This window comes from Polyodon spathula, chromosome 20 (genome assembly GCF_017654505.1).
Source record: "Polyodon spathula isolate WHYD16114869_AA chromosome 20, ASM1765450v1, whole genome shotgun sequence".
NCBI lineage: Eukaryota > Metazoa > Chordata > Actinopteri > Acipenseriformes > Polyodontidae > Polyodon > Polyodon spathula.
This window is the reverse complement of record NC_054553.1, coordinates 7,952,661-8,023,856: the sequence shown is the minus strand read 5'-3', so window position 1 is coordinate 8,023,856 and position 71,196 is coordinate 7,952,661. Positions and strand designations below refer to the sequence as shown.

Here is a 71,196-nt window from a genome sequence, read left to right as displayed (position 1 = left end):
TATAAATTGGGGAGAACAATGGGGGTCGAATACTAGGATCATTCAACATAAGCACCATGTAAGGGCAGAGCCATGCAGGTGTGATCCTGAATATAATATTTCAAGACACGTGTTCCAGTAATGCAAAAGATAGCTGCATTTCAGCAAAATATTTACATGCTAATTGACTTCTGTTTTACAGGTAGTGTGCAGTACACAAAACCACCTGCTGAAAGACTCTGCATTGCCTCTTTAGATCAGGACAACAAAAAAAGAAAGCTGCACCGGGAAACAGAATATAGAACACCTTTGGCATGTCCTCTGCCTTATGAATGAGTGAAATGAGATTGGTGATCTCAGCCTATCACAAAACCAGCAAGCAATCAGACACAATTGGCAGTCTGCATGAGAGAGACCCAGGACTGAGTGGTGAGTGGAGTTCAGGTTAGACTTGAGGTATGCTTGCAGATCTGTGATGGGAAGTTCTGCTGTTGCCTGATGGCTGTGCCTGACAATCACCAGTGCTATTGCCCCTCACCTTTCAGGACCACTAAATTGCCTGCATTTATTTTTCCTCAAATATGTTTAAACTGTTAGAAGTAGATGGAGACCCTAGAGCCTTTGGTTTGGGTCTGCAATTATGATTAGAGAAACCTGTTGCATTTGTGTGGTCAGCCCCTAAATGGAGGATTTACCAAGACTCTCCTATGCTAGCAGTATTTAAAACAATTGTGTCATTCATTTGCAAATACGTGGGGAACACTGGGAAAACGTTTTTTTTAAATAGAACACGTCACCAGAGAAAGTGTTTGTACTCGTGTTTATTGAAATAAGCAATTACTTATCACTGTTCGACACCTATTAAAAAGCCATTTTAACTTTTCAACCTTGTGCTGATGATAAAAATGGGTAAGAACGGGCGATGGTAATGTAAAATCCATAGCTATCGATGTACAACAGATGCTTTGAAAGGTCTCTAAATTGGAAATGAAATTGGTGGATCGATGTGAGGAATCTAAGTGCAATTCTGTTATTATTGAAAGTCTTTTTTTTTTTTAAACTTGTTGCTTAAAAACAACCCCTCAGTTTCAGTGCATAATGGGATTCATCATTGTCTTTACAACAGGGCAATCACAGTGGCAATTTTGAAGGTCGTTTAATATTGAACCTGTAAAATAATAATAACAAAATATTAGTGTGCTCTACTTTTATCCCATTTCAATGTTTTTCAAAAATGAAAATGGAAAATGCATTACTGGTCCTTCAGGCATTTCATTCCAAATTAAATTGTGAGCCATTTTTTTCATTTGAAAGATCTTCACACATGCTGTTCAAGTTCAAGGATTGATTAAATTTAAAACCACCTATCAGAAGGTGAGAAATGATTTCGCAGCTCACTGCTATTCTATTACCAATGACTACAGTAAAAATGCATATTTATTAATAACCAAAGTACAGTTTTAAAAAAAAAAAGCAAAATACATATTAAAATGATTTTAGCCTCGTAAACCTTTGCACAAGAGTGACTGAGGAAAACAGATCTGACATGGATATCCAAAGGCATGCTAGCCAAGGCTTTAAAATCCATTTCCTTGTCAAGCCTAGCAGATAATTCAAAGAAAACATTATATATTTCATGGCTGTTGCAGTCCCTGGTACCTAGGTCCTAATTGCATTTTCACATCAGTGTCTATCAGGAGCCAAACCAAGAGACCTACAGCAAGGGGAAGGAGATAACAGGAAGTATTTTTTTATCGCCAATCATTTGCCCTGCTTTTAATCTTGCCCCTCACTAATGTGGAAAAAAACAGAATACCCTGTAGATGTGAAGAAGGCTCATATATAACCTGGGCTTTCAAGGATAGATATTTGGGACAATTATCACCTCAGAGCTCAGGAATGAGAATCAGCAATCTGAAAAACACACATGGGCTCGAGTACTGTATGAAATACTGGAACAATCTGAAGAAATCTGGTCTTAACGACACCAAACCACCATTTAATTTTGTACAATTGTTTGTCTCTGCAGTGAATTATTTGTCACAAACCCATTGTGTGGGGTTGCTGGTAATGCCATGGTCTGCTCTTGAACTGGAGCTTTGATGGTTTCCCAGTGTTTTTTTTTTTGTTTTTTTTCAAATCTGATCACAATACAGTATAAGGAATGTGGAATAGCTGTGGCGACCCAAAAATTTGCCATAAAATGTTGTCCTGTATAAATAGAGTAAATCGGCAGGAGGCAGTATCGCAATTTAATGTATAATATACAGGTGTTGGACAGATTGAAACCCCCAGTAGCACAAACCTCTTTGCAAAACAGCTGCTCCTGTTGTCTGCTGCAGTCACAATGGATTAGACAACAGGTCTTGTATACTGCAGTAGAAAGATAACGATATCTCTCCCTCCAGAACGATTAAAATCAGTGTCGTCACTCTGTCTGTAGGTACCCCTGTTGACAGTTGTATGGCAGGTGGTCCTAGTGTATTGTCCAATGCCCTGTATATTTCTATAGTGCAATCTCAAGTCACAGCACAACATCTGAAGTGACAAGTTCTGAAATGAGACCTGAACTTGTTGGACCATGTCATGCGTATCCCTGGCAATCAGACTCCATCATCTAGGGGCATGGGAGCCAGACGCAATTGACCAAAAGCCAAAATTTGGTGAAAAAAAAAAAGTCCGGAACTCATTACATGGAGTGGCTGAGGGTGGAGACTCCCTGAGTGAGGTGCTGGAGGAGGTCAGTAAGATTTGGGTCTGAGATTTTTCTCTGCCTGAAGCAATTGAATCTGGCTGTTTGTTTCCTTGAAACAGGCATAAGATTTCAGTTTATTGATTTAAACAAAGACAAAACCCTTTTCATTATCAAGGGTACCTTTGCAAGAAAGGCCATTGAAGTACCTCTTAATATCTTATTGCAGTATTAGCTATTTACACTGGAAAGATGGAAAGTAATGAATAATCGGATCACTGAAAATCTGCACCACTGTGTAATGGTGTGGTTTGGATGTATTTTTTTGCCATGTTTTGACTTTTCCTCATTAAATATTGATAATGTTAATAAAAATAAAGTGTAACTTGACTTAACAAGTAACCGAAAGGACTGAACTTTTCTGTCTGCTAAAAGCTAGTGGCTGCTTAGCATAATAATAATAAGAAGAAGAGAAGAAGAATAGAGGTGGAATCTGTACCTACTTTTACCAGTGACAGAGATACATAGCTATAAGTAATACTGTACATCTTTCACACTTCAGAGCTTACATATATCTAGAGATTTCTCTTATCCAGTTGTGAGAAGACTTTAGTACTTTAGCACAAGTTATTGAGAGTATCAGGATTTGTGTATATAGGGAGGAATGTGTCTTGTCCCGTCTGTCCCTTTGCCCATATGTGTACATACAATGGGTGTGGCTCAAGGTGATCTGCAAGCACTAACCTGCTTGTTATTGTGGTTGCATTATGGATTTTGACCACTGGAGGGCAGCATATGTTAACAGCACAAGTGGTGTGATTCCAATCGGTTTCGGGCTTAGACCCTCATGAATACCTTGGTTAAATCGAATCGCTCATTATGAATATTTTCATTGATCTGATTATATCTTAACTATTTAATATTTTAAGAAGGGAGGCAGTGCAGCTGTTGATTTTTTATTATGTGAGATACACACAAATTACATCAAGACCTTTGAAAAGTCCTAGGAATCGTATAATGAGGTCATTTCTATTGACCCCTGTTTATTAAAACAGTGGCACATCTACATACGGCAATTGATTTCAATGCTGTGTAAAACCACCAACACTGTACTGAGTGAGTCTCTGTGGTGTATTTTGCCTTTAAAAATGCCACCTTTAGTCCTAGTTTTTATATTTAAACGGTGGCGATTCATCACCATTTAGAACAATTGAATTGATCCCACGATAAACTGTGTGTTTTGAGCCCCTAAGGTTGTAAATTGAAAACGATTACTCTCTTAAACGTGGTTTTCTTAAAGCATTTCTGGACCTTTCTGCCAGATTAGGTGTTAAATAGATAATTTAATTTATTACGTTTCTTTTAGTATTTCTAAATGTAGCACTGTTGAGTATTGCATAGTTATGGACAATGTTGCAGTACTCATTTTTTACCACAGGGTGGTAGCATAGACGATATTTTAACTGAAATTCAACATCTTGTCTTCATTTAGGTGTGTTGAAGATTTGTTTGAGAACTAACTAGGGCAGAAGGGGAGAGGGTGGCATCTGGCATTTTTAGCCAAGACAGCGGGGTTAAGACTTCTGCTCTTTTGTGAAAGGTACCATAGAAAGGGCAGTCAGGGCTTGAGGGGACAAGCGTTGTACATTTATGATCCCTTGCTGGGTGGGAATGTACATAACGATGTGGATAGAGTGGATATTGAGAGAACAGCCTGTCCAATTAGGATGAAACTTGCGAAGAACGTTCTGTTGTTCTGCCTGTCCTAATCTGGGGGTGTATTGTCTGTCTATCTGTCAAACTTACATGTTATGCCATGCTTACATTTACCATGGATGCCAAGTTATTAAGGGGTAGGGGTAAGTTATTTCCAGGTAAAGCTAACTGCCTAAATGTATTTCGTACAAAAAAACAACGCACATTTGGCAAGTGTTGTTCAATAAAATACAATATTTAATTTACACAAAAGAAAAACTCAAACTTCTGACAGTTGAGACAAATAAACCAATGTAAACAGACACTGCACTAATTAAACTAATTAGTGTCATTCATAGGATGTTTGTCCTATTTATCAGTTGTTTATACAGTATAAATAACAAATGAGAAACATACCATATACTGTAAATTACCTGTAATATAAAGTTTAAAACTATGGCAATTAGTATTATAACTTTTAGAATGCACTAAAACTGCCTAAACCCTGCGCTTTGAAGTAACATTATTCTCAAGTGATGTCACTTGTCTATCTAATATTCAGTCTTTGTGTGAGACAATGTGCCTCTCCACAGATCTCAGTGTTCAGACAGAAAGCCTCCGTGCCTGTTTACAGGCACGTAGTGTAATGCTGTGCCTTCCTGTCTTCAGGGCTTAGCCTCATTAAAAAGGCAGCCTATTCTAACTAAGCCCCTCTGGTAATGGCATCAGAAAATATTAAGGGTCTCTCCTGAAAAGGCCAAGTCTATACAAATACACATTTGCACAAACGAGATTTCTTCTTGTAGACAATAGCGGGTTTAATTTCTGGTTTCCTGTCTCTAAGCAGTCAGGAGGGCCCTTTTTTCTCAGAAGTACATGATTCAGAAAACACGGAAAGGCAAAGAATGTGGAGAATGGCAGTTAAAAAGTTCTTATAAAAGGCTATTGGCTTAATTCCTAATAATGCACCCGAAGAGGGCTGCTGGCTGTGGAGGTGTGATAATGACTTAACAGTGTGCTTCTGGGGGTGTGATATAATAAATATAACATGCCAATACATTCATGATACAAATAATCATATTCACAGTAAATAGTTACACCTCGATAACATAAATTTTGCTGCCTTTTAGTATTCTCCTATACAGTGCCGATATATCGCAATTTGACTGTGTCTGATCAATAAAGAGAGTAAAGTCTCTGCTTGAGGTTTCCTGAGAGTAAAACTAGAAACCAGCAAAAACATGCAGATTATATTATTATAGCCAACAGGGGCAGATTAGTTAGATAGTTGGATAGTCCTCTTTTTCAATAATTATAGATAGAATGAGTCTTCATAGCAACAATTGCAGACCTGTATCCAAAGTAACAGCAAAATGAATTCAAAATTATTGGATGTGGTGGTTTTGACAAGCAAAGGCCAAAGCATTACATTTTGAAATGAGTTCTTAGATATGTTGAGACAGCATAGCCACTAAAAAGAGCTCCAAAGTACAACAGCCTGAATTTTAAAAAATTAATTCGTCAATAAACATTTTCATTTCTGTATTTGCCTGTCTTAGATTTGTCAGTCATTCAGTCTCATTGTCATAAAATATAGGGTGCTAGTGCATAGCTGAATAAAGCAGTAGCATGCATCGATCACATATGTTACAGTGGTTTCAGATAATCAATGAGATGTCCGAGAACAAAGGCAGGCACATGTTAATTCAGGCCACAAGGCAGAATAGAGCGTCCAGAGACGGGTGAAGGGTAAAACTACAGAGCACATTTATTTCAGTTGTCAAATGCTTCAGTCTATTCATAGCCTAGGTCCACAGTTTTATTCTATAACATACAAACGTCACTTAACTGTATAGTAACCAAGTTAAGTTAGAAATTGTTACACAAGCTAACAATAACATGTTTAGTGAAAAAGTCTAATCATAAGTACTGAATCCCATTAAGTGTCTCTTTATTAAGCATCCTCGTTAGCCTGTATGCATTTGGAAATCTGCTGTTGCTAATTCAGCTACATAACTACTACCTCATAAACCACTTGAGATGCTGGCTTCCTACTTTCAGTGTTACAGAATCTCCTCAGCAAAAAGCTCATGGTATAGCGAGCATTTTCAACTCAGAACTGTATACTGACTGGACCAGGGAATCAAAACCCCTGATGTTTCCATCTCACATTGCAGGCTACTCAGGTCAATCCTGTTAATAGAGAGTCAATACTGACGGTCACCACTTTATACTGTTGAGTAGATTGTTCAAGCTGTCAAACAGACATGATTCACTAGCATGATATGAAATAATATTATCAAAAACATTTCCCTCCAAAGAAATTTGGGTGAGTTGCACTTCCCCGTATTCTGTGCTGTTATTTTTAACACCATTTCTGTCACAAGTTTCACGATAGGAAGCCACATACTTCCTAGTGTACTTACCCTAATAGGGGCTTTTTTACTAGAATGGTTTCCTGGAATAAGCTGGACTTACAACTATCAAACTGCTGTATGGAAATATTTGTATGACAACAGTATAACCCTTCCCAAGATCTGGTAAATTTTTGGAGAATTTTATTTCTGCTGATAATGAGAATTAGCTCATGTGGATCTGACATCCAATACGACAGACAGCATCAGTGTTGGACCCTCACCAGTGCCCACCATTTACACCAATGAAAATGCTATGGTACGAGCCATTGGTAGAATGGTAACTTTTTCATATTTGACATACCAAATACACATTTAGTGATCAATCATTATTATTATTTGTTTATTGAGCAGATGCCTTTATCCAAGGTGACTTACAGAGACTAGGGTGTGTGAACTATGCATCAGCTGCAGAATCACTTACAACAACGTCTCACCCGAAAGACAGAACACAAGAAGGTTAAGCGATTTGCTCAGGGTCACACAGTAAGTCAGTGAGTGAGCCAGGATTTGAACCATGGACCACCTGGTTACAAGCCCCTTTCTTTAACTGCTGGATTACACAGCCTCATGGTACCAGTGCGTTACTATATTAGGAAGACCTGAGAGACATGTGTTTCAAATCCATTGTGTTACCATCCCTGGTAATGCTGTGGTATGCTAAACATTTTACTTGGGTTACCTCAGGATAGTACACAAACTATCCTGTAACAGAACACAAAATTCAATCTAATATTTAAAAGCTAGTCGACAGTCATTCAGATAAACTTCTATCAGCATTGTATCTCTTCATTATCTCTAACACACATGCTTTTACCTCACATTGTATTGTCATAGATATATAGGGACTCCTGATTTGATTAATGATGCTGAGGTGCTGTATGTTAATGAGTTGCCCACTACAGTATTCCTAGGTGTAAATTGATGGATCCTTACAATAGCTTCCAACAGTTTACTTCTCAAGTAATCTTCTGGTGTAAATAGTGTCAATAATACCTTGGAGCTTTTTTTTAACAAAGGTGTAATTCTCTAGTCTCGTACAAACGCTTAGTCATGCTAATAGGGGTAATTAGGGCTCTAGTATTCAAACTAAGTTTTTATTTGCTTGTTACTCTTTTTAAATGTGATACTGCAGGTATTGCTGTACTGTTCATTCTGTGCTTGGAGTCTTGCTGTAATATTAGGGGTCTGACATCTTGAAGGTGAGATCCTGCACCAGGCATTATTAAAACAGTCTGTTCATACTTAAAAACTTCGCCTCATGGTTTTTAGGTATTAAGTATATATTGCTTATGTAGTTCCATTATTACCTTGTAACCCACCACAGAAATGTCATTATATCTTAAACACCACCCTCCATCCCCATTCTATAAATATGATGACCTTAGAAACATCTTTATATAAATCAACATTAATATCGAAGACTGCTTACACCCACCAGCGCTTTTATGTAAATAAAAAAAAAAAAAGATAAACATTGACAAATGCTGTATCTACAATCTAAAGTGGGAGTTTCAATGCAGGAGTAGTGAGAATTATGAGATGTCTGAAGTTTGAAGAGACATGTATCGCTTTTGTAATCTACGCAGTACTGCCACTAAAAAGAAAAGATTTTCAGCAGCCAGTGCTGTTTTTTTTAAGTCCATCCAAACATTCTTTCTCCATCTCTATTTGTTTTGGTCTTGTTTATTACAAATCTTTTGCTTTGAATCCTGAAACATCCATTCATCACACAATCCATGACCTCATTTCCATTGCAAAAAATACTCCACTGTGGAGCTTTATAGTAGTTCTGGACTTTGCTTTTTCAAGGTTTCCCCCATGCTTTTCTTTTACTTAGCTATGCTTGGCCATTTAAAAAAATAAAAAATTAAAAAATTAAATTAAAAAAAAATTAAATTATATACCATTTAGTATGACCAATTATTTTGGAATGTCCAATAATTTCTTCTACTCACTGCAGCATTTCCCCTCATGTCTCAGGAGAACTGAAGGTTCAGTGGGTGCCCTCCGATCCCATGACTGAGCCAGCGTCCTCTTTTACACCCAGGAACTCGAGAGCGGATTTCAGCCCGCTGCTGGCCTCTGGAGGACAAAGGCCACAAAGGTCACTGTGGCACAATGAGGAGAACTAGTCCCAGACGGTCTTGCCTCCCTAATCGAAGGCAGTGCCAGAGCCAATGTGACGCCTTGGGAATTCCCAGGGAAGACCGATGACTCTGCACAGCCAGGACTCGCCCTGCACACCACACAGCTGTACTTTCACCAGGTGAACCACTGGCCATGTTCTAAATGCATCTTTTTACACTTTGCAAATATACCACAGGAAACTTTCATAAGGGTTTCGTCCCAAAATACTGCTTGTCAGTGGATGCACAGAACAGCATTTCAGCAGTGCCTCCATTACCCATGCTAATTGGGACCTGGGGGTGTTGTAAAATTGATTCATTCAGAAAATCAAGCTACTACTGTTATGTACCTTGGTTAATGTGACCTTCCCAGTCCAATAATTACAATCCAGCCCCTGTACTACTGCTCTGCTTAGCAGTTTTCATTGATAATCTGGATGAGCAGGTATTGAATAAACTTGGTTACCTCAAACAGAACAATAAAAGGTTTTATGTACTGCAAGCTTGGTTTAATTAACCAAAAATAGTCTTTCATAAAACACTCCTTAAAACCATTAAATCTCAAAATCCTAAATGATGAAAGATTGATTCAATAAATGATTTATGTGATAGAATTAAAAACGTTATAGTATTAGCTGACTGTGACTTTGAAGCAGTATTAGCAAGCCAGATGTTCACGCTCCACTACTAAAATAATTTATATATATATAAAGCCTTGCAACAAACGTTATCATCTTGTCACTTGTGTTTATAGCAGAGCATAGCTTTGGAATATTTTAGATGGTGGAAAATGTAAAAGTGCATGTTAATTTCCTTGTGTGTTGAAACCTCTTACATGTGGTTTAACTTACACAAGTACATGCTTTAACTTTGTCAGGATGTGAAAACCAACAGACGCAAGCATTGTAACAGTTGAAAGGCTAAAAGCACACGTATGCTATCTGACACTTTCTGGCTGACAGGAAAATCTGCATTTTCTAAATTAAACGGCCAGCTACCACAGTTGCATTGCTATCTGCTATTTAGAACTGTTAATAGAATCCAGTGCTTCAAAGGCATTATTCGCAGATAATTTACTAGCTTCACAATAACAGGCTCGCTAAACAGAATTACAAATGTGTGCAACAGGCTTGCAAACAAAACATTTCACTGATCTCTACAACTGGAACATGGCTCATGGCTTTCTTTGGAAGTTGTACCTAGTTTTTAAGTGTTTTTGAAATTGAAACAAACCTATAACAAAAGCACAGTTACAATAAAAATCCACAATAGTTTATTTTTGTAATATTCACAGTCAAATGTACAATGTTTATATACAAGTACAACACTTAACACATTTTTCCAGCAGACGCTACTACTCAGTCACTGAACTCTGGCCTTCCAGTAACCCAATACAAGTGAATATCTAAAGAACCTTGAATAAGCAGCCGCTTGTCTTAAGCTCCAAACACTGGCTGTTTGGCCCTACTGTTGAATGGTTAATTCAGCTTTCACTGTATTTTCAATTCAGGGACCATTTACAAAAAAAATGTGCTGAAGGGATTATCAGTATTCATAGTTAAAATTGTTGTTAGTCACACACATTAGGAGGAAGTTACAGCTATGGGAACTTTGAGAGTTCTTGGTCGCTTGAGCTACAGCCCTCTGATGTACATGTCATCAAAAACCTGAGATCAAATTACAGCCTTTAAAGCAAACTTTTTTCCCCCCTTCAATAGTGCAAATTGTCCAACTGACTTTATAAACAACTCAATCTGAAAAAGGATTTGGTAACTTTCAAACAGAAATCTAGTTCTCTATAATGCATATTACTTAGTCAGTTTCTAGGCTCTTGTGTGTAAAGGCGTGACTTTTTTTATCATTTCTGAATAAAGGCAGCGAGGGTCCTTCTTCTTCTATTTGTGTCTGTCTTGTCATTTCACATCTCTGGGGAAAGAAACAAAACACTGAGATTGGTGTTCAGCTCAGACAGCAATTTGGAGACAAATCAATCAGCTTCTAAGGAAACTGCATTTCGGTAAAATACGAATTACAATCTGCATAATAAATGCACTGTATATGGCTCAATATTGACAGTAAATTAAGGCATTGTAAATAAAAGTATTACTAAATATTGTGCATTTTCCTTTTTATTGAATGAATAACCTTAAAATATCCACCAACAGGATGTGTATATTAATATATGTAATGCATCCCTCTATTTATATATTTTATAATTTGTAAAGCTCCCTTTCTATTTAATATAAGGCCTGTATTTTTACTAAATACATATTTTTAATTGTAAGAAAACTTGTCTTTTCATAATATGTATATTTTTTTCAATATGTATACAGGTTTATGTTGTGAAGTTCTGCTACTCTGTGGTTGTGTGCATTCTGCAGAAAGCAGTGGTACAAGATGTTACAAAAAGCAGCTATAATTAGCCAATACAGTCATTTCTTTCATTATGATTTTTAAAATTGGTTGTTTATGATGTACATCTTTTAAAATAAATGGTAATACAAAGTACAAAATACATTATAGAGGGAAATATATGGAAGAGTGTTAGCATATTAATAAATCAAGTGAACTGCATGGCATTTTGCTGCAATGAATGTTAACACTTTAAAATAAACAGTGTTTGAGATTGCATACCAGCTAATACTCTGTCTAGGTTTTCAATGTAGCTCTCCAGGTCACTTGTGTCTCCAAGTTTTGCTAAAGAAGAAAAAAAGAGTAAGAGAAATGCAAAATGATTATCTTAAACAACATATAAATGACTAACGAGTTTGTTGGTCCTGTTGCTGTAACCGTACAGGGTACTGCACAAAACATAAACTACCCATGTAAAAATGTAAAACGAATAAAATGTGTAATGATTTTAAACAGGAACATGGAAGATGGAATAGCAGATTTAATCATCCAGCTAGACAAAGCTGATCTGGCACAGGTATCTTTACTACATGCACTCACACATTCAATTGTCATAATTTCTCTTCCTACCTTTTGAAGGTGTCATCATTTCGACTATAGTCAGATTTTCTTCACTGTTGTTTAGACTGCTATCAGGGGAGGAATTACCACCTGATAAAAAAAAAAAAGGCAACCCTGCATTTATCATTTTTATTTATTTTTCTGTACACCGCGAGGCGTTTAAGGTTTTTATATTTTGCTTTAGTGGCTCGGTGAAAATGTGCGACTCCAAGTTTAACCTTGACATACTGCATGAGGCCCTATCCAAAACGCTTTATTCTAGAAATAACTCTACATTCATGAACAAAGTTTTTATGAATAAACTGTTTGCTATTTATTAAACAGAAGTATAGTTTTAGAAGTACAGTTTTATTCATGGAAAAAAAAAAGCTCTATAGATGCAGTACTACTGCCCCTATGTCAGCGAAATAAATAGCTAGTCACACTTTGCAAGCTGATGAAACACACATAACAAGTACATAAAATAGGTTGTGAATAAAACTAATAAATAAATTAAAAAAAAAAAAAAAAAAACTTTACTGTTCATACTGATATTAATTATATTAACAACAAAAATTCCAAACATGTGCATGGGGAAAACCCCCAAACGCCAGTACGTTTTCAATACTGTGAGGCTTCTTCATAACAATACATACGCAAAAAAAAAAAAAAAAAAAAAAAAAAAAAACACCTGTTACTTTCCCAAAACTAGAACAACTGTTATATATTTAGAGTCATTTTATTATGTATAATGCGTTTGTTTTTCATTTTGTACATTTAACAAGACTTGTTCTCCTTTCAAAAAGCAGGAGTTATTAAAGATCGGAGAAAACGTTATGAAAACATGCCCCAATAACTCGATACAATTAAACATTACAGGCGTTTCCTAATATATTTACACAAAGTAATCGGGGCACATTTTATATGAAATGGACTCATGTCCACTTAACTTACTGTCGACTGACTCGAATGCGCTGTCGCCCATGCTGGTGGCACTGTATATTTTCGCTTGTTTCAAATGCTGATAGTAATTTCTCTTTGGAGTGTGCGTTTCGAAGTCCTCCAACACATCGTCGAATTCTTTCAGTAGGTCTTCAAATTCATTTTCTACCACTGAAAATAATAATAAACAGAACTGTTAGAGTCAGTTATGTGGCAGCTAATTGAACTAATTACATGTAAAAGTTAAACGTTAAATTAGTAGTATGGTTATATTTTAAAAGCTACAACTAATATATTGATTTATTTGAAACATACATTCAAAATGTGTCTTATGTGATCGAAATTTTCAATTTTTACTGCTTGTTGGTGAAAATGTGATTACAAACATATTTAAACATATAAGACCAACTGTTTTAAGACGAGTACAAAAAGTAGTTATACTTACTTGTATATTTTTCTGACGCCATCCTTAATATCAGCTCCAGAAACTATTTGCAACACAAAGCCGTTCAGCTATTCAATAGTTCTGTCCCATATAGGCATCTTGTCTTAAGTATGCAACTTAGACACTCTGTGCAGCCAATGATAGAAAAATAACACAAAGTGGGCGTTATCCGTGGGCGGGCTGGAACATTATGAATGAAATGGAATTCGGTGCGTGGAAACTGTATGCTTAAATGTCGAAGACTCCACCCCACCCCCGATTTAAAAATAAGTTAAGATTCCAAATGTAGCATGAGAAGTGATTTTGAACCCACAATAAAGTATATATGATATACACTACTGACCTATATAATAATACCACAGTAGCTGGCATAAATATATTGTACCGTATTCTATTAAGACCAAACATTTCAGATCTACGATTTGAGGCATGTTTGCTGACAGAGGGGAGAAAGTATTTAAGGAAACAATTAAGTGGTCCCTCCGAGCCATCGCAAATAATATTGGACAGTATATTTCAGTTTGATAAGATACTGAACTAGAATGAATAATTAACGTGTCAAAGCACAATGATTAAACCGAGGTACATCTTTCTTAGAATAAAACTAGAATTGATATATATTTCTTTAAATATTCGTGTTCCAGCGGGTGGTGTTCACTTAAACCTCACACGGAGCATACTGTACTTGTGTGGGTGATGATGGACCAATTAAAGTGTTACTTATTGAATAAGTGTGAATCTGGCACCGAGCCTAGGGGGCATTCCAAGTAAACGGGAAGCCCCAAATCAAGGCGGCACGTTTACGCTGTAGTGTTCTTTTGATAGCACTTAAAGTTAAATGGACACATTGAATTCATATGTAAAAAGCATCTAACATCTCTGTTAATACAAAACCAGTAAGAAACAATGCAGGGCCATACTAGTCATTAACACTTTGGTTTATTATTTTTTAGTGTGTTCATTAAAAATGGACAAGGGGTTCCCACGTGTCAGCCTGCATTAGTTCAGCCTTCTGGAGACTGCCGTGTAAAAGGATGTCGCACATACATTCACGGTACAGTAAGTCAGGAAGTTGTGTAACAAATGCCCATAAAAAGCGATATCAGTTAAGTAGTAACTGGTTCAAAGAGTGGAGTGTCCGACTTTGCCCATCCCTCTAACGGAGGTTATCTGACTCTAACTGACTGGCAATACAGCCAGAGGGTGCTTAGCTAAGACTGGATAGATGTGGCATTAAAACAACAAAATGGCACCCAGTTCCTTGTTGTAAACCTGCCAAAGGATATTGTGTGGCCTTTGAGTCTTGAACTTGACAGTTCTTATTTAAAGTGGTAAAAAACACCAACAAAAAAAAAACATATTAATGCAAGGTAAGACGGGTCCTTATTTAAAGACAGCTTTAACGTGCTCTTATATAGGAAGTTTACAAATTTATGTTAATAAACAGTAAAACATACATGGACTGAATCTGTTTTAAGGCAAGTTTTAGAGACAATTGTATTTCATGGTGTAAAATGAGCTAAGAAGCAGCTACTCAAAACAACTATAAATATGCACATTACTGGTATTACCCGTTTTATGCTGCACTCAAACTACAGTAGATCAGACTTCATCCAGTAAAATCAAGATGAAATAGGGGACAAAAAATGTAATATTTGGTGTATGGCGCTGAACACATTTTAAACAGATACAATTGTCTTTTTCTCATAGGGTAATTACCAAGTGTGGCCACAAGATGGCACTCTTATGCTGGACATTTCGAGCGATCCAGCAAATAACAAAAATTGTCAAGGATACCCCCAATTTTTTTTTTTTTTTTTTCTAAATTAAAAACAAAGCTTCGTAATGAATTTAGAAATAATGTCTGTTTATGTAAGATGAGTACCTGTTGTGAACAAGCAACATTTAATGTTTGTGTTCAGAAATCTGACAAATAGGAGATGGGGGATGCATTGTTTCATTATATTATATCAAGGTGAACACATGGCAAATAAATTTACCTACTAGGATTCTTGACTGTAGATGGGTGGTACTTTGAGTGCTCTGTAATACAGATTTGACTGCACAATTAATTTTCTATTTCTTTTGATAGTGGATTACAGTCCACCTACAGGTGTCACCTGGGTATGAAAAACAGTGTGGAGGGAAAAGTGAAAAGTCAAAGAATGTGATGTCAGGTATTGTATCTACAGGGAATTAATAGAAAAGGAAACAAACCATATGTTGAACGCTTCAAATGTGTAAACACACACATAGTTTGATCTTCTCTAAATAGTGTATCCAGAACTATGGGGATTGCTTGAGATGTTGTGATCTTTCATTGACAAACATCTGTGTACTACAGCCGTCAGGTCCTGCCAACATGCTTTGTAATTTATTATTTGTGATGTATAGTTGCTTCACAATGCAAGGACAACAGGTAGAGGTCAAGCAGGGCTCTTAAACCAGGTTTTATCAATAAACAAAAAGAGCACCAGGAACAAAGGTATCATTTTGGGCTTATCGTTCCACTGCTGCGTTTCTGCTTGGCATTATGTCACTAATTCTGTGTCAATGCAGCTATTGTATAAACTTATACAATGACTTGTCATGGCAAGGAACATAAAGCCCTTTACTTTTCTCTTAAGGTTTAACATCTCTGAAACATTTGTTATTGTTGTTGGTGGTTTTTCCTTTGTCCGAAACTAGGTACTGTATTAACATAAGGAAATGAAAATATCTGATGTCTGGGATATAGAGTGATCTGTCCTTCCATCCATCCATCTGCTTGTATGTCACTCGTACACATTTCATTGCTATTTCCAATTCTATACTACTCTGTATGTACTGCATGTATATGTAAATCACCTTGATTTTGAACATACAGCCCTGACAAGGGATGGATGTCACTGACCTATTTGCTGTTTCAGCTCCCATGGATGTTTGCTTTAATTGTCTCCGGTATATTTTTTCCTTTGGGAGTTTCTCTGTGAGCAGGTCTGAGAAGGGTGGGTTTTCTGTAATGGGGTCAAAATGATAAGATATGCAAAAGGAAATCTGACACGCACTTTATTAAACACGCTCATGTTAATGCATACTTGAGTGTGTGTGTGTGGTGGACTGGTTTTATGTTTACAGTATTCCTTTCAGAAAAGTAAATTTGAAAAAGCATTACTATATACAGTACATAAATATTCAGCATCAGATGTTTTCTTTCAATGAAGTGGCAAGGAGGCTCTCATAGACCACATTCAGAAACAGTGGTATGGAGTACATGTATCTATACTATACTATATGTATCTCCAGTCTTTACATGCCTTTGTAAGACTAACTTGGCTGGAGTCTCTTCCAATGTCTCTGCAGTGGGCTAGATGTCATAAACATTTAAACCAGTGCAACGTGAGATAAAGAAATAATGAAACAAATGAAGTAATTAGTAATAAGCTGTACAATAAAAAAATGGTTTGCATAAACCCTGGTTCTCAAATAACACTTAAGCAGTTAAGCAAAACAAAAGAAGAATCAGCATGAAAACCAGTTGAGTTATTTCTTTTCAGGGAGAGCCAGGGTGACACAACCATTATTTAAAATTAAACTAAACTAAACTTCTCTTTTACTAAAAATCACTCAAACAAAAATCTATATATTTTTTTGTAATTAATAATTATTCGCTGTCAGAATCAACAATAATTCGTCTTGGCTAACATCAGAGCATTCGTAAAATTTCACGTCTTCTGTGGTGGTGTCTCATTTACCATGGTCTTGCAGATTGGAGGAAGGCCCAGAATTTCAGAGTTCTGAAGTTCTGCCTTTCAGCCTCTGACAGAAGGGTAAATCAAGAGGACAGTTTTTAACAAACAAGCCTTCGCTGCTTGAAGCTGGCAGATATTTAAAAAAGATTTGGAAAATTCTCACTCCACTGACATCAGATCCACTGACATTGTACTGATGGCAGTAGTAGCCTATAATCAGAAAATTAAGCACATCATTTTATAGGGAAATATTGGTTACACTGGTATTATACTCTGATAAAAGAGTCATAAATGTACTGGAAGATGTCAAAGATTTTCCAGTAGATGGGTGGGGGGGGGTTGCATACTGTACTACATAATGAATGCTAAAAAAATGTTAAAACCGGTGAGATTTGATTCCTTTGTGTCAAGGAACAATTCAAATTATTTATATCCTGTTATGTACATAGGCCAGGGATCTTCCAATTAATTCCTGCAGAAGATTATTAAAGTGCCTGGTGAAAAAAGTCCTGCACCAGAATGGACTGAAAAATCAATTCCCTGATTTTGCATTTATTTCAGAACTGACCTCTTTCATTAGGCAGTTGAATTTGCTATTTTCTTCCGCTTTACCAGAGTTTTTGTTATGAGGTAGCAGCAGTCAATGCGATAAGAACAAATATTGTAAATGAAAAGATAACAGCATTGTATGAAGGGCACTGAAGCTAAAAAGGGGGTGAACATTGGCTTAAAACCTTTTTTAGTATGCCTTTAAGAAAGGCAATAAGGAAATACATTTGTCTTAGCTATCTGTCATAGAATCATAGGATCAACATTTATTTTATTTTTTTTATAATTGGATGGGGTTGGTTAGGTAGTTTCTACATTAAATAACACTGTCAGCTTGCTATTGATTGACTGATACCAAATAATTATGTAAACAAGGGAAACTGAGGGACCACATTGTTTTGTTTTGTATTCCATTTAATACCTAATAACGTAACATTTCGTAAAGATAATTACTCTGAAAATACAGGATTGTTTCCGAAAGACAGATTTTAGGACGTATTTCACTGTCTGGGGAGTGTTTCTTGCTCCGCACGCTACCTGCAGCCTCAAATAAACAGGAGCTCAATAGAAAACTACTAATTCCATCAGAGAAGTTTGGTTGAGAATATTTATTCTGGAGAATATTCTTTCACTGAGACAGTTTTTAATTAAATGTCAGTAATCTGTGCATCCTTGGATACCTGCCAACCAAGGAGAATAAGGGTGTCCTCTTTACAGTTAATTCTAACTTTTAAAAATTGTTTTGGGTTTGTCCTTTAAGTGCTGCACCATTCTGAGTTTTATGAAAGCCTATTGCCCTGAGGGGAGGGGGGTGGGGCTGGGAGTACTCAGGGGAGAAAGCCACACCTCTTCCAAGGAAAGCATTCCATTCAGTCAGGTTTTCCTCAAAAAAGTTCAGCACCAGGTGAATGAGTTAGATGGGAACACACATGATTCAGAAATGGATTATAGAAAACATTTTAAAATGGACTGGGCTAGAATACTTCAGGTCAGTAATCGCACTGATAGCTCAAATAACTTCATGATTAATGTATATTATGGTAATTGCATTTTTAAATGACACATTGATGACACGGTTTTGTCATTCCTGCAGTTAGAATGTCAATATAATATAATTTTGCATGCAATATTGAATATTAATTCAAACACGTGTTTGATTTTTGATGCAAGTAGATACTAAAATGTTACTTTTTATTAAAAATGTTTGTGTAAATTGGGGAGGGGGTATGTATCTGAGAGAGGAGATATTAGTTTTATATATAAAGTCCTTCTTTATTTTGCTATGACAAACACAAATTAGTACATAAAACTATTTATTGTCACCATGGCCTAACCATGAATTAATTATACAAGTGAATAATAACATTGAAGAATATAGGGGCAGCACTGGATTTTGAAAAATTTGTATTTTTTGTTGAAAAAGGTTTCCCCAAATTTTGTAAACCAAAACTTCTAGGAGTTAAGAGGGTTTTCTTTTTTCTACTTAGTACCTCTCAGAAGGGTTTTCATTATTACAACACATCTACTTAGAAGTCAAATGCTATTTTAAAGAGAAAAAGAATACATAATGGTAAAAGATCAGTACATCTAAAGCTTGCTTTTGACAACCAATCAATTCTCCTAAATAAGAAACAAGGGAATAATACAGATGATAAGGAAATGCCTTGCTTATTTAAATGAGTGTTATTGAGTCCTTCGTTTACAAGGGAAATAGGCTGTAACGTATAACATTTAGCTCTATTTGAATGTATACCATGCCATTTCATTTTTGTAATTGTAAAGATAAGCAGAGTGTTAATTGCATTCATTGCATGTCATTATACTATATATAATTATATAATTCTAATGAACAGTAGCTAACATGTTGCTCAACCATTGCATGGCTTTCCATTTTTTAGTAGTGCAAGCAGGAAAAGAAAAATACCTATGCAAATTGACCATACTGTACCCCAAACAGGTTTTCTGTTAATGTTCTCTCAGGTGTGATAAATATGTTGCATTTTTTTGACCTTCACAACGGGTAGAATGTTGAAGGGGGCAGGTAAATGGCTACACTCTTTTGTACCCTGTGTAGCTGAAGGTTAGAAATTATCCAGAGAGCTATATTGAGGTCACAGGGTCCCTTACTCAATGCAATAATCATGCCTCTGTTTATAGTGCAGTGTTTTGCATATCTGGCCATCAGTTTGTTGTTTTTTGATGATTTCTTTTCAAAGAAAAGTAACCTCACCAGAACTGCAGTTACTAGTTTTTAAATATATGACTCGTTATCACAGTATGTGAACAACCAAGTGTTTAGTAAGCAAAAGGCTATAGACTTTGAACTTGTTAGCTTGTCTCAAAATGGCAAAACAGTTCACGAGTGAGGAATGTTACCACAGTTCTTAAAAACTACAGTTTATAAAAACAACTGTGGCATGCTTTTTTGTAAACAGATCGTCTGCACATGGGCAATTCATTTGTTTGCCATTTTGTAAATGGATGCATGTATCTTTCATTTGGCGAGTGCTTCCATAATAAAAACAAATTCATTTTGGAGAACTTAAGACTTCATTGCTCATTTCCATTCCAATTTCCCTAGGGAACTGGCAACGGTAATCATGAGGAATGGGCAGGTATCCCTCTTGAACAATTTCAAGCCCATGCAGAATTATCATGTCAAGTGTTGTCAAGGCTGCCAGCATTGGTCCTATATCATACTGACAGTGTCATGGCAGGTGTGTTTGAGTGCATGTCTTTGATTCTGTTTTTTTTTTTAACAACCCTTTCAGTAAGTTCTTATTAACAATTTTAGAATAGCTGTTCAAACAAAGTCTCCAGTCACTGTAAGTACTTTGATTGTTTAGTTTTTTTGTCAGTTTTGTGTTAAGTATATGTAAAACTGCAAAGTGGTATGTAATTCTATATGTTAACGTAACATTATTCAGCAGAATGTGTTAATTCTATAGGTTGATGCAAAATTTTTGGCCATAGCTGTACATGTAGGTGTCTATTGATCTGTTTATGAACACATTAGATTTATTTCTTGATGTTTATTGCAGTGCCATTTATTTTAGGGGAAATCAACAGCAACAGCTTGTAAGCAATTCATAACATGAGTACAAAAAAAAGAAAACATCGAGGTTATGGTTTTTTTTATTGTGTGTTTAATGTTTGAATGAGCAAATGTTTTTGTCTTTGGGGAAAACAAAAAATTCCAGGCAATTAGTCTTTTGTGCAACAGTTAACTGAAGAAAATCTGAATAAATCCATTTAACATACATACAAAAAACACGCAACATTATTACTATTGTTCTATGTATTTACCCATTGCTAGGGTGAAGATGCCGTGCATATACTTACACATTTCATTATTATAATGGGCCAGAAGGTACACAGATTGTTATAGTGGTATATTGACATTGCTACAGGTATCAGCAGTAATACATTGTTTGGGTTCACAAAAGTAGTTTTGTGTTTTTTCCAGTTTTGTTTTTTACGGAACGCATGAAAAAAGTGATTTGCGGTTGAAAATCGATTTAGGTTAAAAATAAAAAAAATATCAGAAATGTAACCATTCTTCCCATTTGTTTTTCAGAACTGCATTGGCGTGCTCCTGCTGGCCCACTTGGTCTCCAGTGAGTCAGTTTCTGAAGTTACATTCAGTGTCAAGGAGGAAGAAGATGCCGGCGTTTCTATTGGGAACATTCAGCAGCATCTCTTCCCTCTGGCATTGGGTGGAGACGCATTAACTTATAAGCTCTTGGAGAACAATCTATATGTCACCCTGGATGAGATGACTGGGTTCCTGTACACAACCAAACACAAACTTGACAGAGAAATCCTGTGTCTGCCCGACCACTTGGGTGACTGTGTGCTGCAATTAAGTGCTATTGTTATGCCTGATAAATATTTTAAAATGATTAAAGTCAATATAGACATAGAAGACATTAATGACAATGCACCCTACTTTCTGGAGAACAATATTTCCCTGTCAATATCCGAGAACACCCCAGTGGGAACAGCAATTGGAATTGACCATTTGGCCCTTGATAAAGACACCGGGATTAACAGCATGCTCACTTACCAACTTGAAAACAGCGATGGGTTTTTCAGTATAGCACTAAAGGGGGAGTCACTTTCTGTCATCATTGAGAAGCTTTTGGACCGGGAATCTCTGGATGTTCACCAAATGAAACTCATAGCTACCGATGGAGGGCATCCATCTTTATCTGGAACTGCTGCTTTGAATGTCCAGGTAGAAGATGCCAATGATAACTGTCCAGTGTTCTCTTCATCAGAACCCATCACGGTCACTATTCCTGAAAATGCAGCCGCAGATAGCATAGTGGCACAGGTTCATGCAACTGATGCAGATCTCGGCTCTAACGCTGACATTATTTATTTCTACAGCCCTCGAGTTTCTGCTGCATCTAGGGTATTGTTCAGTTTGGACCCATCTTCTGGCATTATCACTTTCTCGGGGGTTGTAGAGAAGGAGACACCTCCTGAACACAAACTAAGTGTGTTCGCAAACAGTCCCCCCTGCCCTCCAGCACTAGCAGTTGTAACAGTTTATTTAAGTAAGGATACAAATCAACAACCAGCGACAGACATCAGCTACATCGCAAGTCTGGATAATGATGATGTTGTGTTAAAGGAGAATGTACCTGTGAACACGGCAATTGCCCTTTTGGATATAATTGACCCACATAATATTAAAGTCTCACTTAACATCGAAGGAGATGTCCCTTTCATTTTAAAACCACACCAAGGGAAGTATTTGCTGCTGACATCAAAGCCACTCGACTTTGAACTTGATAAACAATACAATGTTTTTGTTGTTGCACAAGAGGCCAACCAAAAGAGTGTTTTCCACAAACGGTTCATCCGAATCCGAGTAAATGATGTGAATGATAATGCTCCAAGGTTTTCCCAAAGATCCTTTGAAGCTTCCATTGAAGAGAACAATGGGCTAGATACTCCTTTGATCAGACTAACTGCAATAGATGCAGATAGTGACCAAAACGGACAGGTGGTATACAGCCTAGGCCCAGATGCACCACCCATGTTTGTGATTAACACATCAACAGGTGAGCTCACAGTGTCTTCAGTACTAGACCGGGAACAACAGGATCTTTACAATTTCACTGTGGTTGCTGCTGACCAGGGTACTCCATCTTTAGAAACCGTAACCACTGTCCTGATCAGAGTTCTGGACCAAAACGATAACAGACCACTGTTCATTACCAGCGAGTTTACCTTCTTCATTCCAGAGAACTTCCCCCGCCTCGGGGAGGTGGCCGTTATTAATGTGACTGATGCAGACATGGGGCCTAATGGTAAAGTGATGGTTTCCATCCTAAACAGCACTATACCATTTGTGATGGACAATGCTAGAGGGACACTGCGTTGCTCTTCTGATATAGACAGAGAGACAGCAGACATCCACGAAATTTGGATTGTGGCTGTAGACGGCGGGAATCCAGCCTTATCGACCACTGCCAAAGTGACCATCTTTGTTTTAGATATCAACGACAACCCTCCCAAGGTCCTCCTGCCCAAGAACAACTTCTCCTGCCTGCCAATTCCTGCAAGCACTGCTCCGGGGACAACTGTTGCTGAGATTTATGCTGTTGATATGGATGCTGGGATGAATTCAGTTATCAGCTACAAGATCATTGGAAAAGAAGCGCCTGGCCCCAGTCCCTTTAAGATTGATTTCTTGACCGGCAACATAACCCTTCAGGAAAAGCTTCTGACTAATCATTACGGCATGCACCACTTATTTATTCAAGTAAGCGATGGTGGATTACCCAAACCTCTACAATCGACCATTTGGATTAATCTTTTTGTGAATGAAACGTTAAGCCCTTGTGTTTTGAATACAGTCCCTGAAGTTTTTTTTCAAGAACAACCTCTAGAAATGCAAAACCTATGCGGAAGTGAGCTTTCTGAAATCCAGTGCTCACCATTAACGCTTTTTGTTGGTCTGGCAATGATGACAGCTTCCCTTATATTTTTCGCAGGAGGCATGTACATGTTTCGAAAAGCAACAAGCAGCTTGAGGAATGTGAACAGGCCTGCTCATGAGGATTCTGAAATCCCTTTAAAACTGAACCAAATCTATGGCACTAGAGACTGGGTTGATGTACAATAACAGAATACCTAAAATAGGCAATTTGAACTGGACAAACACTGTATGTTGAACATAAGATTTTTTTTATTCACAGTATTTATTCATATAGTTCAGTTTTATGTATGAATTAAATTGCATTTATGAATGAGTTTGCAACACCTAATATGGAATTAATTATCTCTTCAGGTCTGGAACAAAGTTTTTAAGAAGGAGATTTTTTTTTTTTTTTTTTTTTTAAATAGTGTGTTGCATTGATAATATCTTGGCAGGGGGTATTTTCAATATGATTTTTGTAAAAAAAAAATTAAAAAAATTGTAAATAATTATGTTGTCCAAATAAAAGCCTTTATACATGTATTAGTATTACTCAATTGAATCTGCTTTATATTTTGATTTAAAAAAATAAAGTGCCCTTTCAGATTCTGTCCGTAAACTTGGAAAAACACCTGCCACAACACTACCAATTTGGGATTTTGCATTTTGGGTATTATTTCATAGCTACTTCTAAGCAAAGTCTGCACAGTGTTTGAATTGTTCTGGAAAGATTTGTGACTATTCCTAATGATTACTGCCTCACTTTCCTCCAGGGCAGTAGAGGTGGAAATCTGTTGAAGTCATTATGATCATTATGATAGTTCCTTAATTTGTGCAGTGTTGAATAATGATACGACAGGGAATCTTCTGAAAGTGTAAAATTGTCTGTCTTTCCCACTTTCTTGTAACAGGGAAATGCAGCTTTTATATGTCACAGAGAACATATCAGGGATGTCACGTAAAATAAAACAAGCAAAAAAAAATCAGTTAATAATCATACGTGTGTGTGAAACATGTTTTGTACTGTATGTTAAAACACACAGAAAAAGCACAGTATTTTCAGTTGCCAGTTGGACTACTTTAATGAAATTCTAGTTCAGATTAGGAACAGTTAAACAGTTAGTTTGTACTTTGCCATTACAAAAGTGCAAAAAAAAAATAGAGAAACCAAGAAACTTAAACAAACCAATTTGTTAGTGCTTGTTTGTGTTCAATATAGAGGTAACAAATAATTCAATGATTAAACAGAAACCCCCAACAACCCTCGCATAATTGTGCTGTCATCACTTTGTCATCAGGAGTCTCTTATTTTAAAGACATTGAAGGATTTAGATAGTCTAGTGCCATTTACAGACAGGTTTTTAGTATGGGGTTGTGGAGTCCAAACACCACAAACCAAAAAAATCATGTTCAGTATTTCTAAAGCACGTGTGTGCTACAGTTCTTGCTCTAAAATGACTTCCTTATTTTCTTTTTAATCTATTGGGTATTATGAAGTGCTTTATTACCTCTCAACGTTACATTCTCAGAAATCCTCACTGTTTTCATTGTCCTTATACTATACAGTCTATCCGAAAAGTATAAATCCTATTCTCTGAAAGGATAAAAACACCTTGTAGTAATGTAACAAAATCAAATTAGAACGATACAACTAGAGAATGCTAAATGTGTTTATTTGGTTCTAGGTTTGTAAAATGTTCAGGAGTTTAAAAAGAATAAAACTAATACAGAGTAAAATTGAGAATAAGCTGTATAATACTCTATTTACACTACCTAATGCATGCACGCTCTGAAAACATGATTGAAGTGAATGGCAATCGCATGGTTTCAATGAGTGTGGATTGTGCATTATTTATTGTACTGAATAGTAGTGTGTTATACTAATATATCCCACTTGACCCAATGTTCCTATATGCATCATAGTAAACACAGCTGTAGTTTAAATTCTGCAAAATAAAGATGAAAAGTAATCAAGGTATGTGACATGTTGTATTGCACTGTACATTCCCAGCTACCTCTGCACTCACAATTAGAGCTATCAGTAGCACGAAGAAGATCAATATATCTTACACATGTACATGCCCCCCACTGATACCCCCAACAACTTAATGACATCACAATAGGATAAGCGGTTTTTTAGATATATACAAAATTGTAATGTATGGACTTATGGTCTTGTGAGAATGTTGTTAGTTATCTTTTTTATGTCATTGTTATATCCATAAATTATACCTGAGGACAGGTACAAAAATACAAACTATGTCATCACATGCATATACATTATTATTATTAATGTATAGGACTCTTTCACGACTGTATTTGTTTTGCTAGGAAATTGAAGACACATTTGTAATAGCTTCATCCACAACCTTTGGAAACTGTCCAGTCTAAAATAATCTTAGTCGTTTGAGTAAATTGTAAGCACAGCTGAAGGTCTTTTATAATTGCGTCTAGACTGAGTTCTCTGTTTAAACATGAAATGTCTTCATTAAGTAGCATTGTGAATTTCACTGCAGTTTTAAATCTGCTACTGAATAATGTATTGTGTGTTTAGATGGGTGATCCTGTGGGTGTTGCATATTGAATGGCACAAGTAATTGGTACCCCCAATGCATCCTTTTCCTATTTGAATCTACTTTGACAAACATTTTGCCTTTAGCCAGTCATGAGAGACTCTGTGAGCAAGTCATCAATCATGTGACTATGGAAAATGGGGACTTCTGCAGAAGATGACATTATCAAAATTATTTATAATCTGTGGAGCAGGCCCAGGAGGGGATATGAGAGAAAAAATAATGGCCATTTTATATATATATATCACAAGATATATAAGGCAGCAGATACTGCATTCTCCAAATGCTCTTTCCTCTAAGCTTAAAACTCTAGCAGCTATTTTTGTTGTTGTATTTCAGCTTTGAAACAGGAAAGATGTAAACATTCACTTTTTTTTTTACATACTGTAGAAGTCAAGGTTGCTTGCGGGCTTGGTTTGCCATGGCAAAATACTTTACATTTGTATTACTTTATTATAAATAAACACTAAACAAAATTTACGCTAGGAAAATACATGTTTGATCCAGCACAAAAGATAAAATCCTAAAATGTGAAGTTGTTATTTTTACAGTGGCATAGCAGGACTGGTGTTATGGCAATGAAAAGTATGTTAACACAGTCGTTACAAGCATCTGGAACACAATATTGTACACAAAAGAACTACGAAGCATCAGCCAAACATCCACTTACTGGCAAATGAAAGATTGAAAAGATCAAATGTCTGGGATTCATCACAGAAAGAGTTCTGAGGAAGAGAAACTAGATTGTTTTGGCTGTGTTTTATTGTGCAATCCGGGCTCTTAAAATCAAGAGGCATATTGTCCTTTTAGATGGCTTTCAAGTTCTTCTGTTGTTAACCATTGTGTTTTTTCCATGGGTAAAGTGTTTAGTGTTTTTTTTGTGACTAGTCTGAGTTGTCCCTTTCTATAGTTAAGTGGTTGGCTTGAAGTGCAGCTATAAAGCAGAACTCCAAAACAACAGAGTTCAGCTTTCATGTAAAGTGCAGCACTGACAATAGAGAGTAAACAGATTCTCTACCCCTGCTGTGTTACCATGCACAGAAGAATTTAAAGGACAATATGGCTGAGTCGCTTTTGTGCCGAGTCACGGCAACAGTGACAATTTTCGGTCTAGCATTCAAATTGTGTTGTTCTTTAATTATTTAAAACCCGATATTGAGCATATTGCTTTATAGATATACCATTCATACACAAAAATAAACAAATAAAGACAATTATTTGCATTAAATGAATTATGATAGTGGAGACAGACACTATTTGGGCTTGGTTAAAAAACATTAGAAGGCCAAAAATTCAGCCCAATCTTTACATCATTGTTATACTGTAATAACATGTTCAACTATCAATGTATAATGATGTAAAACATAACAAAGATCACAATTTCAAATATTAGAGAAAGGCAGACAATAACAGGGGGGTGTAATTTACATGTTTAAAAAGATAAGGTCATACTTGTTTTAGTTACTGTAGAATTATTTACCTTGTAATCCACAAATTGGCCTGCCAAGTTTACATGTATGCAAACCACCTACTGTCCACTACATTACAACATGTTCATGAACAAGAAAGACAATGCCATCTAACAATTATGAATGGACCACTAAACCATTTATAACTTAGAGTGCTTATAGACCAGTGAACTTGATATATCCTCATAGGTTGGATATTCTTTGTGATGATTGATATTCTGACTGAGAACCCTGTTGTATTCTACTCTATATTGTCAGTGTCTCTTACTGAATGGAAAATGTGAATGCTATTTTTTTTTTCGATGGTATTCAAGTAAAATTTCAAACGATATTACTTTGTTAGTGCTCTCAGCATAACTAATGCACTTTAGAGGGTCAATAATAAATTGGACATGTGCTGAGGTTTGAATTATTGCCATGTGCAACGTATCTATAGTAACTGGTTTCCTCAAGGAGAGGTGATTTGATTATCTCGTTGGCGTGAACTATCAAAAATGTATACAAAGGAAAAGAGGCAGTAGATTGAATAGATAGTACGTCTGTTGTGACAAAGGAAGTCTCCGAAACAGATTTTATTTGATAAGCAGACAAAAAAGAAGGCATTAGCTTGTTCCTGGAAGTTGGTAATGGAAACACAAAAGACACCTGGCTGTTTCAGGTTTCACATCCCCTGAAATGAGAGGCAACATGGAGTATTGCTAATGTGTCAATGCAAGTTATTATATCAGTGTATTCTTTGTGTAACTATAATAAAGGTATGCTTTTACGTTTTGTTTACTTAATTTTATCCTGTGGCTTATATCACCCCTGCTCTAAAGCAGACAGACCATGCAAGTGCTGATGTGTACAAACTATTTTGATATACATCAGGGACAGCTCTACAGGATCCAGAGACAGTGTCATTCCATAGATTATCATTTAGATTAAAAAACCAGTTAAACGTGCATGAAATAGTTTTAGACATAGCTTAGTAGTTAGAGGATGTTAAAACATACATGTAGCTACCTGCACTAGATCTCCCAACACAAACACTAAGGCTTTGTGTAAACATTGAGTTTTCCAAGGGTTACGTGTTTAATGTTTTGTTTTTTTGTTTTTTAAATGCTGTCGTTTTGACTAATCCGAGTTCCTTTTTGTTATTAAGTGGTTGAAGTGCAGCTATAAAGCAGAACTCAACTTTCAGTTCAGCTTTCATGTAAAATACAGCACTGAATTATAAATAGACGTCTTTACTTCCCTTTTGAACAAGATAATATACTGTATATACTGTGACAGGGTGCTCACCCCTTGTGCATATTCATAAATTATTGGTATTTTTCTTCCTATTGTTTGTTAGGATTTTTTATTTTTATTTGTTTATTTTCTACCATTTTAAAAAAAAAAAAATCTCTAAAATCAACATTGTTGCAGGGAATAATACTCATAAAACTTGGTTATAGGTCAAAGCAAGCCGCTGCATAAAAAAAAACATGTCCGCGACCCAATCAAATTTCAGTTATGGTCAAATTGCACATATTTCCACATATTACCTTGCTAAAGCTCAAATGCAAAACTTGTTTAGAACCCCTTTGAGAGTTTATACAGTGTCATAGTTACTAAACAATACACAAATGATCTCATATACGCTCTTTTCAAAAATTAACTTGACCATGACATTTGACCTGTCCTTAAGGTCAAATGCATAACTAGCTTATAACTCTTTATATATAGAGTGCAGATATGGTCATTGTTACTATGGAAGAGATATAGGAACCTATAACTACTCTATTCAAAAAATGCCTTGACCATGACCTTTGACTTCTCCTTAAGGTCAAATGAAAAACTAGCAAGTAAATCCTTAGAAATTGCAGATAGGGTCATGGTTATTATGAACCACATATAAGAACCCATATATGCTTTATCAAAACAAGTCTTTGACTGTGACCTTTGACCTCTCCTTAAGGTCAAATGCAAAAGTGGCTTATAACTGCTTAGAGCAGGGGTCTCCAACCCTGGTTCTGGAGAGCCCCTATCCAGCAGGTTTTATAGGTGTCTTTATATCATCAGTGGCTAAAGATCTGGAACATCTGTTAATCTTGACTAATTAAGCCAATAATTGGTTCAATTAAGTAACAGAGATTGGATTGAAACGAAAACCAACAGGTCCACTCTCCAGGACCAGGGTTGGAGATCCCTGGTTTAGAGAGTGCATGTAGGGTCATGGTTACTGTGGATACTCTCATTCTCGGAGTGCAGTATAGTTAGAAGAGTGCTGGAGAAGCTGAAAAAGTGTTTTGTAGAACGATTGCTATCTACTCTTTCTTTGTTTGTTTTACTTTAAGAAGAAAATACAAAACAAACAAAGCACTTTTCAAAATACAAAACAAAATGGCACAGGGGCCAAATAAAAGGGTTTCAAAACATAATACAGGAACAAATAAATCAAATGAAACGAGTACCTACTCGGGTTCTCAAGGGTAAATAGCAATCGTTTTACCCTCTTTCAGCTTCTCCAGCGGTCTCCTAACTAAGAGTGAGAGTAGCAAGTGGTCAGGAGCTGATGAGACGATTGATGACAATTTATCTCCTGACCAGCTGCATTCCATATGTGAAGGCAGGGAGAGGAAATTAACTCTCTCCCTGCTAAATCAACACAATAATACAATGCAATATAAACACATCAAATTAATAATAAGGACAGATGGCTTTGTACACCCACATACCAATGGAATAATAATAATAATAATAATACATAAATATGCACAAGCAGAGGGCCCACCCCTTTTAACTGCTTCCTTCTTTTCATTGACCAAACAGCTGTTGCTTCTAATGGCTGACATGCTTTCAGCCAATAAAATGCATCGACCCAGAACACACTGCTTCACTGCAATGTCCTAGGAATGCAAGTGTAACAGAGTGCAGTCAATCTGACTTAATGGGGTACCAGGTATTATGTTTTTAAAAGGAAAATACATGTTTGCTATAATAAGCACATTAGAGACCAATGTACTGAACAGAAGTACAAAACTGGCAAAAGATGTATAGAATTATTTTGCTAGTTAGAGTCACTTCCACGATTTAGATATAAAGAACTAAATAGGTTTTAAATGACATGCACTGCTGTGTACAGAAGCTGCATTTCATGGTTCAGGTTCTCTTACTCTAATATTGAGATCTGTAGTATGTTTCTCCATTGCTCTGTCTAAATGGATACCATCTAGCTTGCAGACTAGTATTATTTTATGCCTATTTGGCTCCTGGTTTTGAGAATACGCTGTGTGGTTCCACACAGCATATTATTATTAAAATGGCATTTCTAGCTTGTATGACTTCTCAACTTTGGTGGAAGTAGCTAAAACATATTCAGTGAACGTTTTTTCTGTACACAAACTCAGGTATCAATTAGCAGTAAAAAGTCTACAGTTTTAACCGGGAGCTTTTTGCGTGTGAAAGCTGCAAAACCGATGAAAGTTGAAATAAACTGGTATGGACTTGTTTTACATGCACTGACTTGTCTTTTTGCCAGCAAAAAAAAGCATGCAACTCCTAGATGTTGTATTTCAGGTTTGAGGCACTAACACAGGATGAATTTTTAAAAACACCAACATATATGTTTCAGTTTTCTAAGGTACTTTAGTTAAACAGTATCTACCTTAATACAGAAGCCCTAAATATCTGTAGGGTTGTCTCAGTAAAGTGCGAGTCAACCGAATCAGGCTAAGGGTTTTCAACAAAAGTCTGACATACTTGGTTAATCTACTGTTTATCTCTATGTTAATTCAAATGCAAGAATGCAAGCAGTTTATCGCATATGTTTGATTGAAGAGTGTTGGAGACTCATCCAAGACTCAGCCAAGCCTGATCCTTTTCTGTAACAAATTCTCTTGTCTTCTCTTACATTTGCCTTGTCTACATTTTAAAACAGGCTTAGAGGTAAAGATAAACATTCTTTATGAATATGTGACAAAAAACACCAATCCAAATATACACAGGCCTAAGAGATAAACATGCTTTATGAATACGTTTACAATAATCTTTAATACATTTTCAGGGTATACTCAACAGGAAACGTCTACATTTGATTTATATTCACCATTTTAGATGCTTGAACACAATCTTAAAAAAACAGCTTGCCACCGATTGTGATCCAAATATGTATGTCCCTGCTAGTACTTACAACAGCAAGTAAAGATGACTGACATCTTAAACTCAGGAAGAAAAGAAGATAGCTCTTTTTGTAAACCCTTGTGTTATATCCTTTAAATGGAGAGGAAATTATTATAGCGCTTCTATTCTTTAAATGCCTATGTTGGACCTTAAAAGTAAGGATGTGCTGAACTACCGATAATCTAGAGCGATTAGACAGCAGATAGTTGAGAGCATAAAAGTGTACTGTTGTATACCAAAAGTACAGTGAAAACACAATGAAGCTCAGGAGAGTATATGAAACCACATCAGCATTGCAGTTGGCTAGGCAACTTGACCTATCTGAATTCTAGTCTTGCATACCCTAAAGATGCATATTCAATTGTCTCTATCATTAAATATCTGGGAAAACATTTACTATTGTGGGGATAAAATACACAGTGAATGCATTTATTTCAAAGTATTCAAAGGCTACAAAAACCTAAATCCCTCATTTGAAAAAAAAACAACAGACTAAATGGATTCCTTCCAAGACAACCAGAAGAACCCAGTGGCAGGTGTAAATGAGTTAATTTGACAGCTAGGAATCTAGTAAAACACGCAACATAAGGAATTATTAAGACAAATTAAGACCTGCTTATCAGTATTTCTTTCACAAAGAAATAGGATACATTCACCACATCCAAACTGATAGACCTTAGCATAAACACGAAGTTCAGTACTATTACCTCTGTTGTCGGTTCCTGTAACTCCAGTGAGAGGCTGAGTTTGCTATAGTAAGATATTATTCTGCACTCTCGACCACGGTGGAGAGGGGGGTCTCTTTCAAGCAGAACATTTTATCATCTGAGACAGATACTAATACTAGGCATTAATTAGCCTACTGTGCCACTTAACCCCTGTCAAAGAAAACGTTTTAACACTAGGGAATGCATTTATGAAATCCACAACACAAAGGCAATGTGCCCCTAGCATTTAGAATATGTCAGCCATCCACACAGTTTCTAAGTGATTATACTGCCACCATGTGGCAAGAAATGGATCTCCTTTAAGATCCAAGAAAGTCCACATAGGCTTGGTTATCTTTTTAAAGGCTCCAGTAGTGATTGATACCGAAAAAAAAAAAAAAAGTTTTAACACATATGCGAACACAACATAACTTAAACAAGGGTTCCCAGACTTTCTTGACTTGTGACTCCCTGTGACATAAAGCACCCCACTGAGGACCCCCATTGAATGAATTCACCTTGCAATCAGCTGCTCTCATTGTATAATGGTGTAAGCATGGGCATTGGAAACTAAATAAAATGAGAGTTTCAATATCATGTTACAGTATTTGGAGAGTGCTCACCCCAGTGGACAGTTCTTGAACAGCATGCATAACAGGATGAGAAAAGGGAATTATAAACAGGGCTGGATGGTCTGACAATTTGGGGCACACCATTTCCCAACATCTCTGTGGAGCAACAGACCATGGGTGGAAACCTAAATATTTAATAAAAATGTCCACCCTTAAAAAATGTATGAGTCTGTAAATGTAACTGCTGGTAATGTTAATTATTTAGAGGGGTAATAATCCCATAAGTAATCCCTTGTCCATCCAGTGATATGTGCAGTTTTGAAAAAAATGAATGATGTTTTTTTTTTTTTTTTCAGTGACTGGTACCATTTAGGGTTAAACCCAGTAAAATAACATTTAACATAGGTTTAAAACACAATTACCCCTGGCAATGGTGTGAAAAAATATAGTTATAAGTCATGGTAGATATTTAAAAACCAAGGATACTTTAACATAGTGTTTCCTTTTTGATACCAAATTGTCCCCAACTTTAGTGAAAACAGTAACAATCATAATCAAAACTCAAAGTCTTGTAACTTAAGATAGACTTTCAGACAAAGAAAAGCTGATCGCAAGTGTTAAATCTGCAGCCCCACTCTTTCAAAGGCACTTACAATAACAAAAGCCATTGTCACACAATTGTTTTTAAATTGCTCTGCTGAAAGTACAGACACAAACACTGTCATCAGCTCACTGTTTCTATAAGATAAAAACAAAAATCGTGTGGTGCCATAGCAATTAGAGCATCGCCCTTTGGAGTGCTGCACCAGAGCCAGTGTCCCAGTTTCTGTTTATAACAGAGAATACAAGTGCTATTCCATTGCTTAACAATATATCCATTGTAGTAGGCACATCTTTAACAGTGGTCCTGTTTTTGCAAAGGCTAGCAGCGCAGCACCACCACAGTCTCAATGCTGCCATTGTGTCGTTAATATTGTACTTCATCAAACTCACCAGACTTGAAATTTGGTAGGTATTGCTTCAATAAAGCTGAGGTGACTTTTCATATGAAGGTGTGCTGATCAGATTTTGGAGATGGTTTCATCTTTGGCTTTTTCTTTGTTAGGTGGGTTCTCAATTTATAGTAATTGTATCATTACTGTATGTAATAAATCATGCAGTGTGTATTAAAAATGTGACACAGGTTTATACAATATTGCACAATGCCATGTGTATTCAAGAGGTCTTCAAAGAATGTTTTTGCTGTATTTTGGCTGCAGGCTGTGCGATTATATATTACAGAGTTTCAGAAAGCTGGGTAATTCTTTGCTAACGATAACACGACTGGTGCCGCACTGCACATCAAATAATGTCGGGGGGGGGGTTATTTGTTGACCATCGACTGCTGGAAATGCGGGTATTGTCTCTTTAAGAGGTTTGTCCATCAGTCAGAAGCATTGTTCATTGTTGTGAAAGAAACAGAAGCGAGTAAAGACATTTGTAAAGGACAGCTCGAGACAGATTGTGTACAGCACAGAAAGAGACAGCAAGTCATACAGAGGTCTAATTACCGAATAAAACCGTGTGAAACGTTTAACAACTTTACTGGCAATGGGTGAGTGCTCATTTAATAGTAAAATTGACTGATACTAGCTAGAGATAGTGGCTGTTCCAAACAGCAGTCAGGAAAAGTTTCGTTTCTGTTTTATTTGTAATCATTTGATATGCAGCAACGTGTTTTTAATTAAATTAAACGTGTCGCAAAGTGCTTATTTGCATTATTTAAAATAAAGATGTAATATCTTACATTTGTAAAGGGCATTGTTCGGCATGTTTTAGATATGTCATTTCTGTTGGTGTGAGATGGCAGTCGAAATGGGTTGATACTTTTTAGAAACGTTATTTAAAATATTTAATTGAAGTTAACCAATTTTGAAAATACTGCATATATTATGTGCTTTCTTCAATAAGGTTGCAGAATGAAAACATAACTGGATTTTTAAACTTTTAGTTAACGCAATTGTGAAATTAAACTGAAACTTTTCTTAAGTTTTCCAGCAATACGTGTGTATAATGCAATGTGGGCACTTATTAGCCACGTTTTAATGGCAAATAGAATCTTTTTTTTTTTTTTGTTTGTTTGTTTTTTTTTACTTGGAAATCTTTATTTAGTCTATACCTCAATTATTCGAAAGTCATAAGTACTTTGGTGAGTTTACAGATATTTTACATACACAAGCTAATTTTTTTGTTTGTTTGTTTAGAAATGTAAATAATTGTCTAGAATGAACAAATGACAGCTGCTGGTTAAGAGCAAAGTTACTGATGAAAAAGCAGGTCCTTGGTGATGATTGTACAGATGACAGACGAGATACTAGGAGCAGCATAAAGGAATATCCCCTAGAAAGTGTCCTGAGAGCATTAGATGATTCAAGGGCATTTGCTATTTACTCACACATTTCACTTTCAGAGCTCGGCAACTCTATGTAATCAACCCACCCTGTCCCTAACCCAACCCCTGCCATAAAACCTACCCTCAAACCCAGTACCAAACCCTAAATCTAACTATTTACCTAACCAAGAAGAGTAAAACAGTTTCAGTGTCTTACACAGAAAAAATTTAATTCTCTACTGTATGTGGTCTTAAAGGAGTTTACCTTAAAGTTGACCCAGCTAACCCCCCCCCCCCCCCCCCTCCCTCTCTCTCTCTCTCTCTCTCTCTCTCTCTCTCTCTCTCTCTCTCTCTCTCTCTCTCTCTCTCTCTCTCCTCTCTCTCTCGGGTCTAGTAAGAGCTCAATACTGGGAATTCATCACAGGGAAACCTGCTGACTGGCTCTGAGCTGAGACTTGCATGTTCTGTATTTACTATGACTACTGTTGAGTGTTGTACAGTAAACTGTCGGGTGTACCAGTCCCAGGCAGCCAGTGCAATGTGTAGTACAGGCACAGTCGTTTCCAGCCCCAGTGACAGGGCCAGAGCAAGCTTCTCTTCCTCGCTAGCCTGCCCACTCAGAGGCTTGTTTGTTTGCCTCTTGAAGGGCAGCCTGTTTCACCCCCTTTCTTTGTTTACTTGACATCACCAGCTTTTGTTTGTTCACATTGAGGTCCAACAATGGTCATTGTCTCGTTATAAAGGGAACCTCTTTCTCAGACCGTCCTACAGTGGCACCATATATTTTCAGTACATTGGCTCAGTGTTGGGCATGGCACGGTGCGTCCCTTAGATTTACTGTAGGTGCAAACCCCAAATAGACATTCTGCACATCACTGATTCATTCATTTCCAAGAACAGTAAAACAATGTTTTTTTTTTTTTTTTTTTTTTTTTTTTTTTTTTTCCTGTGTATTCTCATGAATAAATAAAATAAGTTTTATCCTTGACATTTTTGTTCAAGTAATGTGACAGCTGTTTAATTTTCAAAAGCATGAGTTAGCATGGAATACTTTAATAGATATACTGGGGGCTACATTGTCGTATGTACGTGCATACAAAACCTGCTTTTGCAGTAGTAAAATAATGGCACTCCTGTTTGCATGGTAGGTACAGCTTCAATTACCAAATGATTCATGTTCTCTGGCCTTTAGAAGCCCTCTAGTTCTTGGCTTGTGTCAGTTTTTCTGCCAGTTACAGTGTCCACATACAGTCTCCCACTGAGTCCAATAGGATTTGTTACTGGATTTTCTTATGTTGTGCTGTCCATTTAGCCCTCAAACTGATCCAGATTAAAGAATGGACCGCATGGATTGCATATAAAAAATTGCAACATGGTACCTGCTAACAACCATTGTAGCAGCCCAGCCTTTCAACAGCACATGGATATTAGGTCAACTTAATAGAGGCAGCTGCAGTGAGGTATTGTGGTCTTGACATTGGACCTCAAAGCCTTGTTTCATTGCTTTTGAATTGTTTTTTTTTTTTTTTTTTTTTTTGAAGGTGAGAAAAAGAAATGTATAATAAAAAAAAAACCCACAATTTTCTAATTTGTTAATCAGAGTACTGTAGAGCTTCATTAAACCAGAAACTTCACTACAAAGGTGTTTTTTGGTATCTTATCATATTGGTTACAATAATCCCTTTATTTGTGTTCCCTGAACTAATTTAGCAATTTCAGTTTAATATATAAACTGCTAGTTGGAATGTACCGTAGATTGCCCAGTAAAACTGTTTGCTGTCTTGCTGTTTGTTCTTCATCATTAAAAATCGTGCTATTTAATTTTGAAATTCTTGAAACTTGCTAAAAAAAGAGGTTAATTGGATCATGATTGTGGCCCCTTGGTATGAGATCCTAGCAGGTTTAACTCTTCTGGATCTAAATTCAGCTTTCATTGATACAATTTAAATCGAGCAATTTTAGATGTCAGTTAATTCATGGGTGTCAAGCAAAAGACTGGGATAGTGAGACTTGAAGTTTACTGGTCCCAGCTTGCACTCTTAGCATCAAAAAAATTATACTCGAGAACTTAAAATTGACTTGTGTTTGGTTTGTTTTATTCCTTTAGGTTGTTACGAATGCTGTGTGAAATGCTTGGGCGGGATTCCCTATGCCTCTCTCTTCGCCACCCTGCTCTGCTTTAGTGGGGTGGCTCTGTTCTGCGGCTGTGGGCACCAGGCACTGACTGAGACAGAGCGGCTCATTGAGACCTACTTCTCTCGAAACCTGCAGGACTACAACTCACTGGCCTATATGTGAGCACATCCTTGATAAGGGAGAAATGTAAAAGAAATAGTGGTGAGGGGGCACATTGGAAACTAGAAGAGACTGTTCTGTCTACAGTACCAGTAATCCTTTTAAGGTATAAATGAGACGTGAACACTGGCCAAGATCATGCGAGAATTGTGGTATGGTAGAAAGCAATGTTGGGGTCACTTGAGAGATGAGTAAAGGGTCAGGGAATATCTGTATTGTAAGCTTAAAGAGTTCCTCTAAATGCCCTAACTTCAATATGTTAATCCACAGAGTTAAGGAAATCTGTCGCCCAAACACAATTTACATTAAAGATGGCAAATAGAGGCAGAAAGGTTTTTCCATTGCTCATCTGGTATGGCAAATCAGCCTTTAAACCCACTGCATGCCCCCTCGTCCTGAACAACTATTTTCTCTTCCCTTCTCCTTTTTCTTCCCTATTTCACAGAATCGTGTATTTCCAGTATATTATCTATGGGACTGCTTCTTTCTTCTTCCTGTACTGCATCATCCTGCTGGCAGAGGGCTTCTACACCACCAGTGCTATCAAGGAGACATTTGGAAACTTCAGGTCCACCTTCTGTGGGAGATGCCTGAGCACCATGGTAATGAACCAGGGTGGAGAAGGTGGTGGTGGCTCTCGACTTTCAGCCTTACCACAAAACAAATTCAAAATCATGAAATCACTATTTTATTAAGACAGAGTTGAAACAAGAACATGTACTGTTTGTACCAAGCATTTTCAAATGAGAACCCTGAATCACATTCTACTTCACTTGCTAGCTCCTGTGCAATGACTTAAACCTGATGTCACTTGGCAATAGGTTTTGTTCGGTAGACTCTGTTACACCGTGCTGATAGATCCCATTGCTGACATTGCCTCATTTATCATCATTCTCAGTTTATTGCAGTGACCTACCTGCTTGCAGTGATCTGGCTTCTGGTGTTTGCCTGTGCTGCACTGCCTGTCTATATTTTCTACAACATGTCGTCAACCTGCCAGACCATTACCATCCTGTCTGAGACCAGCTCAGGACTCAACCAGCTCTGTGTGGACACCAGGCAATACGGTATGGGAACAATTCACTTTTCATTTATTTAAAAATTCTGCCCTGGGATGCCACACCAATAAATGCCTTGAGGTTCACAAAGTCCTTCTCTTTGGAGCCACTGTAGTGAACAATTCCTTTCTATACTAGGCCTTCGCCTAATTACTTCCGTCAGAGCAAAGACAGTTCACAGTTTACACCAGGCTTGCTCACAATGTGGGAGGCTGTTACTATGAGGTAGAGCAAGTGCTGAGGAAGACCTTAGTCTCTTTGCTTTTGTTTTCTTCAGGTGTCTTGCCCTGGAACGCTACACCTGGAAAAGTCTGTGGGATGACACTGGTAGCTGTTTGTAAAACTAAAGAGGTGAGTACAGCAGATCAGTTATCATCAGTCGCTTCCCTTCACGTCATACATCATGCATTGCCACACGTTAAAACTGAGATTACCTCTGTAGTTACTACTATAGTTACCACTGGTATTTTGAAAAATCTTCAAGATTTAAGGTGTTGAAAAGATTACTAAGCCTTGACCCAGATGTTAGTTTTGTAGTCAGTGGAGCTTGGTAGTTAAAAAAAAAAAAAAAGTTGAACCCTTCTGCTGTAGTAAAACATTTTTATTTTCCACTCTAATAAATCCAGGGCAGGCTAACTTATAATTGTGGAAGTCTTTGTCTAGGCTGTTTCCCAGAGAAACGAGGAAGACTGCTAATTGATATTGATCTTGGTTTGCAGTTTGACATGACCTTTGACCTGTATATAGCAGCCTTTGCAGGGGCCGGAGCGACTCTTGTTGCACTGGTGAGTACACTCTGCCAGGGCACTTTTAGTGGGACTCCAGTGTTCAAGATTTAATATATTTTTAAAGGTCTGAATGATCCTCTTTAGCCTTCATGCTGAGGCATCACAGATCACTACAATAAAATAGTGATACACTGAAGAGTTGTGGTAAAGTCAAATCCAGCTACAAACAAGTGCACCTGAACCAGGTAAAAAGCTCCTTTTCAGCTATAATCTTTGTGTATGAAAAGTGAGCGTGCTGATGTGTAAAGGACATGCTGTGGGGATGTTGACGCCTGACGAAATTCAGCATTTGCAATGTCTATTGTTAATGTGTGTTAGATTTCAGGCAGTAGAAATACCCACCAAACATAGTTGTATTTTCTAAGAAAACTACAAGATGTCGGTGGAGGATGAGTGAATATTGTAAGACTGCAGTAATAAAAACAGTGATTCTCATTCTTTTTTTCTGTCTTTCTCTATTTTGCCTTCTCTCTCTAGCTCACCTACATGATGTCCACAACCTATAACTTTGCTGTGCTGAAGTTTCTGGGGCGCCAGGGTATCTGCACTAGGTGCTAGTTTCTCTGGTCTCAAACTGTCTCTTAACACACCGCTGAGCTTCAAATTGTGGTCTAGTACAGTTGGGACTTTTTCGAAAAGATGTCAGGAGTTGAATGAAACTCTTTCATATAAACTGTTCATATTTTTTATTTGACATTTTTACAAAGTTGTGATAAAATATCCAATAAAATATTCCAAATTTAAGATTAGATATCCTTAAATTATATTTAAATATCTGTCAGGTAAGAGTGGATTAAATCTCCTTCCCAATTCAGGAAGTCCAGCTGCTGCCTTTCTGTTTTAAAAGATTGGATAAAAGCTGCTAATTTTATTAACTAAATAAATAAACAAATTATGATAAGGCTTTTGAATCAATTATATTATAATATGCTGCTGACTGTACTAGGCTTAAATGAGGGTATAACCTGTACTTTACATGCTTTGTTCTGTGTGAAATGAAAGATTTCTTGGTCCCTTTTCCCTGTCTGCACAGATCTCTCACTGTTGTCCTTGCACATTCCATTGATCAATTTTATACTGTAATTCCTGATGGATTACTGCTGCCAGCTATGTTTCGAGGGCCTGTTAACTAAAGTTTGTTTTTGAAGCAGCAGATGGTAAACCATACATGCTGGTTACCATGACATCACTTTTGTCTCAAGCTTACTTTCACAGCATCTCTTATAGCTAATGCCAAGTGGTTCTGGTAGCTGCAGACTTGACTGTAGCCTGATTGGTCTCATATCTGGGATACTGTGTGTGGGATAAATTCTAAGTATTAGCCTAGTGTTCCATCTTAAAATTAAGAATTTGTATACGACTATTCGTGGGACTGATATTGAAAGCACACGGAAAGAAATTAATCAGGTAAGTGTAAATGTGCTTCAGTTATAGCACGCCAATCCGACCACCTTTTCGTTCTTCTGAAAAGCGTAGATAACAAAGGGTGCTACCATATGAGTTTGGGTCTAACACCCTGGCTAAAAAACTGATTTTGACAGTTGCTTTTGGATGGTTATCAGAACCCCCTTAAATTAATGTACAGTTGAGATCATTAGACCTCATTTTGCTTTACATCAAAAGTTAGAGCCAATTTCTTGGGCACTAGAAGTGTTTCTTCAAATTCCATGTATTCCAGAACTCACCTTTTGTGCATTTCCATTTCTTAAGTAGGTATCACATTTCAGATCATTATTAAAACAGGTATTTTATTGTAATACAGAAATAATTGTTCCTCCTGGTGTCAACTGCATCATCAATGTGACCCAGGTATAACAGAGTGAAACTATATCCTGTTGATGAAGCAGCTGAATGATCGCAAGTTGGACGTTCTGTTCCAGATTTTTGTTCCCAACTTCCATCAAGGCTACGACACAGGGAAGAGAGTGATGTAGGAGGATTTCAAAGCCTTGCTGACTGCATTAGTAGCTTATTTTGTTCTGAACCTACCCAAAGCTAAATGTGCAAAAACACTTATTGTGTACCCATGAATCTTTCTGCAGCACTTAACTATAATATAATAACCAGATTCTATAAACTTTCATAACAGGAGCTTTTTGTGGAAGGTGCTATTGCAAGGGGCATTGTTAAGGTTTAACTGTATTCAACCCCTTTTAACAATCTTTTTTAATTTATTGCTAAACACAAAAGTGTGCATTTGTATATATTAACTACTGTAGCTCTACAGCACTTGTGTGGCTATTAAAGTAGTGCTTGTTACATCATTAGTGGTGTTTTATATGAAAAAGGAAGGTTCTGGCTTTAAAGATGTTGACTGTTACTGTAATTGAACTGTAAGGCTGAAATGTGTCAGTAGGCGGGTATTTTTGGTAATAAAAGATGGTCAAAGATGGTAAAAAATGCTAATTTGATGAATTATTGTTTTTTTTTTTTTTTTTTTTTTTTTTTTTTTTTTATGACAGCAAATGTTTAATGCTCCTTGAGTCATTTTGAGGTTTTAAACACACATTTAACTGGCCTATTTTTATTCTTTAGTATTGTTTATCTGGGATTCCCAAAGCATAGCAATATTATCTCTGAAATTATCCTGACAACTGACGAAACAAAGACCCGCAGGCCAGGGGAACAATTTACTTATGTTGAACAGGACTCATGCAAAAATAGGTTACCTGGCCCCAATCTCCATAATCGTAATTGATTGACCTACATATCTGGTAGATTATCTGAATTTCAATCAGTCAAATACACACATTTTCAAGTAGCAAGATTTTCAAATCTGGTAACATTGAGAATATTTTGAATTAGTCATTTAGTGCGTGCGTGGGTTTACTGCTAAACATATGCTGAAATATATTTTTGCAAACAGTTATTTTCTGTGTTTTAATGATTTGAAAGCCAGACTTGTCCAGGGGCCCAGGACAAAAGCCGGTCATCCTTCTCTCCCCACAGATTCATTTCCTCATGGGGTTATTGGCTAACTGGGCTTATTCCAAAGGCTCCTGGAAGGTGAGACTGTACAACTCTATCCTAGTGAAAGAGACCCAAGAACTGAAGGAGATCCTGAAATCCTCCAGGAATGGTACCAATTCCTCCAATGAGATAGAGAAGGCTTGAAGGAGTCAAGGGAGGGAAAGGGTGTACTCATGCTTTCCGTTTATTTTATCTGAATATATATGTACACAGGTACTACACATCTTGTGAATTATCAGATTTTATATCCACAGGAAAGACACTGTGATGTCTCTTTAAATGTAGATCTGATTAGGCACAATTATGTTGTCTTGTTTATTTATTTATGGGTGTATATAATTTGGACTAGGCTATAGCGACAGCATTGTTTTGTTCTGGATATAGCACCTAACTTTAGGGAAAAGAAAATGGAAAGTTTTTGAATACACTTGAATACATGAGGTGAGTTTGAGAGATCAATTTACTAAATTATTTGTATTTTTTTTTCACTACTTGAAGCTGAATGTGTTAGACTGATGGTGCCACATTTAAACGGGTAAACATTAGTTTAATTCATTAGGGGAAAAGTATGTGATTTTTATTTTTTGCTTTGCGATTACTTTAAAAAAAAAATTAAATATTTTTTTTGCTCCCCAAATGAAGAATAATTTTAGCGACGATCATTTAATAACATCAATTCAAAACGTTAAGATCTCTTTCACTGCACAAGTTAATCTATGTATCATACTTTAAGTTTTGCAGTCATGAAATGGATAGGTTTAAATGGTACTGTTTCAAGTTACTGCACATTTTGTACCACTGTATTATTTGTTTTCCTTTAATTTAAAATATTTTAGTTTTCAAAGGTACCCAAATGTCCTCACACACACACCATGCATTACAAGTATTTGTCAATAAAAAGAAAATTTATATTTAAAAAAAAAAAAAAAAATCTGATATACGATTACTGTCCTGTAGAAAAATGTCAGCGATCACAATAAAATAAACTGTGGATACATATCTAGCAAACAATACCCTGATGAAGACTGTCCTGACTTTATATATATAAATAAGAGACAGACAGACAGACACACAATTGTAGTCAAGTTTACATACCCCAATGGAAATTTGTAATTCTAGAAATTTCTCAAACAAAAATCGAGCTATTTAGTCACGCTAATAGTCGTTATGTTTGGAGAAAGTCTGGTGAGGCGTACAAAGAAAAGAATACCATACCTACTGTCAAGCATGGAGGTGGTAGTATCCTTCTATGGGGCTGTTTTTTAATCATTCTTTTTTTCCTCATCCACAAAAAGCTACATTTTTGCCACAACTTTTCCTAGAATTATAAATTTCATTGGGGGATTATATAAACTTGACTATAACTGTGTATGTGTATGTGTCTCTCTCTCTCTCTCTCTCTCTCTCTCTCTCTCCCATCTCTCATATATATATATATATATATATATATATATATATATATACATGTATGAATGAGAAATCTGCTCTGGGGAAAATATTAAACCACAACGTACACCTTTGCATTTTCAACTGTTTATTTTGTATTACTTTGATTTAAAAACACTACACTGTTAAGTATGTAACACAAGACTGGTCCATTTTAGTGCAATGAACAGCTCCACACTAGCAGTTTCACTTCTTATACAGCATGTCTAATAGCTGCCATGTGACACTGTACCTTTAACACACAAAGAGACTGACTCTACGGTTTGAAGAGGTGCCACACCAGGTGTACTTCAGCTTCCCCCAAAACACAAAAATCTTTTTGTTCTCCACTTATGAGACATTATTTTTAAATGTATATAATTCAAATTCACATTTAAGAACCCTCATTCAGTTTCATACATACACTACCCGTCAACCGTATTTTTACATCGATGCAGAACAGCTGGTGTGGTATTAGCTTTACTAACAGAGAATGTGATTCTTATTTGGCCTGGTCTTAATACTGCTGCCATGGTGCCTGTACTGTGATATTTTAGTAACTTTGCTACCTTCAGCAAAGAAAGGTCTTCCTCATTATTACAATAAGTACACTATTTTGCAGCCTTAAGACATATTATTTGTAACATAGAGTAAAATTAAGATTGGCATGATAATTACAGATACTGTGTAACCCCACTGATATGTATTGCAATACGTGTAACCAATATTATATGACTATATATATATATATATATATATATATATATATATATATATATATATATATATAAAAACTCACACACACGGAACAAAGTCACCATGTCTAGTACCACAGGCATGCTTAATTAATAAAACATCTTTTGAAAATGGCATGCCTTTGAATACTTTATGGAATGTAAATGTATTAAATATGACTACATTGTCAAGGATCTGCAGATAACATTATTAAATCCCTTTACTGATGCATGAGAGTATGTCTGAAATACGCACCATGGCATGGCAGTAAATACCACACTAGTAATATCTGGCCATAGGTTATGTAAGACAGAGGATCTGAAGTTTAGTTTAGTCCAGTTATCCTCAATCCGTAGCCCCTCAGGGGCTGATGTCACTAGTGCAGCCCTAGTAAAAGGGGCTAACGAACACTGAATGCAAATGGATCAGAAAAAAACACAATAAAAAAGACACCACACATCCCGTACACCCATCCCAGCAAGATCAAAAAGGACAGACTCATATTGCAGGGTCTATTTTAATGATCTAAGACCCATGCCATTTGTATTATATTCATACGACCTACACAAAGCACTGTGAGCATGAATTAAACACATCAGATTGCTATTCACTATCCAAATGTATTGATCCTGCATAATTTGGGTAGTGTAAATAGCGTACAGTCTTCATTTAAATCTGAGATTTGAGTTTGGCTGCATTTAGATCATTAAATAGAACAGACCCATGCTTTAAGAGACTATAACTCTGAAGACAGACCTGATCAAGACTTTCATATACTAAATAATCTACAATTAGAAATACAAAAAATAATATTCAATTTGTACCTTTAGTGCTACATCCATTTGTAATAAACAGTTTATCCAATAACAATCATGTGAGTGCTCATCCTTGCTGTGCACAAAGCAGAAAAAAAAAAAAAAGTAATATAGAGTCACAAGTTACATGTTATGGCATTTGGATATTAACAGGCTCCACACACTGCTAAACTGAAATATAAGAGAATCCTTTATCTAGACAGAACATTTATAACAGGCCAGAACGTATTGCACCATCACCCTAGTCTTTGCTTTTAGTTACAAGGATACCTGTGAACGTTGATAGGACTACATATGAATTAGACCTAGATCCCTGTCAGCATCTAGGTCTAATTCAGAGGTCCACTGCTTTTTAGTTTAGCCTCTTCTTTATATAGTATCAGTATTAAACATAGGTAAAAAAAAATAAATAAAAAATTCACAAAAATATTACATTTATTTTTAGTACTGAAGCAAATCCAAATCAGCAACAAATAACCTCAACCCACTGAAACCGAACTTGGAGGTAGGGGCAGGCACAGGCACAGCCAGGAGTCAAGGTTATAACATAAAAGTGTTTAGTGTAGCAATACATATCTTGTGTTTTTCTAAGTACAGATCAAATCTTTGAAATGTCAATCACTTCCTTTGCAGTTTGTCAAATTCTGTCCAGTGGCCTAGCTGCTGTTGGACCACTTATCTAGTGAAAAGGTACCTGGAATAAACAGCGAAATGGAATTTTAAAGTCCTGTCTATCTATCTTAAGGGACGGAGTCAAATAATATTGACCAACAATACAAGGCCTAAAATGACAGTTTTGATCACAGTGTATCATAGGGTAATTTGGCTCATTACTGTTTCATGTTAGGCGTGCAGTAGTACAGATAAATATGGAATGTAAACATACCTTTATCACCTGAAATGTCACTTGAGATTTATATGGAGAAACCCATTGTACCATTTACTTGATTACTAAATACAACAATGCATGTTAGCGCGAGTACCTGGATAAAACTGTTCTATGCATTTCACAGAAAAAAGTAAAATAACTGACAAATTTCAAGAAGTTTAGGTTTAGTGAAATATGTAAAAGCTTGAAACCCCCCAGGTCACTTTACAACCCTTGCAAACAATTATTTAACTAAAAAGATATAAAATATATAAAGTTTTGCAAGCACAATGGCAAGCAAAACTATAGAATTCAAGATCGCCACCTAAAAAATTCCCTTTAAATATCCCGGCCCAATACAAACTACTGACTTGTGCATAAAATGCCCAGGCCTGCTGTCAATCCAGTCTTGTTAACAGCAGCAAAGTGGAGAATAAACAAAGCAAGACATTGATTATACATATAAATTACCAAGCCATTTTAACTTGGTTACCCCATCTTTAGCTACAGCAGTTCAGGTCAGTCATTATTAGCCTAAAAGGCCAGAAAAAAAGAAGCAGTTCAGTCCAGCTCACAGGGGTCTATGAACAGAAAGACAGGAAAAAGATGCTCTTCAAGGGCTATCAGACTGGGCTGGTTTTCAGAGGTGTTCTTAGTAGAGAGTCAGACTATACTGAAATTCTCTCTCTAAAAGCAAACTTTTCCATCCCTGTACCACTGAAAAACAGGATCCTCGTCTCGCTTTTCTGTGTCTCTGATCCAATACAGCTCAAACAGCTTACATTTATTATATAATTTTACTTGCAAGTAATAAGAGAGTACATGCCCAGAAGTGGTTCCAGACCAGCCATTTATTCTATACTGTTTTGTAGGCTCCACATCCATTTTTGAAGCACCCTGCCATGTTGAACTGGTGGACCGTCAACTCCACAGCCGGAGAGCCTACCTAAAAATACAGATCTGTACTACACAATACATCAGATGCTTCCTCCATGACCCCTTTCTTAATCAGCTCCAGCAGCCAAGGTAAAGGAACCACTGATGCCAACAAGGTGAGCTGAGAGACACAGAGGGGGAGCTGTCTACTCAGTCTCAGCAGCAGGAAGAAGAGGAAGCCTTGCGGTTGCCATGGAGGTCAATGGTGTTGCCCAGAATGGAGTGCTCCAGCTGCTCCTCCACAGCCAGCACCTGCCTCACAGCCTCTTCAAACGCCACCTCCACATTTGTATCATCCTTGGCGCTCGTTTCGAAATAGGGGTAGCTGCCATTTTCCAGGCACCAGACCTGGGCTTCCTCTGGGGTTACCTGCCTCTCGCTCTTGTCCACTTTGTTCCCCAGGATGACAAAGGGGAATCTCTCCGGCTCCTTCACGTCAGAGTAGAAGATAAACTCTTTCTTCCAGCAGCCCAGGTTCTCGAAGCTCTGGTGGTCGTCCACGCTGAAGGTGAGCAGGCAGCAGTCGGCCCCGCGGTAGAATGGAGTACGCAGGCTCTTGAATCGCTCCTGCCCCGCCGTGTCCCAGATCTGCAGTGTGACGAAGCGCCCGTTCACCTCCAGGTCCCGGTTCAGGAACTCCACGCCAATGGTGTGGAAGGACTGCGAGTCGAACTTGTTTGTGACGTACCTATTCATCAGGGAGCTCTTCCCCACCCCGCCGTCCCCCAGCAAGATCACTTTCAGCAGCAGCGACTTTCCACTCATGATGGGAGCTGATTGGGAATCCGTCTCCAAGTTGCAGCCTCCTAAAAAACAATGAGTTTTAGGTCGCTATGGTATTGTACATGAATGTGAAATGAATGATTCAAGAAGCTACAATTCAAGAGAGTGAAAAACCAATGCTTTAACTTATGATAACATTATTAACATCAGTTTACAGATTGCTTTTTTACGTTAATTCAAGATATTCAAATATATAAAAGTCCAATAAATATTGCTGCGAATTTTTCAAAACGTTAGCTAGTCTTTTGGTTCTATTTAATGTTCATGTCATTACTGGAGCATTTGTCTTGTTGACCAATAACAGCAATTACAGATTAAAATATTAAGGAACCAAGATTTATTTGCGACCCAGCAGCACCCACTCTCCCGACACTATCTGACACTAGGACCAGATGCGCAATGTTTACAAATGCTCACTATTTCGAGGCCACGGTTTCGGCTTTCAGGAACACACACGTACTGTGACAGAACAAAATCCATCGAAAATAAAAAATAACTGACACAAGTATAACTAAAAATGCAGTTAAATTTAAAGTTCATTGTTACATGCATTTTATTTACAACGAAACTGACTGAACAGCGCAAGTAAAGTACAACTAGCATAACACGTCCAGGCTTCATCCCCACAGACTCTTCTCTAAAATCAAATTATTATGACTCAGTTAACTTATTTGTAAAATAAATTTTAATTGACCTCTTGTACCTGAGTGACAGCGATTTCCGTTACTTCGTTCCGTGCGTTGATTCTTTTTCTCATTAAGCAACTGCAGGTGCCGCGCAGCCGCGTCACTCCCAGATCAAGCGCGCCCCTGACGTTCATCGGGGGCGCGCTCGTTGTGCTTTTGTTTTTGTCAAAACCAGACGCTAGAGGGCGCTACACCCCCATCCATTAGTGAACAAAAAACACGCTCAAAAGAATTACATGCACTTTGTGTGTTTAACACAACCACCCCCATACCAGTACGCGCTCAGTACTGTGTAGTTTAATGTCGCATTGCCAATACAATTACCACAAGTAAAATATACGTGCTGCTTCCTTTCCTGCTCTCAATCCAGTACTTTTTCAGCAGTCACTTCCTGTCGCAGTTCAGATTTGAAATCGCATACAGCAGCATGACAGACCGGCCAGATTTTTTTTGTTTTGTTGGTTTTAGTTAAATTAACCGTAAGCAAAATGTCGCCTAATAGTATTTAAAAACGGTAGGTGAAACTGTTGTGCTAGCTACACATTCAGCACCATGAAACTCGTAGTAGCATAAGTATTATTAAACAGTTATTTCGTTTGTATTTCGAGTGTTTCATTTGTCCGGTGGACATACGTGGACAATGTAGATTTAACAGTAACGGATCAAATAAATTATAATGTGTTGACGTTTGCGGTGCATCTTTCATATTTTGGTTTGATATAGATGTTGTGTTTGTATTGTTATTTTTTTTAAATAGAATTTGCCATGCCGCTTTGTGGTGCGATTTGATTTGCAGAATGGGGTTTGGTTTCCTGTTGGGGTGTAATTCTGTGTAGAACTTAAATGTACTAGGCTACTTTTTTTTTTATAGACTCAGAGACATAAATTCTATGAATTGATAAAACGTGGGATGGTTGTTCTCTTAAAAATTTTGATCAAAATGAGTTTTGACTCATTTCACCCATACCCACCCCCCACCCCCCCCCCCCCCCCCCCCCCCCCCCCCCCCCCCACACACACACACACACACACACACACACACACACACACACACATATATATATATAACTGTATCTTTTGAGTTTTGGGAAAAGGATACATCGAGGTTAAAATGACGACCTTTTTCATGTTTTTAAAGTAATTAATTACATTCCTGAATCCAGTGGTTGAAAAAACACACTCATGTTATCTTTATACGTGTCCGATAGTAAAAGCATAGCGCGGGCACTGAAAGGAAAGAGAGAGGTGCATCTTTCATATTTAAAAAAATAATCATAGCAAGGGAAAATAGTTAAATTACTGTGCAAATCTGCTAAGCTTTTGTAAGGGTATGCTAATAGCCGGTAACCGTTTTTTATACAGATGAGAAGTTTTTGGGACCATTTTTGTTTTTTTTGTATGTTTTTCCCCGCTCGGTTACGTAAGGACCTTTATTTTATTTTATTGATCAATTAATCAATTTTTTAATTGCATTCCCTGCCTCAAAAATGGCTTCCCATGTACCTGTCAGAACTACATTTCCCATCATCCTCCTGCTCATATGTAGATGGATTTACCAGAGCACACACCTTATGTAAACAGTTGTAGCAACACATGGGAACATGTAACACAATTAAATAAAAAGGCATTCCATGTACTCTTTAATGAGCTGCTCTTCAGTTGTAATAAAGTGCCTTTACAGAAGTAACAGCCAGAATCATCTAGCGATCGGTCACTGGATCAAGTATCCTTGTATTTTTTCTTTTAGCAATACACTGCTGTGATGGTCCTGGAGCTTACTAATATTATGCAGTTATTTGCATAAACATGCTGGACTATAGCAGCTGGATGCAAAATGGATTTTAAATTAGATTGTATGCCAAGTTTGTTTCTTGGTTGTCTAAATATTATTAATGTTGTAAATGTCTTTATGCTTGGTGTAAAGAAAAAAGGGGGTGGGGGTTCTCAAATGAATGATGATGTAATCCTAGTTATCATAATTGTTACATTATTGATGTAAACAAGGGGTAAGATTGGGTGGAGTTATTTGCCTAAGTCAGTGTTCTTCAGATGGGGTCCAGATTCTTATTAGGCAGGAAGTGAATGTATTCACCTGAATAAAAGTGAAAACAAAACCCATTACAATAAAATGAGGGACTTTAATGTTGAGATGAGAATTTTTTTAAAAGATGGGATGCTCTTATAAGTGCCTTAATTTGACAAATAAACACCAATAATTAAGACTAAATGATGTTCAGTTTTATGGTTACAGATTCATTGATGATGGAGATGCGAAACACCAAAGAACCTGCAGGATGCTGGAGAGTCCTCGCCCTGTCTTTGCTCTCGATACACCTCTCCCTGTCCCGAGGGCACCTGAACCAAGACACCATGGAAACTGATGTATTTGAGCCAGCCAGTGCCTTCTCAGACCTGGAGTTTGGGGCTTTAAATACATACACAGGCCCTGGCAACAACGACACTAGGAGCAACAAGGAGCTGCCGATCATTCTGTGGTGGAGTGCCAGCCTCTTTCCCCATTTCCCTGGTCAAACTGAGAGAATCGACTGCCCCAGAGCTTCCTGCCTGGTTACCAAAAACAGGAAGGTGCAACTGCACAAACGGACCAAATCCATTATCTTCTACGGGACAGATTTCCGTGCGTACGAGGCCCCCCTGCCGCGGTTACCCCACCAGACCTGGGCACTCTTCCACGAAGAGTCGCCTATGAACAATTACCTACTGTCGCACTCTCCTGGAATCAGGTTGTTTAACTACACTGCCACCTTCAGACGGGAGTCTGACTATCCTCTCTCCCTGCAGTGGCTGCCTTCCCTGGACTATCTAACCAGGCCAGCGGTCTCGCTACAGGAGAAGAACCGCTGGAGACGGGACGGGTTGGCTCCGGTGCTCTACATGCAGTCTCACTGTGACGTGCCCTCTGACCGGGACAGATATGTTCAGGAGCTCATGAAGCACATCCAGGTGAAGCTTAGCTGCTCTTCTCCTTGTCATACATCTCTGATTTACTAGGGGCTCTCGTCTCACTGTCCGGCAGATCAAATTCTAGCATCATTTTTACCTGTCCCAGCATTAGGTCACCACAGAGCTGCGATGCTAGCATTGAGTGGATGTATTAGTCAATGCTCCTGCTATTATTGATGCTTTGTAGTTTGTATGCATTTATATGCTATTCAAATATCCATGAGAGAAGATTAAGAAATACGTGTATTATGCTTTTCCTCTTGTTTTTGGTCAAAATTGTGGAGGGGACAATGACAAGGGCTGTTAGAAAATCACTCCAATGTGCGCTCCCAAATGAATATGCTCACAGAGCTATTAATAGCAAGTAGGTGGGTGTTTTAAACTCTGTTATAACAATTTGCAATTATGCATGTTTCATTCCTCCACCATTATGTAAGCGTATACATACTTACAAATAAAAGAATAAACATAAACAAGCATAAACACCCACCCATGCACAAAAATAGACTGCAAGACTCTGCACATCAACACAGATTAACTGCACACATCATAAAGTGTTCAAAACAAAACTACTCATTAACTTGTGATTAGAAGTTCCTCCTTCTGAATGTAAAAATGTCTTTGTAGACAAGCGTTCTTCTTATTATAGTAATCTTAACTCATTGTAGCCTGGCTGAAGTTGATCTAAATACTGGTATGTTTTTTTATTTGTTTTTTTTCATAATAGATTGACTCTTACGGTAAGTGCCTAAACAACAAAAAGTTTCCCAGCCAGAGACTGGAGGACACCTCCACTGCCACTATGGAGGATGGCGAGTTCATGAGCTTCGTCTCGCGCTACAAGTTCCACCTGGCTCTGGAGAATGGTATCTGCAGCGACTACATGACGGAGAAGCTGTGGCGGCCCATGCACCAGGGTGCCGTGCCAGTGTACCGTGGCTCCCCCTCTGTCTCAGACTGGATGCCCAACAACCACTCCATCGTCCTGATCGACGACTTCCCCTCTCCGAAGGAACTGGCAGACTTCCTGCTCTCTCTGGACCGGGATGACGCAGAATATTTGCGCTACCTGAAGTACAAGCAGCTTGGTGGAATCACCAACCACTTTCTGGTGGACAGCATGGAGAGGCGAGAGTGGGGGGTGAACGACATGAGCAAACCCAACTATCTTAACGGCTTTGAGTGTTTTGTGTGCGACCGGGAGAATGAGAGGCAAGTGGTAGAGAGAGCCCACAAGAGGGCACCACTAAGTGTGCCACCCCCAGAGCCCAGGATTGCCACAAATAGCCACATGGGATGCCCGTTGCCCACACCAGGCTATGGGAATGTGGAAGACATCACAGAGAATGACAGGTAGGCCTGTATTTGACTGCTGGTTCACATTCAAATTATATGGATTCTTGGTAGAATGCCTTATTAGAGTTAATGTTGGAATTAAAATGGAACAAATAATATAGTGGTAAACTTGTAGTAGGATAATGAAAAGTAATAATTATTCAAGTAACCTAAAGAAAGCCTGAAGTCGTTAAAACATTGCAATGAAAACTAGTTTTGAAAATAAAGCCTGTTCTGGTTTATTGCTTCAGTTGGATGCAGATGTGGCCACAGGACTACTGGCAGAGCCTGGACCAGGCAGAGGGGCTGGAGGCCATGATTCTCCACAACGAGACAGACCCTGGGAAACTGTGGGATTACATCCATGACATGATGATGAAGAGGGGCAGGCGTCACTGAGACCCAGATTCATGATTCAGAACTGCCAGTCTGAGGCAACACGCAAACCAAAGAGACCATTCTAGCCTACACCCATGGCTACACAAAACTGGAGGAGCCGTACATAACTTGTGCCAAAATCAGCCACAGTTTGCTCGTCAGTCTTGGGCAGGCTACATCCAAACCAGTAACTCTCCAGTCAGTATTTGATGCAAGGAACACTTGGGACTGGGCATCCTCGCAGCATTGTGCCATGAAAATGCCCAGTTGACACCGTGATTGTAAAATGCCACCAATTTGAATCTGTGCACAGAACCTGAAATAATAAATACTGGGCAGTGATGTGTGTATCATGAAGTCTGTTATTGTTTTTATACACTTTTTTATATGTATGTTTTATACATGTTCAATGACAGTGCTACTGCTCATATGTGTGGTACTGTGTGTAAAATCCTTTTTAAATAAAAAAAAAAAAAAAATCAATAAAAAACCAAGACCATTTTGTTTTCTTTTAACATTTTATTTGTAAATCCTCACAGTTATCGCATACATCATAAATACTTCTTTGAAAACAGAAACTTTTCTGTTAACCTTCAGACATTTGAAATACATCCTACAACTACAACACCCTCTAGAGGCTTTGTAATTACTTTTCCAAACCATCCCCTTAAACTGAGTACTACTAAGAGCAAACCAAAGAGAGATGTGTAAATGTAAATATTTGCAGTTTATTAACATAGTAGTAATGTCTTAGGTTTTGGGAAAGATGTTTGGTAATTAAATTTGCATTATTTTCCTTGCTGTATATTATCTTTTAAATATAAAGTTCAAAAAAGCTATTGGGGACCAGAAACCTATAAACGCCCTATAAGAAAGCCTTGTGCCGAGGCCACTAAATCTGAAAGCCATGAAACTTGATACTGCCATCTATTGTTAGTTGAGAAAAGTGCATCTAATATAGTAAATAAAGATTATAATGTTAATTTTACCATTATAGTCCTGAAACAATTTGTTGGCACTAAAAAAGTATTTTGAGAAAGCATAGATCAATTTCATTTTGCACTTGTTAGATGAATGTCAGAGAAATACCTTAATGATTGGAAGGCTTTTAGAAGTTAAATCACCAGTGTTTGCAATAACTAATAAATGTGACAGTGTGTATGGTCTGAATACTGATTGCAGCATTGTGTAACATAATGTAATGCAACTTTATTCATCTTATTGCTTTGTTGTTTGCCAGACTGTTTACACTGAAACCACTTTTTACTGCCACAAATATTAAGTTCACATCCTGTGTTACAGGTATTAAAAAACAAAAGTAGGGTGAGATAGGGTCCTATTATCTGTAACAAAGGAAATTACCATTCACTGCTGAAGATAAACAAACCTTTTGAAATAAAAAGAGTCTGACAATTTTGTAGTGCTAAGTAAAGTGATTTTTAAATCCTAGGTTTGTACACCTTTTAATATTGTTTTAGTGAATTACGCTGCCTTGTATTTGCTTGTAGAATCTGTAAAATTAATATAAAGTCTCTTGTCTAGATCTTCATACCTAGAAAAACAAAAATATATATAGCTCAATATCTGCAGTCTTCTGTGCTGACCTATTGACTATTCCTGTAAGATGTTAAAGCTATGGTTGTTATGTTTTATAAGCCACACCTGAGCTAAAGTAGATGATAAGACAGTAAGGGCAATTAACAGTGTTACTTCACAGATATGTGCCCTGTTGATATAGTACCAATTTATTTAAATGAATAACATTCGCTACTTTGCTATGCATTGTTTTTTTTGTTTTGTTTTTTTAATGCTTATAACAAAAACAAATAATAACATACACATTTACACTTTTGAAGGACATAAAAGAATGTCCTCCAAACAATGTGAAGCCAGGGGGGGAGCTCCTATACAATTTATAAATAGCATATCAATTAAAAAAATAAATAATAGCCAATTAATAAATCATTGGTGCTTTGTGCTTTTTTGCACTTTGACATGGTGTCCATAGATTTGGTCATACTGTTTGGCCCTGCAAAGGAAATGTAGCCAGACTTCTCTGGTTGGGTACCAGAGCAGTTTTACAAACCATCAGCACAGCCTGTTTCTGCATTAAAAACAAGGTGCAGGAGGCCACTTATGGGTAACTATAAAGCTTAAAATGGCTGAACTGTTATACAATGTCAGTCGAATGTATTATGTAACATACTGTATGTCATTATGGGATCATATGAAAGTCTATCCAGCCAGACCCTTCTTTGAGGTAATTGAAGAGTTGGTGAGATGTCTATAGTTGGAATTGACACATACCTAAAATACCTTGTCATAGCAGCTGTCACAGTGCACCTGGCCTCTGTGAATGTACATGCTCTCCAGCAACTCACCCATGGGCTTGCTGCACACTCCACACTGAAACAAAACACAGGTGCTTCATTATAGCCCATCTCTGCACAACCGGTCTGTTAAGGTATTAGCATAACAGGAAATGTCTTTGTACTGTAATTAGGTATCAGGGCAAACATGGGAATGGACTCAAATGGAAAGCAATGAAACTGACCTTAAAACAAGATGGATGGCTGTAAATATTGAGATGCTCAATTGTGATTCTGGCATCATCTCCAACCATCTCACCGCAGTACGTGCAAGATGATGTTCCAGAACTGGAAATAAAGTGATGTACAGTTACCTAGCAACCTCCTTGAAACAGTGTTCTAGAAATCAGGAGACAGAAGAGCCTCATAACCTGAACTAATTATGTATACTGTCGCAGCAATATAGTGCAATTCATTTTCTATTACAGTACATTGTTTAAACATGCATATCAGAAACTATTATTTCAAAGGCTTAATAGCAATTAATGTGCTAATGCACACTGATGAATGTTAGAATAAACAGCAATACATGATACAAATATGTTGTTTCATTTGTTACATTCTAAAACAAAGAGGACATGTGTTTTTATTCTATTATTTATTGGAGTGGTACATACATGGTGTTTGTTTCAAAATATATTCATATTGAGGTACCATATAAAAATCCCCATTAGCATTAGCATGACTACAAGCATCTGGACTGGTGCAATTGAACTAATAATCAGAGAAGAAACTGAGGATAAGGCTGCTTTTTGTTGGTTACATTTGTATTAAAACTTAGAAATGTTGTACCTTCTATACATTGCCGAAGGGCTGCTGTAGGAATAGTTTGAGTGGCTGTAGGTGATGTCGTCATACTTGTTTATGCTAAACAGACAAACAAACACAGCAAATACAGTTATTATTATTATTTTTTTTTTTTTACATTTTTTTATTTGAAACGAAACAAGTTAAATTAAATAGGCCCTGATATAGCGTATGTTATATTGTTAAACAGGTGGAGCCAACCAGTTAGATAGCATGTAAAACTACCCTTTAAACCTCGTCCCACATACAACATGTCTCCATGATATACAAGAAGTCACTAACCCTCCCACCAGTCCAAGAAAGGGAAGCCAGTAGCTCTTACCTGCTGTACTCTGAGGGATTAAATCCTGTTGAATTCACATACCCCTTCACCATCACTAACCTGTGAAAGGAGAAAGAGGAGGTTCGTACCACTCACATTTTGCACACCCAAATACAAACAGTTATTATTCAGTGGTGGGAGGTAATGGATTTAAATAACATAACCGCTCCATTGGTATGTGCAAATATAATAAACACCGAACCACTGCATTGTCACTGAAGATCATTTGGTAAGGGGGTTCTCATTTCAGAAATGATTTCTGCATAAGTCACACAAATATATTTTATTGTATAACGTTTTCTTAATCAATATCAAAAAACGTCCTTACTTTTTGTATTCTGGGTCAGGAGTTTCGGACCAATGTGTTGTTGTAGCTGTAGTTATATTAGTCAGATCGCTGCTGTCAAATCTAAGGAAAGCAGTGAGGAGAACATTTTATAAGACGGCAAGGGGAAAACCAACAAATCACTAAGCTGACATCCCCTGCCACTGCTGTAAATGCAAAAATTCAACAACATAAAAAATTAGATCACCAAAGTAATACTTTTTTACAAGAGTTTCTACATCCATCAAAGCTTTTAAGGGTGTTCAGTTCTTGTTTGTTTTTGTATATTATTGCATGGCTAATGAATATCATATTAAACACTCAAAATATATTACGTTTTGTGGACTGGGTCTTCTGTTTGGTATTTTGTTGTATGAATACTGGTGACAGAAGTATTCTCTTCCATGCCGAAGCTAAAGAGAGAAAGACAGTTTCATTTTTAAAGATCCAACAGATCATTGCCCTTTCATAAGTCCTCAGTTGTGCTGAAATTGGCTTTTTGATATTCAGTTCACTCTAGACTAAATCTGGTGCTTGCAGCTTTCCCAAGATAAAAGTGTAGCAAGGTGTAGTACTAAAGCATTGTTAAGTCATGATAAAGTACACAGGAGGAAACCACAGTGATGCACAGGAAAGTAAGAGCAGATTAAACAGCAACTTTTAAGGAGTCATGAATGGGTTAGTGAGGGAAAAAAGTGCAGTGTGAGTGTTAGAGTGTCACTGATCCCTACAGCTAAGAGGAGGAAATGCAATAGAGTACTATTTCTAAGTACTCTGCTAGGGAACCTGGCTGTGATTGTATTTTAGGTTGGTCAAACATTATAACTAAGCAGTAATATAGTCCTTTTTTTACAGAGTCTCTTTAATAATTTTATCCCCAAACTCAACCAGTTATAATCTTGGGATGTCATATCCCTACCTGATTAAATCAGAGGCAGTGGATGGATCTTGCTTGGTTTCTTTAGCAATTTTGAAGGCACTTTATATATAAAAAAAAAAAAAAAAAAAGTTTTTTAAATGAAAACAGCCATATACCATGTTTCCATCAGGCTCTGGGACAGTGCTGAAATCAATCTTACCCGTTTCCATTGCCAGTAATTAAAGATCAGACTGGTTTGAACTGACATTGGGTCACCACAGCTCGTGTTAAATCTCAAAACTGCAGAATTTATTTTTACAGAACAGTGGGCAATTAATTAATGTCACTATTAAGCATATTGGAGTGGGTGATATCGTTTATAAATGGTAGTTATATAAAAACCAAATAGAATAGGCTTTGACTTTTGTGTACTGTCCAGCTACAGTTATATTTTCAACTGTTCGATACTGGATCATGATGGAGTCAGTTTAGAAACCAGTTTAATAGTGCAAATGCATTCATGGCAAAAGTTTCCATGATAAACATGCACAGTAGTGTTCTACTCTTATAGTACTCATTTACCATGCTGTGTAATGGTTATCCATGGTGGTTACAATCCAGACTTGTAGTGACAGAAAATGTGTAAATTGGTACAAAAATCTACAATATAGTATTGTCTCCATATTTAACAAACAAGTTTATCTCTTACTGTACCTCTCTGCCACAGGTTCAGTCTCAAACACTGTTTCCTTCTTTGTGACAGTGGTCTGAGTTTGTATGCTGGGGCTGAAAAACAGAAACAGAAGGGAGAGTTGAAAGAAAATTTGAGAAACACAATTGAATTTTATGAAAACTGAAATGTTCTTCCACAGTATATATATATATATATATATATGGCACAAATCTACAGGTCTACCTTCTCATGGTCTGTGGCAGGTAAGTCACACTTCTTGATGAACATGGAAAATAATAAACTTCACCGTATCCACATCTCAAGAATGTGGCCCCTAATAGTCCAGAACAAACTCCCTTTTTTCTAGAAAAAACTACCTGATTCTGCTGTAGAGCAACAGTTTTCAAACTACTGCTTCACTCTAATATTCTAAAAGTTAGAGAAGTCTGTTTGCTGGCACCTTTGTCCACTCATACTCTTTGCTGTCCCTCACCTTTTTTGTTTACTGTATTCCCCGCTTGTCCTGACTGGTCCACACTGATGATGTCTCTAAGCTGAAAGGTTATGGCACACTGTCTCTTTGGGTTTAAATGTGTTACTGTTTAGCACAAACAGGAAAATGTCTAGTAGGTGTAGTCAGTCAGGTCCCTCCCTTTTCCAGAAAAAAAAACTTCACAAACAACTTTGGGAGGCTGCTCAAGTTATAGACCCTTCTGGTATGTTTGGGTAAGCACTTATCCGTGTCTTTTTTGAAAGAAATAAAACTCCAGCAATTTTATAAAACTAGAACCAGACCACTAAGTAATATTACCCAAGTTCTCTTAAACACTCTGAATGTGTTTGTTTCTCATTTTGTAACCCTTAACATAATATTTTCTCGTTTCAAAAATAGGAGCTGACTAAAGGCTGGAGGGCAAACTTTGAAAATATTGCCCCCTATCTCTTGTCTTCTTGTGGTAGTTCAGTATTCTTTTGGTAATACTGACACACCTGAAACTTAGCTTAAAAATTACAAGATAAATCATTCAATTAACTCTAGTTAGTTTCCTTTAATATATAAAACTATGTATGAATGTTTACACCTAGAGTGACTGGACGATATGCTGGAAAATCTTTATTACAAATTCTCTGCCCAGTAGGTTTCTTATTTCAGCTTCGCTTCGCTGTCCTCTCGCCCAAACTGCGCGAGGTGACATCTCATACAATAAGGGACATCCTTCACGCAACGCATTAACTTAAAATTAATTAATTAAAATTAATTAGCGAGGCAATTAAAACGGACTGTTAGGTTGCATAGCCAAAACAAGTGTAGCGAATGTATGTTAACATTCTATAGTGCTCTAGTAGAACACCCTACTTAGAATGCTGTGTCCAATTCTGGAAACATCTCTATACAAACACATTCATTCACTTGAGAAGGTACAGGACAATTAGGCTAATCCCAGCAATAATGGTATCAGCTAGGAGGCTTAAAAGAATAATTTAAAAATTTAAAAAATAATTTAGAAATTTAAAAAACCAGGGTGTGAAAACTGGGAGCTTTGATCTAGTTTGATACAAGATAACCACTTAGTTTTATTATTCATAACCATGATTTGGCCAGGCTGAACTATTTACCTGCTGTAAACACAATGCCAAACATTGTTTTAGCAAACCTCCATTTGGTGAAAGAGTTCTTTGCACTGCTTCCTACCTTTTCTCAGTGACAGTTGTGGTTGTAATCTCAATGGCTGCGGGAACATTCCACTTGTCCCAGGCTGACTTAGTGTCGTCTGAGCTGAAAATGAGCAATAATTCACTTCAGAGCTGAGTGCATTAAACTAGACCCCCTCTTTCTAGTCCTGTAACACACTTCCTTTCAAGATAAATTCATGTTAGCTTTGGGGTTGATCGTGAATAAGAGTGTAATGCATCATGAATAATGTTAATCTCATTATTCATTAATCTCATTATCTCAATCACATATGATCAATTACTCTGTAATTCCATTATTATTAACAGGATAAATTAAGTGTTAGCAATATGTTTGGTGCAGGTTATTATTGCAGTGCTTCCTACCTTTTCACTTTGACAGTTGTGATTGCTGTCTCAGTGGCTGCAGGTTTATCCCACTTGTCCCAGGCTGACTTAGTGTCTTGTGAGCTGAAAGAGAAAACAGTTAATCAGACTTTAAACTGTAGGGAACTAAGAGCCATATTAAGAAATAACACAAGTGAAAAAAAAAAAAAAAAAAAACATTACTTGTCACTTTCAAGTACGCGCTAATCCTAACACTTTATATTTAATTTTATAAAGCCATATTAAGAAATAACACAAGTGAAAAAAAAAAATATTATTTGCAGTTTTAAAGTGACAGCTAAAGTAACACTCAAATTTTGCAAAACATGCTGGTTTGTTTTATAGCATTTATTGCCTATGAATGTATAAATGTATGCAAGAGTCACTGTTTCAGTAAAGCTCAATGTGAAGTTTGTGATCTTCCTACCTTTTCTTAGTGACAGTTGTGGTGGTAGTCTCAGTTGCTGCAGGTAAATACCATTGATCCCGCAGTGACTTGGTGTCCTGTGAACTGAAAATAATAAAACAAATAACTACAGTTCAGTGTTTATCAACCAAATTCATCCCACTCTCTCTGTGTAACATTCAGCATGACTCCTGATAGGGGTATACTTTCAAAACATTTACTCCAGTCTTTAAATAATTCCTTTTTTTTTTTTTCTTAATAGAACAGTGCTTAGGAGACATTAAATTATATTACTAAGTCGTCTGGTTCTAGTTTTGTAAAATTAATTAGAGAGGCAATTAAAACTGCAAACAGACTGTTAGGTTGCATAGCCAAAACAAGTCTAGCGAATGTATATTAACATTCTATAATGCTCTAGTAGAACACCCTAATTAGAATGCTGTGTCCAATTCTGGAAACCTCTCTATACAAACACATTCATTCAATTGAGAAGGTACAGGGCAATTAGGCTAATCCCAGCAATAATGGTATCACCTAGGAGGCCACAAGATACAGTAGCATTTAAAATAGGTACAAGATACAGTAGCATTTAAAATACATGTTTGCTATAACATTCAAACTGCACATATGAAATCTAGGAAATGGAAGGTTTTTATTATTTCTAACCATGATTTGGACAGGCTGAACCAAACTATTTACCTGCCGTAAACACAATGCCAAACTATATGCCAAATATACCTTATTGTTTTAGCAAACTTCCATTTGGTGAAAGTAATATTTGCAATGCTTGCTACCTTTTCTCCGTGACAGTTGTGATTGTAGTCGCAGTGGCTGCAGGAACATCCCACTTGTCCCAGGCTGACTTAGTGCCTTGCGACCTGAAAGAGAGAAACAAATAGTTTAAACTGTAGGGAACCAAAGCCATATTCAGAAATAACACAAGTGAAAATAAAAACATTAACTTGTCACTTTTAAGTGAGAGCTGAACCTAACACTCAAACTTTGCAAAAAACGATACAGTTTCTTGTTAATGTGAAGTTGGTGATCTTCCTACCTTTTCTCAGTGACAGTTGTGGTGGCAGTCTCAGTTGCTGCAGGTAAATCCCATTGATCCCACAGTGACTTGGTGTCCTGTGAGCTGAAAGAGAGAACAAATGATTTCAGTGCAAATCCACAAACTCACACTGATGCCATTACCTTGGGCAGGATAGGGCAGAATCTGATACTGGTGCTCTTTTAAACCAAAATCTTGCCTATTTGAGGGCCACAAGTGAACAGGTTATTATAGCTGAATAAATACTGAATGGCGAAGAAAGTATTTGTGCTAAATGACGAAGGGACATTTCAGGTATAAACCAGGTGTCCTGCAAATACTTTGAAGTCCCCTTCTGAAAACTTACAAGTATATACACTAACACAACTTACTGCTCACTTTGTGAAATATATTTTTAAATAAAGCAACCCAAACCTGAATCTCGACAGCCAGTGGTACCAATTGTATATTATCAGTGCAGCCCAGGAAAGGTGGGATTGAACTGGTGACTGTAGTTAACAGGTTCTCATACCTCTTTGTCTCGGGCTCAGTTGAGGGTTTTGGAGTTTCGGACACCGATTCCTTCTTTGTTATCATGGTCTGGGTTATTGTTTCTGTGCTGGAGCTGGAAAACAGAAAGAGCTGAAGACGGTTCTCTGTAAAAACCTTTTTTTTTTTATCTGAAGCTGTAGCTGGTATTATTTGTAACACTCACATATAAGATTCATAGTCTGGACTTTAGCTGTTGTTCTTATATTTAGTTTTGACTTCCAGTCTAAAGGTTGGCATTATATTTGGGATAGAACAGATTTGTACTAAAAATATAGAATCAACTAGAACTTTATCCAGATATTACAACCTCTATAATATGAGTCCTAATGATCAGTATGATTTTGAAAGGCGTGAGAGTTAAACTGTATGGTATTGTTTCATTCGCTACAATCCTAAACGACCCTGTAAAGCAACAATTACAATTTGCCTTTATTTCAGTTAAGAAAGGATTTTTTTGAGGTTCATTCGCTGTTTCCTTTATTGTGATGGTGGTCTGTGTTTTTGTTTCTGTGTTGGGGCTGGAAAAGAGAAGCAAGAGGAAACTGGCACTGTTAAAGGCTTATCCTGGTGGCATATACTGTAAGTTGATCAAATCAACCCTTATGTTTAGTTAAATAACATTTCAGCTATGCCTCAAGCACAGGTCTGACTGTACTGTGACAACAGCTGCTGTCATAGATATAGAAGCAGGAACAATCCATATAAACTACCCATCATGAGGGATGCTTCAATAGCCGAAGAGTTTTTTGTATCTTTGAAGGAACAGAGTCCCGACAGCTGCTTGAGGTGGTGAAATGGTCTGTGTGCCTTACCTGAGCTTGCGGGGGGTGGCAGTTGGCTTCTGGTTCAAGTTGATTTTTGGTGTGATCCGTGGTGACGTGTCGCAGTCCTCTTCTGGTTCTTCATCGCTGATCTCCACCCTTTTCCAAAATACAGAACCATTGTTACTAATATTTTTCTTACACACGCATAAACATGTTTTATTACTACTAGAAGACTCTCTAAAGTGCAGACTCCAGGGATATAGCCTACTAGCTTCATGATTTTCATCCTGCGCTAATAATATTTATGGTAAATAATTCATCCACCTAGGCTTAAACAACATGATTTCAAATTGACAGCTAAATTAAATCCACCTTTTTAAAGAAATCACCTTTTAGCCACAAAAGAAAAGGAGGGGTCTTTAGACAGCTTTTCAGGACTGCTGTAAAAAAAAAAAAAAAAATGTCAACAACTGTACACTGGGAAATTATCTGAGGTATTTTCACTCTAAAATATAATTCACTGATGTCTGAAGGTTTCCATAAATATGAAAGAAAAAAATAAATCTTGTAAAACCATGCGCCCGCTACACTTATAACACTGATTCCTGAAAGCATGTCCTCAAAGTCTCACCTGTATTTGTTCACTGCTGATAAGACGTACGAACGCTCCTTGGACGCTGAACTCTTTAGTACACTGTTGGCAGCCTCCGTCCTGAGGATGGAAGTACAGGAGAACTTACAACACAAGGCACAGCTTGAGTCTGAAGGAAAACCTAGATATAATACTGACTGACCGCAATGGAACAGCTATTCACGGATCACATCCTTGGAGCTGCCACTGTGCTACCACCATTTCCCATACCAAGTTGCAATTTTTATCAGGTGTACAGTTCAAGCCACCAGATCTAAACTATCTTGATTTTAGCAACTTGTACTGTACAATAGGTTGCTTGAAAAGTTGCCTGGTGTTGCCTGGGCTCTAGTTGCACAGCTCTCCCATGGATTAATAAAGGGGTTTCCCAATCCCTTACCTCTTGGTGTGCTCCTCTGTAGAAGAGGGGGGTTCCTCAGGGGCAGGGCTGGCTGCTTTGGAACGCACATTGTGGGGAGCTCTAAAATACAAGGCACACAAGATACATATGTATAGCTGTGTCCAAATGCAAGTTAGCAACATTATTATCAATGCACCCTGCTGACCAAGAAGGACAGGACTGGTTTTTGTTCATACCATTATGATACTATTGGTATTTAGAAAACAGCTCAATACCTAGTGCCTAAGGGAGAGTAAAGCCCAGAGTGACACTGAAGTGCTTACATTTTCTTATAGTGCTCAGCGGATCTCTTGTTAAGCGGGGAGTACTGTGGAGTAGAAGTGTTGGAGCTTCTCACACTGATGAACAGACAAATATCAGTCAATGCAACTGGTCCACTTTGTATAAATACAGTATAACACACTGATAGTCTTTGAATTAACTAGACCTTAAGCAGATTAAACAGTTCTGGTGTAGTAACAATATCACGGCAAATTAATCCACAAAAGTACTGTTGGAAATTAAATGGTCAAGGTAGCTAAAATAAATCTTCGAATTCTCTGCAGGTTATCAGTGCAGAGATCTCCCTGTGACTGAAATCATACAGTGTGCACATGACATGTTGTTTTAAGCACCCAGTAAACTATACCTTTCGCCATAGCCGTATGATGAGGTTGAGGCTGGAGACGCATGGGTGGTATCGTTTGTTTTAGTAAAAACACCTCTGGAAAAAAAAACAACAATATTGAAATAGACAACAACAACAACACAAAACCACGTACTAGTGATCACTAGAAGAAAGCAATCACACAATACAATACGGTGGACGCTTGTATAAAGGCAACACTTTGTCTTTTTCACTCTGTGTTCAGTGCTATATGAAGACCTCATGGCTAACACTGAACCCCTGGAGTTTGGAAGTTGCACTACTTGTGCTATCCCTGCTTAGTAAATAGAAAAAGGAGGACTCCAGTCTCCAGGTTTCACAAGCTCTACATTTCACACAATACATGTAAATGTAGCAGTGGTGTTAGCTAAAGAATCCCACCTGATTATGTATCCTGAAGGGGAAGGCTTCTGGCTTGTTGAACTGCTAGAGCAAAATCACAACAGACTGGATTAGACTGGGTTTATGAACTAGTGTATTGTATTATTGCTCATACATAATAGATTATATATATGTTTTATATATGGCTTCAAAACACATATGGTGACCCTATCATAATGCAGTTTAGGAAGTTCTGTTAAAATGGACAGACACAACCTGTTGCCTTTCTGTACCATTTATCTAAATGCATTGCTCTTTGCTTTAAGACTTTTCACACCTGAAAGAAATAGAGCCCACATTAACAATTCTGCCTTTGATGCATTACTTCTGGGATATGTGTTGTCTGTATATTGAAAAAATATATCTGGCTTCTTTATGGTGTTATTATTTATTGGTTTAAATATTCAGCTGGGAATAAAACAGTATCTGACCTGCATTTAAGTTCAGTTGTTGTGTCCTGTGTATGTGTTTATCTGTTATGTATTTGTGCTGCTTCATATGCTTTTGTTCAATAAGCATCAGCAGGTCTCCAGGGTGTGAACAGAAGGAAGGTCCGCGTCGTTCATACCTTTCGGAAGTGCTGGAGGAGGCAGAGGGCGCTGAAGAGACTCCATTGGAATAGGACGCTTTTACTGGCACATCCCTGAGGAACAGAAAACTGCTGAATAAACAGGTTTTTTTTAGAAGAACTCCATCCCTGCCCCTGTCTGAATACACAGTGACAACAGGGACTAACAGACCTTCCCTCAAAGCTCTGTGAGCGCATCTCTGAACACCCTTACCATTCAATGCTGGGCTTCTTTTAAGCAGAGTCAGCCAATGGTGTCTAATTATGTAGAGGCTTTTTGATATAAATACTGCATACTGGAGGTTACGTTGAGATTCAAATGAAATGGCCCTTAAAGAAAAACTCTGGTCAGCCCTGCCGTATATCCTTCATCTGCTTAAAAAGTTGAACAATGTCTGTGCATGTTAATCTGTAGAAACTGAATCTTTGATGTTTAGTTTATTCCAATGATGTTGACTAAACTATTATAATGTGATACTACAGATAGGCCCTACAGAATCTCATTCTACTGACCTTTTCAAACTCAAACATGTCTCATCTCTAATTTTAGATTATACAACAGTGTAACCATTAACCAGTCCCCCTGCACCACTCTGCTCCCTATGTGGAATTTATTCCTGATATATTTCCCATACCAAATTGCTCTTCAAAGACACTGACGTACCTTTCCAGTAGGTCTTTACAATATATACAAGAGAAAAACCCTGAGTGAACAATTGGCCCAGAGATAAACATGACACATTTGGTACATTTGTATAATTATACCCCTCTCCCCTTACTTGGCCAACCCTTCTTCTTCCTCATCATCTTCATCAGTTTTTTTATTGTTGATCCAGCTGAAATCCCCCTTTAGAGCCGTCCGCACCTTCATCTGTCGGAGCACAATCGTTCTCTCCCCCTCCGGCACGCCTTTTGCTAAAAACGTAAATACATCAGAGCCCCCATTTAGCAACAAGTGCAAGGGAATGCAGCTATTTAATGATAAAACCTAGCAAGGGATTGCTCAGAGCAGTAATGTATCTGCTCCTAGATGCAACTAGGGTGTGTCCTGCTTGTTTTATACCATCAACATGTATCCCAAACACAGCACTGCCAGAGGGGCATCATTAACATCACATAATATTGCATTATTATATAGCAGATCCACCCTTGCTCTAAGGCTTTACCTTGCCTCCTACCTCAAGCTTCAGCTATCTTTTCCATGATTCAGATGGCAATTCACTGCACCCTTATTCTAAAGATATTTGCTAAAACCCCTTTCCTGTGTATAAAACAGTATTGTATTTATAAATATGATTATGTCAAGCAATATTTATTTAAATTAATGATGCATTATGCATTTCTATCCACATTTTCTCCATGTCAGGCTCCAATCTTATTAAAAATCTGCTATAATTATAATATCAGACCTTGAAGAAACCCTAACAGAACCATTAGAAGACTACATTACCAGCAACACCAACACAATGAATTCAGAACTAATGCCCTATAGTGGTTCTGATACGGTAGCACATTGATACTGATATGGTAATGAATGGATTAGTAGTGTGCATTGGTTCAATTCATAGTGATATATTGGTAAGTCAAACATGACAACTAGCAAACTGTGGTACCATTCTATGTATTGCTCATGCCATTATAGGGGCCATTGCAGAGCTATTTATGTGGTTTATGTTTTAACAACTCAAATGCACCCATTGTAATTGGGAAGTTCACTTGTGCAGCACCCTGAGACACCTTGGTGTGAAGAGTGCTATATCAAATTTAAGTTGTTATTTATATGGAGGTTCACCACCACCATTCTTAATTTCTCAGCCATTACCTACTATCTTACTTTTTTTTTAAACTATTATTTTTATTCCAAGCTATAGGGGGCATCCTGAACTATGGAAGCAGTGCCTTTACCGGTTGCACCACTCGGGAGCCTTCTCTCTAATTTTTAAACACTTTCTCTTATGTAAATGAATGGAATCAGGCTGACAGATACCTTTTTTCATTGTAGAAGCTGTTATGTGTAGATCTCAGGAAAGTCTTCAAAGTAAACCACTGAAAACACAAAAAGAGGAAAAGGTGTCCTGACCAAAATAGTAAGGCGGGATTATTTTGGTCGCATCCTATGAGATTCAGTTTCTGTTCTGTTTTCTGGTTTTGTTCTTCATCGCAATGCCTGGTTGGTAACTTCTGGGTGTGTCCTTAGTGTCTAAAAAAATCACGCCACTTGTGTTTTAATAGTTTTTTTTATGTGTCAGTTGAAGGCAAGGTTTTATAAAATTATCCCCATGATCTCAATGGCCTGTTTAGTTTAAGTTTCCACAGTATAGTTTTGAAGCTGTCAGTGCAAATGTACCATGTTAAATCATCTGTGTCGAGGAAGACACCTGTCTTTACATTCCTTTAAGTGGTCATTCCTTCCTTTAAGTCATTCGAAGCATATATATATACCTATATATATAAATATTATACTAGATAATATATAATATATATATAATATTAAACTATCCTGGAAATGGACATAGTGCTGTAAAAATCTGAATATGTGTTTGTAAAAAGTCACCTCCTTTATTACCCTCTGATTCAGAGGTAGGGTTGTAGTTTGGTACACAGGAAGATACCAAGTTTGTCATAAAGTATTATTAGAAATCCAGTCTAGCCAGTCTGCTAACATTCTGCCGCCAATAACCATAACACTGCATGTTACCTAGGAAATACGTGTGGTTATGTTTCAGCTAATAGTGCCTGCCGAAATCAATCTTTTAATCTTGCTTTGGTGACTTAAAAAGGCCTGCATTCAAATCTTGAAAGACCATTGAGATACCAGCATAAACCGGTGCACTACCCTGACTACCCCACAGACTATAGATATCACAATGGCCACATAGAGTAAATAGCACACTGGTACCATTGTACTGCTATAGAGTACCAGCAGTGAGTATTAACCATACCATTGTGATACACGGATAAATGGATAAACGTATGCAAACGCTAGCCTTTACAGTTCTGTCTATTGAAATTGACCCCACTGTACACAGGAACTATCTTTAAAACACGTCAGAAAAATGTGAGTTTTAATTTAAATTAAACTCTCTGAAGATGTGAGTCTCACCTGAAACTAGCCGTTGTCTTCTTTTTTCACGCTTTATGTGTTTTTAATAGAAGGTAATATCCAATCTACTTGAGCAGGTGCTTTTTTCAGCCCACATGTAGAGAACTCTGTGAAGACAAGCTTTGATTACAGTTGCACCTCTTCAAAACAGTTTTCTTTCTAAAGCCAAGCCCTGTTTTTCAAGGGGTGGAGACGGACATTTTACCCTGAGAGACTTGTTATCTGTATTGTCTCTCAGACTCAGCAGGTAGGTATGAATTCCAGGCATTCACCTGAAAATGTCACCCCAGTGCTGCAGAAGGACAATTGAACAAACCATTTTAAAAAGGAAAACAATGCAAGACAGCCTCTAGTTACAATATAGTCACATTGTTTAGGTATCACTGAACAATCTTTCAATGGGCACCGTTGGAATTCAGAGGGCGAAATATGAGTTTCAGGTTTTACTTTTCGAAGTGTGAAAGGCCAACTAATTCGATTCCCCTCACCCCAGTCTTTCATGCACTTCACTGTTGAAGGTCTGGGTTCAAAAACAAGTGTAAGTCACAACTGAAATGTCGAGTTCGCCAAATAGCTGCTGGTACCTTATAACATCCTGTGCTGTTGGTTATAGGCACATGGTCAGATTGCAGCTACACCACTGGTGCGCTCTACAGCACAAGAAGTCCACCAAGCACTTTAGTATTTTAATAAAAGAACAATCCATATACATTTGCGTTAATGCAAAAAAAGACAAAGAAAAAATGAAAATATTTTTAGCGATTAGGATGTAAGAAAATAGATGTTAAAGCCTTGATTAACATTTTGTACAGTTGTACATTTCCATACCTGGTAGGAGGCAAGTGACCAGCAATAGTTGGAAACATGTACTGATTTTTTTTTTTTTTAACTAAAAGTAACATGAAAGAATATCAGATATAACCTTAATTTGTCCACATGTAAAAATACAAAGCAAACTGATGTGTTTATTAGAGTTTCTCAGCAGTTGTGGACATTTACAGAATACAGTCACCCACATATTTTACCATACAACTGAACTTGGTCTGGAGTCACTACAGATTTAGGAATGTTTTTAGAACTGTACATTTAGAATTAGGTTTGCCTAATAATTTGGGATTTGTCATTAATCATTGTTAAAGGTGCAATAACCAAGGCATACAAAAACATGACTTCTCATGTATTATTATAAACCAACCAATAACCATTCCAGTAATCTTCGTTTTTGTGATTCATAAGTTAAAACATTGTGTGTAGGGTGCCTCTTATTTTAACAGAAATAATTTTGTGCAGCTAAAGCTACACTTGGCTTTGTGTCCTCTAGCCCTATCTGCAGGAGATGACATATTATACCAATACACAATGAATGGATTTACATTGGAACACCTTCCTATAAAGTACCTTACTGCACTGCTCATCACATTTTATATTTCATTTTAGAACTAAGTATGCAGACTGGTATCTAAACCCTCTAAAAAAAAAAAAAAAAACCATCTTTCTCTTCAGTTTTATTTTAAAACTGAACGTTTATTATGAATATTTAATAATTCAATTTATAATCAATCCTTGTCATAAAGTGGTGTTATCCCTTTGCTAATAATACATACCAGCCATGGCTTTTTTTTTTTTTTTTTTTAACTAAAAGTAGCATGAAAGAATATCAAATATAATCTTAATTTGTCCACATGTAAAAATGCAAGACAGACAGATATACTCTCAGAATCAGTATGTAAGGGGGGCATGCTGACTTAGTTATTCCAATCCTCAGGAAAGGAGGGGTGCAGTGAACTGCACTATAGATATTATAGAATGATTATTAACTGTATGGTATACAATGTGCTGGCTACTTCTGCATGGGAAGTCAAAATGATTCACACAACAAATTGACATTTGCCTCACGCCCACTCGGTCTTGTGTAAGTATACCAGCAAACAAGGTGATCAATGC

The 71,196-nt window shown here is 37.2% G+C and overlaps 6 protein-coding genes across 15 annotated transcripts; 3 read left to right on the top strand and 3 right to left on the bottom strand.

Annotated features, from left to right (window-relative positions):
- Positions 1-10,146: 10,146 nt before the first annotated feature.
- Positions 10,147-13,359, bottom strand: LOC121295698 (regulator of cell cycle RGCC-like). Its single transcript, XM_041220677.1, has 5 exons — positions 13,249-13,359; positions 12,816-12,974; positions 11,892-11,972; positions 11,544-11,606; positions 10,147-10,835 (listed from the first exon to the last, which is right to left on the bottom strand). Exons 1-5 carry the CDS (start codon positions 13,268-13,270, stop codon positions 10,828-10,830), a joined length of 333 nt encoding a protein of 110 aa, XP_041076611.1. The 5' UTR covers positions 13,271-13,359; the 3' UTR covers positions 10,147-10,827.
- A 5,073-nt stretch (positions 13,360-18,432) lies between these two features.
- Positions 18,433-23,911, top strand: LOC121295385 (protocadherin-20-like). The gene is made up of 2 exons (XM_041219937.1): positions 18,433-18,516; positions 21,106-23,911. The coding sequence occupies exons 1-2, from the start codon at positions 18,469-18,471 to the stop codon at positions 23,665-23,667; spliced, it is 2,610 nt and encodes an 869-aa protein (XP_041075871.1). The 5' UTR covers positions 18,433-18,468; the 3' UTR covers positions 23,668-23,911.
- A 10,490-nt stretch (positions 23,912-34,401) lies between these two features.
- LOC121295164 (proteolipid protein DM alpha-like) lies at positions 34,402-41,835 on the top strand. The gene is made up of 7 exons (XM_041219563.1): positions 34,402-34,521; positions 37,406-37,592; positions 38,039-38,195; positions 38,492-38,660; positions 38,929-39,002; positions 39,371-39,436; positions 39,917-41,835. Exons 1-7 carry the CDS (start codon positions 34,518-34,520, stop codon positions 39,995-39,997), a joined length of 738 nt encoding a protein of 245 aa, XP_041075497.1. The 5' UTR covers positions 34,402-34,517; the 3' UTR covers positions 39,998-41,835.
- A 2,749-nt stretch (positions 41,836-44,584) lies between these two features.
- LOC121295252 (ras-related protein Rab-9B) lies at positions 44,585-48,768 on the bottom strand. The gene is made up of 2 exons (XM_041219695.1): positions 48,675-48,768; positions 44,585-47,994 (listed from the first exon to the last, which is right to left on the bottom strand). The coding sequence occupies exon 2, from the start codon at positions 47,951-47,953 to the stop codon at positions 47,345-47,347; it is 609 nt and encodes a 202-aa protein (XP_041075629.1). The 5' UTR covers positions 47,954-47,994; positions 48,675-48,768; the 3' UTR covers positions 44,585-47,344.
- Positions 48,769-48,940: 172 nt separating this feature from the next.
- On the top strand, positions 48,941-53,824 carry LOC121295639 (alpha-(1,3)-fucosyltransferase 11-like). 2 transcript variants are annotated; one of them, XM_041220550.1, is made up of 4 exons: positions 48,941-49,171; positions 50,909-51,621; positions 52,349-52,974; positions 53,208-53,824. In XM_041220550.1, the coding sequence occupies exons 2-4, from the start codon at positions 50,917-50,919 to the stop codon at positions 53,353-53,355; spliced, it is 1,479 nt and encodes a 492-aa protein (XP_041076484.1). In that variant the 5' UTR covers positions 48,941-49,171; positions 50,909-50,916; the 3' UTR covers positions 53,356-53,824. The 2 variants fall into 2 exon arrangements, with proteins under 2 accessions (XP_041076484.1, XP_041076483.1); XM_041220549.1 differs by having other exon boundaries at positions 50,895-51,621.
- Positions 53,825-53,838: 14 nt separating this feature from the next.
- LOC121295638 (zinc finger protein 185-like) lies at positions 53,839-69,392 on the bottom strand. 9 transcript variants are annotated; one of them, XM_041220541.1, is made up of 26 exons: positions 69,253-69,392; positions 68,137-68,195; positions 66,929-67,064; positions 66,150-66,224; positions 65,582-65,626; positions 65,183-65,257; positions 64,818-64,892; positions 64,534-64,614; positions 64,134-64,214; positions 63,892-63,942; positions 63,551-63,658; positions 62,719-62,811; positions 62,208-62,291; positions 61,948-62,031; positions 61,175-61,258; positions 60,748-60,831; positions 60,383-60,466; positions 58,731-58,802; positions 58,077-58,136; positions 57,493-57,570; positions 57,161-57,241; positions 56,833-56,892; positions 56,496-56,570; positions 55,889-55,991; positions 55,651-55,740; positions 53,839-54,886 (listed from the first exon to the last, which is right to left on the bottom strand). In XM_041220541.1, exons 2-26 carry the CDS (start codon positions 68,144-68,146, stop codon positions 54,881-54,883), a joined length of 1,875 nt encoding a protein of 624 aa, XP_041076475.1. In that variant the 5' UTR covers positions 68,147-68,195; positions 69,253-69,392; the 3' UTR covers positions 53,839-54,880. The 9 variants fall into 9 exon arrangements, with proteins under 9 accessions (XP_041076475.1, XP_041076473.1, XP_041076474.1 ...); XM_041220539.1 differs by having other exon boundaries at positions 55,642-55,740; positions 69,253-69,391; XM_041220540.1 differs by having other exon boundaries at positions 55,642-55,740; positions 65,582-65,623; positions 69,253-69,391.
- Positions 69,393-71,196: the final 1,804 nt, after the last annotated feature.

Coding starts and splice junctions, on each gene's coding strand:
- LOC121295698 (XM_041220677.1), bottom strand. CDS start 13,270: ATGGCGTCAGAAAAATATACAA. Junction 11,973..12,815: donor CGCATTCGAGTCAGTCGACA/GTAAGTTAAGTG, acceptor TTTTTTTATCAG/GTGGTAATTCCTCCCCTGAT. Junction 11,607..11,891: donor AATGATGACACCTTCAAAAG/GTAGGAAGAGAA, acceptor TTTCTTCTTTAG/CAAAACTTGGAGACACAAGT.
- LOC121295385 (XM_041219937.1), top strand. CDS start 18,469: ATGGATTATAGAAAACATTTTAAAATGGACTGGGCTAGAATACTTCAG. Junction 18,517..21,105: donor ACTGGGCTAGAATACTTCAG/GTCAGTAATCGC, acceptor TTTGTTTTTCAG/AACTGCATTGGCGTGCTCCT.
- LOC121295164 (XM_041219563.1), top strand. Junction 38,661..38,928: donor TGTGGACACCAGGCAATACG/GTATGGGAACAA, acceptor TGTTTTCTTCAG/GTGTCTTGCCCTGGAACGCT. Junction 39,003..39,370: donor CTGTTTGTAAAACTAAAGAG/GTGAGTACAGCA, acceptor CTTGGTTTGCAG/TTTGACATGACCTTTGACCT.
- LOC121295252 (XM_041219695.1), bottom strand. CDS start 47,953: ATGAGTGGAAAGTCGCTGCTGCTGAAAGTGATCTTGCTGGGGGACGGC.
- LOC121295639 (XM_041220549.1), top strand. CDS start 50,899: ATGGTTACAGATTCATTGATGATGGAGATGCGAAACACCAAAGAACCT. Junction 51,622..52,348: donor AGCTCATGAAGCACATCCAG/GTGAAGCTTAGC, acceptor TTTTCATAATAG/ATTGACTCTTACGGTAAGTG. Junction 52,975..53,207: donor GACATCACAGAGAATGACAG/GTAGGCCTGTAT, acceptor TTATTGCTTCAG/TTGGATGCAGATGTGGCCAC.
- LOC121295638 (XM_041220539.1), bottom strand. Junction 56,893..57,160: donor CCTGACCCAGAATACAAAAA/GTAAGGACGTTT, acceptor CTCCTTTCACAG/GTTAGTGATGGTGAAGGGGT. Junction 55,992..56,495: donor CCTTCGGCAATGTATAGAAG/GTACAACATTTC, acceptor CTTTATTTCCAG/TTCTGGAACATCATCTTGCA.